Below are 72089 nucleotides of genomic sequence, written 5' to 3'. Positions count from 1 at the left end.
ACTTTGATATATATGTATATATTGTTATAGGTTCATGAATCAACCAGTGGCCAAGTTTTACTTCCCGACGAAGTAAAAATCTGTGAAAGTGAGTTATAGTCCCACTTTTAAAATCTAATATTTTTGGGATGAGAATACATGCAGGTTTTATAAATGATTTACAAAATAGACACAAGTACGTGAAACTACATTCTATGGTTGAATTATCGAAATCAAATATGCCCCTTTTTATTAAGTCTGGTAATCTATGAATTAGGGAACAGACACCCTAATTGACGCGAATCCTAAAGATAGATCTATTGGGCCTAACAAACCCCATCCAAAGTACCGGATGCTTTAGTACTTCGAAATTTATATCATATCCGAAGGGTGTCCCGGAATGATGGGGATATTCTTATATATGCATCTTGTTAATGTCGGTTACCAGGTGTTCACCATATGAATGATTTTTTATCTCTATGTATGGGATGTGTATTGAAATATGAAATCTTGTGGTCTATTATTATGATTTGATATATATAGGTTAAACCTATAACTCACCAACATTTTTGTTGACGTTTTAAGCATGTTTATTCTCAGGTGATTATTAAGAGCTTCCGCTGTCGCATACTTAAATAAGGACGAGATTTGGAGTCCATGCTTGTATGATATTGTGTAAAAACTGCATTCAAGAAACTTATTTTGTTGTAACATATTTGTATTGTAAACCATTATGTAATGGTCGTGTGTAAACAGGATATTTTAGATTATCATTATTTGATAATCTACGTAAAGCTTTTTAAACCTTTATTGATGAAATAAAGGTTATGGTTTGTTTTAAAATGAATGCAGTCTTTGAAAAACGTCTCATATAGAGGTCAAAACCTCGCAACGAAATCAATTAATATGGAACGTTTTTAATCAATAAGAACGGGACATTTCAGTTGGTATCCGAGCGTTGGTCTTAGAGAACCAGAAAATTTGCATTAGTGTGTCTTATCGAGTTTGTTAGGATGCATTAGTGAGTCTGGACTTCGACCGTGTTTTCTTTAAAAATGATTGCTTAACATTTTTGTTGGAAACTATATATTTCTAACATATGAATATTATGTGATATATTAATCTCTTAACGTGTTTGATATTATGTGATAGATGTCTACCTCTAGAACAGGTCCCATTGACTCACCTAATAATAATGAAGAGTCAAATGTAAATTGGAATGATTCGTGGACTGATTCACAAGTTCCCGAAGAGGAACCGGAAGAAGAGTCGGAACCGGAAGAAGAATCGGAACCGGAAGAAGAATCGGAACCGGATGAAGAAGTAGAACCGGTGGGGGAAATAATAAAACGGTTAAGTAAAAGAAAATCCTCAACCAACCGACCAAGGTTAATTATGGTCAATGGTGTTTCCGCCAAGGAAGCAAAATATTGGGAGGATTACCAATTCTCCGATGAATCGGATTCTGACGAGAATTCCGATGATGTTATAGAAATTACCCCAACTGAATTTAAAAAGGCAAAAGAAAATAATAAGGGAAAGGGCATAAAAATAGAGAAATCTAATTCCAACCCCGATGAACTTTATATGTATCGTCAACCCCCGAAGTCCTTAAGTTGTAACAATGACCCGGGAACCTCTAAACCACCAGGTTTTTCTAAACCAATGTGGAAAATTATGGCTCGTATTAGGGGAACATCATATATCCCTAGAAACTTGGCAAAACGAACCAAAACCGAAGAAGAAGAAACAAGTGAGTCGGAATAAGATAGTTGTATTCGTGTGGTGTAATATATGTAATATAGTGTGCTTATGCTTTATGATATATGTAAAAATTGCTTGTATTAATAAGTATTTTTTTTTATGAATCTAACTCTTGTCTATTTTACAGTATAAAAACACAAAATGGATAGACAACCCAATATTTTAAGAGACCTACCCGGAGACATGATTGATGAAATCTTGTCTAGAGTCGGTCAGAATTCTTCGGCACAACTATTTAAGGCGAGATCAGTTTGTAAGACATTCGAAGAACGTTCCAAGAATGTCTTGGTTTATAAGAGACTTTCGTTTGAAAGATGGGGGATATCACATTGGGAAACCCATAAGTTACGATGTGTTTACTTTGACGCATATATTGCGGGGAACCCAAATGCTATTTTACGCAACGGGTTAAGAAATTATTTTGACCCAATATATCCGAATATTGGACTTCGTGATTTAGAAAAAGCGGCTAACATGCAACATAAAGAAGCATGTTATGCTTACGGATTAGTAATGTTTGCTTCTCACCAAAGTGAGAACAAGAACATCGGGCTACAACTATTAAACAAAACGTTCCCACAAGTGACGGAGTCGGTAATTGGAGTAAGAAATGAGGTTTTTAGATTGTTACGGGACTGTTGGACATTACGTAACCCTCGTCCCTTTGACGACATTACAACACGCTGTCTTATCAACGGCCATAACGGTTATGTTGCACAAGACCAAGGATGGGAAGTAGTCCTAGTAAAACCAGAATGCATGACTTGTTTCTGGACGTATGAATTACGTGTCTTTATTGCCTTTGCTGAACGACTTGTGTACTAGCTAGAATTATCTTCACAACTATCTTGTATCAAAGTTATTATGTGCTATATTTCATGCTTTATGTAAAATAAGCGGTATTGTAAGTTTGTAAAATATTGTATAAAAGTTTGAACGCGAAATATTATTATAATCAGTTTTTCATATAGAATTGTAGTAGTTGAATTGTATATTAGCTACTAAGTATGAACTTAACGGGTAGGTACTACCCGAATTTAAACTTATAAAACGCTAATATGAAGAAAAAGCTTTTATAACTGAGTTCATATTATGCTACGAAATACTATTAACTACTCTTAATATTCTGTATGATTAACTTGTTCCATTTAACTATTTTGAAGGAAATGGCACCGACTACTCGACACACCGTGAATATGAATGAAGAGGAATTCCGTACTTTTCTAGCTTCAAACATAGCCGCAGTACAGGCTGCGCTACATACCAACAATAACCTTGGATCTAGCAGTACAGGAAATCGTGTAGGATGCACCTACAAAGAATTCACTGCCTGCAAACCTTTGGAATTTGATGGAACCGAAGGACCGATCGGATTGAAACGGTGGACCGAGAAGGTCGAATCGGTGTTTGCCATAAGTAAGTGTACTGAAGAGGACAAAGTGAAGTACGCTACGCATACCTTCACAGGTTCTGCGTTAACATGGTGGAATACCTATCTAGAGCAAGTGGGACAAGACGATGCGTACGCACTACCGTGGTCAACATTCAAGCACTTGATGAACGAGAAGTACCGTCCCAGAACCGAGGTCAATAAGCTCAAGACAGAACTTAGAGGGTTACAAACCCTAGGATTTGATATTACCACGTACGAAAGACGATTCACAGAATTGTGCCTATTGTGTCCGGGAGCATTCGAAGATGAGGAAGAGAAGATCGACGCGTTTGTGAAAGGATTACCGGAAAGAATCCAAGAAGATATAAGTTCACACGAGCCCGCCTCCATACAACAGGCATGTAGAATGGCTCACAAACTAGTGAACCAGATTGAAGAAAGAATTAAAGAACAGACTGCTGAAGAGGCCAATGTGAAGCAAGTCAAAAGAAAGTGGGAGGAAAACGGTGATAAGAATCACCAATACAACAACAACAGCAATTACAACAATAATCGCAACAATTATCCCAACAATCGCAACATCAATCGCAACTACAACAAACGGCCCAACAACAACAACAGCAACAACAACAGCAACTACAACAATCATCCCAACAACAATAATAACCGCAACAACAATAACAATCAGAAGCAGCTATGCCAAAGGTGTGAAAAGAATCACTCGGGGTTCTGCACCAAATTTTGCAACAAGTGTAAAAGAAATGGTCATAGCGCGGCGAAGTGTGAGGTCTATGGACCAGGGGTTAATAGAACGAAAGGAACAAATGGTGTCGGAACGAGTAATGGCGGAGCAAGTAGTGTCGGAGCAAGTTATGCCAATGTAGTTTGTTATAAATGTGGAAAACCGGGCCACATTATTAGAAATTGCCCGAACCAGGAGAACACGAATGGACAAGGCCGCGGAAGAGTTTTCAATATTAATGCGGCAGAGGCACAGGAAGACCCGGAGCTTGTTACGGGTACGTTTCTTATTGACAATAAATCTGCTTACGTTTTATTTGATTCGGGTGCGGATAGAAGCTATATGAGTAGAGATTTTTGTGCTAAATTAAGTTGTCCATTGACGCCTTTGGATAGTAAATTTTTACTCGAATTAGCAAATGGTAAATTAATTTCAGCAGATAATATATGTCGGAATCGAGAAATTAAACTGGTTAGCGAAACATTTAAGATTGATTTGATACCAGTAGAGTTAGGGAGTTTTGATGTGATAATCGGTATGGACTGGTTGAAAGAAGTAAAAGCAGAGATCGTTTGTTACAAAAATGCAATTCGCATTATACGAGAAAAAGGAAAACCCTTAATGGTGTACGGAGAAAAGGGCAACACGAAGCTATATCTTATTAGTAATTTGAAGGCACAAAAACTAATAAGAAAAGGTTGCTATGCTGTTCTAGCACACGTCGAGAAAGTACAAACTGAAGAAAAGAGCATCAATGATGTTCCCATTGCAAAAGAATTTCCTGATGTATTTCCGAAAGAATTACCGGGATTACCCCCACATCGATCCGTTGAATTTCAAATAGATCTTGTACCAGGAGCTGCACCAATAGCTCGTGCTCCTTACAGACTCACACCCAGCGAGATGAAAGAACTGCAAAGCCAATTACAAGAACTTTTAGAGCGTGGTTTCATTCGACCAAGCACATCACCGTGGGGAGCTCCTGTTTTGTTTGTCAAGAAGAAAGATGGTACATTCAGGTTGTGTATCGACTACCGAGAGTTGAAAAAACTTACCATCAAGAACCGCTACCCACTACCGAGAATCGACGACTTATTTGATCAACTACAAGGCTCGTCTGTTTATTCAAAGATTGACTTACGTTCCGGGTATCATCAAATGTGGGTGAAAGAAGATGATATTCCAAAGACTGCTTTTAGAACACGTTACGGTCATTACGAGTTTATGGTCATGCCGTTTGGTTTAACTAATGCACCAGCTGTGTTCATGGACCTTATGAACCGAGTGTGTGGACCATACCTTGACAAGTTTGTCATTGTTTTCATTGATGACATACTTATTTACTCAAAGAATGACCAAGAACACGGTGAACATTTGAGAAAGGTGTTAGAAGTATTGAGGAAGGAAGAATTGTACGCTAAGTTTTCAAAGTGTGCATTTTGGTTGGAAGAAGTTCAATTCCTCGGTCACATAGTGAACAAAGAAGGTATTAAGGTGGATCCGGCAAAGATAGAAACTGTTGAAAAGTGGGAAACCCCGAAAACTCCGAAACACATACGCCAGTTTTTAGGACTAGCTGGTTACTACAGAAGGTTCATCCAAGACTTTTCCAGAATAGCAAAACCCTTGACTGCATTAACGCATAAATGGAAGAAATTTGAATGGAAGGATGAACAAGAGAAAGCGTTTCAGTTATTGAAGAAAAAGCTAACTACGGCACCTATATTGTCATTGCCTGAAGGGAATGATGATTTTGTGATTTATTGTGACGCATCAAAGCAAGGTCTCGGTTGTGTATTAATGCAACGAACGAAGGTGATTGCTTATGCGTCTAGACAATTGAAGATTCACGAGCAAAATTATACGACGCATGATTTGGAATTAGGCGTGGTTGTTTTTGCATTAAAGACTTGGAGGCACTACTTATATGGGGTCAAAAGTATTATATATACCGACCACAAAAGTCTTCAACACATATTTAATCAGAAACAACTGAATATGAGGCAGCGTAGGTGGATTGAATTGTTGAATGATTACGACTTTGAGATTCGTTACCACCCGGGGAAGGCAAATGTGGTAGCCGATGCCTTGAGCAGGAAGGACAGAGAACCCATTCGAGTAAAATCTATGAATATAATGATTCATAATAACCTTACTACTCAAATAAAGGAGGCGCAACAAGGAGTTTTAAAAGAGGGAAATTTAAAGGATGAAATACCCAAAGGATCGGAGAAGCATCTTAATATTCGGGAAGACGGAACCCGGTATAGGGCTGAAAGGATTTGGGTACCAAAATTTGGAGATATGAGAGAAATGGTACTTAGAGAAGCTCATAAAACCAGATACTCAATACATCCTTGAACGGGGAAGATGTACAAGGATCTCAAGAAACATTTTTGGTGGCCGGGTATGAAAGCCGATGTTGCTAAATACGTAGGAGAATGTTTGACGTGTTCTAAGGTCAAAGTGAGCATCAAAAACCATCAGGTCTACTTCAACAACCCGAAATCCCGAAATGGAAATGGGAAAACATTACCATGGATTTCATCACTAAATTGCCAAGGACTGCAAGTGGTTTTGATACTATTTGGGTAATAGTTGATCGTCTCACCAAATCGGCACACTTCCTACCAATAAGAGAAGATGACAAGATGGAGAAGTTAGCACGACTGTATTTGAAGGAAGTTGTCTCCAGACATGGAATACCAATCTCTATTATCTCTGATAGGGATGGCAGATTTATTTCAAGATTCTGGCAGACATTACAGCAAGCATTAGGAACTCATCTAGACATGAGTACTGCCTATCATCCACAAACTGATGGGCAGAGCGAAAGGACGATACAAACGCTTGAAGACATGCTACGAGCATGTGTTATTGATTTCGGAAACAGTTGGGATCGACATCTACCGTTAGCAGAATTTTCCTACAACAACAGCTACCATTCAAGCATTGAGATGGCGCCGTTTGAAGCACTTTATGGTAGAAAGTGCAGGTCTCCGATTTGTTGGAGTGAAGTGGGGGATAGACAGATTACGGGTCCGGAGATTATACAAGAAACTACCGAGAAGATCATCCAAATTCAACAACGGTTGAAAACCGCCCAAAGTCGACAAAAGAGCTACGCTGACATTAAAAGAAAAGATATAGAATTTGAAATTGGAGAGATGGTCATGCTTAAAGTTGCACCTTGGAAAGGCGTTGTTCGATTTGGTAAACGAGGGAAATTAAATCCAAGGTATATTGGACCATTCAAGATTATTGATCGTGTCGGACCAGTAGCTTACCGACTAGAGTTACCTCAACAACTCGCGGCTGTACATAACACTTTCCACGTCTCGAATTTGAAGAAATGTTTTGCTAAAGAAGATCTCACTATTCCGTTAGATGAAATCCAAATCAACGAAAAACTTCAATTCATCGAAGAACCCGTCGAAATAATGGATCGTGAGGTTAAAAGACTTAAGCAAAACAAGATACCAATTGTTAAGGTTCGATGGAATGCTCGTAGAGGACCCGAGTTCACCTGGGAGCGTGAAGATTAGATGAAGAAGAAATACCCGCATCTATTTCCAGAAGATTCGTCAACACCTTCAACAGCTTAAAATTTCGGGACGAAATTTATTTAACGGGTAGGTACTGTAGTGACCCGAACTTTTCCATGTTTATATATATTAATTGAGATTGATATTTACATGATTAAATGTTTCCAACATGTTAAGCAATCAAATTTGTTAAGACTTGATTAATTGAAATAGGTTTCATATAGACAATTGACCACCCAAGTTGACCGGTGATTCACGAACGTTAAAACTTGTAAAAACTATATGATGACATATATATGGATATATATATAGTTAATATGATACTATGATAAGTAAACATGTCATTAAGTATATTAACAATGAACTACATATGTAAAAACAAGACTACTAACTCAATGATTTTTAAACGAGACATATATGTAACGATTATCGTTGTAAAGACATTTAATGTATATATATCATATTAAGAGATATTCATACATGATAATATCATGATAATATAATAATTTAAAATCTCATTTGATATTATAAACATTGGGTTAACAACATTTAACAAGATCGTTAACCTAAAGGTTTCAAAACAACACTTACATGTAACGACTAACGATGACTTAACGACTCAATTAAAATGTATATACATGTAGTGTTTTAATATGTATTTATACACTTTTTAAAGACTTCAATACACTTATCAAAATACTTCTACTTAACAAAAATGCTTACAATTACATCCTCGTTCAGTTTCATCAACAATTCTACTCGTATGCACTCGTATTCGTACTCGTACAATACACAGCTTTTAGATGTATGTACTATTGGTATATACACTCCAATGATCAGCTCTTAGCAGCCCATGTGAGTCACCTAACACATGTGGGAACCATCATTTGGCAACTAGCATGAAATATCTCATAAAATTACAAAAATATGAGTAATCATTCATGACTTATTTACATGAAAACAAAATTACATATCCTTTATATCTAATCCATACACCAACGACCAAAAACACCTACAAACACTTTCATTCTTCAATTTTCTTCATCTAATTGATCTCTCTCAAGTTCTATCTTCAAGTTCTAAGTGTTCTTCATATATTCTACAAGTTCTAGTTACATAAAATCAAGAATACTTTCAAGTTTGCTAGCTCACTTCCAATCTTGTAAGGTGATCATCCAACCTCAAGAAATCTTTGTTTCTTACAGTAGGTTATCATTCTAATACAAGGTAATAATCATATTCAAACTTTGGTTCAATTTCTATAACTATAACAATCTTATTTCAAGTGATGATCTTACTTGAACTTGTTTTCGTGTCATGATTCTGCTTCAAGAACTTCGAGCCATCCAAGGATCCGTTGAAGCTAGATCCATTTTTCACTTTTCCAGTAGGTTTATCCAAGGAACTTAAGGTAGTAATGATGTTCATAACATCATTCAATTCATACATATAAAGCTATCTTATTCGAAGGTTTAAACTTGTAATCACTAGAACATAGTTTAGTTAATTCTAAACTTGTTCGCAAACAAAAGTTAATCCTTCTAACTTGACTTTTAAAATCAACTAAACACATGTTCTATATCTATATGATATGCTAACTTAATGATTTAAAACCTGGAGACACGAAAAACACCGTAAAACCGGATTTACGCCGTCGTAGTAACACCGCGGGCTGTTTTGGGTTAGTTAATTAAAAACTATGATAAACTTTGATTTAAAAGTTGTTATTCTGAGAAAATGATTTTTATTATGAACATGAAACTATATCCAAAAATTATGGTTAAACTCAAAGTGGAAGTATGTTTTCTAAAATGGTCATCTAGACGTCGTTCTTTCGACTGAAATGACTACCTTTACAAAAACGACTTGTAACTTATTTTTCCGACTATAAACCTATACTTTTTCTGTTTAGATTCATAAAATAGAGTTCAATATGAAACCATAGCAATTTGATTCACTCAAAACGGATTTAAAATGAAGAAGTTATGGGTAAAACAAGATTGGATAATTTTTCTCATTTTAGCTACGTGAAAATTTGTAACAAATCTATTCCAACCATAACTTAATCAACTTGTATTGTATATTATGTAATCTTGAGATACCATAGACACGTATACAATGTTTCGACCTATCATGTCGACACATCTATATATATTTCGGAACAACCATAGACACTCTATATGTGAATGTTGGAGTTAGCTATACAGGGTTGAGGTTGATTCCAAAATATATATAGTTTGAGTTGTGATCAATACTGAGATACGTATACACTGGGTCGTGGATTGATTCAAGATAATATTTATCGATTTATTTCTGTACATCTAACTGTGGACAACTAGTTGTAGGGTACTAACGAGGACAGCTGACTTAATAAACTTAAAACATCAAAATATATTAAAAGTGTTGTAAATATATTTTGAACATACTTTGATATATATGTATATATTGTTATAGGTTCGTGAATCAACCAGTGGCCAAGTTTTACTTCCCGACGAAGTAAAAATCTGTGAAAGTGAGTTATAGTCCCACTTTTAAAATCTAATATTTTTGGGATGAGAATACATGCAGGTTTTATAAATGATTTACAAAATAGACACAAGTACGTGAAACTACATTCTATGGTTGAATTATCGAAATCGAATATGCCCCTTTTTATTAAGTCTGGTAATCTATGAATTAGGGAACAGACACCCTAATTGACGCGAATCCTAAAGATAGATCTATTGGGCCTAACAAACCCCATCCAAAGTACCGGATGCTTTAGTACTTCGAAATTTATATCATATCCGAAGGGTGTCCCGGAATGATGGGGATATTCTTATATATGCATCTTGTTAATGTCGGTTACCAGGTGTTCACCATATGAATGATTTTTTATCTCTATGTATGGGATGTGTATTGAAATATGAAATCTTGTGGTCTATTATTATGATTTGATATATATAGGTTAAACCTATAACTCACCAACATTTTTGTTGACGTTTTAAGCATGTTTATTCTCAGGTGATTATTAAGAGCTTCCGCTGTCGCATACTTAAATAAGGACGAGATTTGGAGTCCATGCTTGTATGATATTGTGTAAAAACTGCATTCAAGAAACTTATTTTGTTGTAACATATTTGTATTGTAAACCATTATGTAATGGTCGTGTGTAAACAGGATATTTTAGATTATCATTATTTGATAATCTACGTAAAGCTTTTTAAACCTTTATTGATGAAATAAAGGTTATGGTTTGTTTTAAAATGAATGCAGTCTTTGAAAAACGTCTCATATAGAGGTCAAAACCTCGCAACGAAATCAATTAATATGGAACGTTTTTAATCAATAAGAACGGGACATTTCAGGAACAAGGGGATGAATAAGATCTAGAATCCTCGATATTATATAATCGTGACGGGATACCCTGGAAAGAAGAGAGAAAATGGTGTTTCGGACTGGTTCGCCGGTAAGCGCTTCAGGTTCTTCACCAAGAGGTGAATTCGCTTGGTGGAAGGGATCACCTTCTTCTTGTCCTCAACCTCCTTCATAAACTTCTCAAACTTCTCATTTTTAGCCTTTTGCTTATCGTGAAGGTACTCGGGATAAACCATGGACTGTTTACCCAACCTGGTACCACCTTCTTCATTAGCCTCCACTTTCATCACTTTCTCCATCGCTTTTTCTGTGTTATACTTTACAAGTTCTTCTAGCCTTTCGGTTTGAGTTTCGAAGGATTCTATGATGATTTCTTTCAAGATTTTGTTTTCATTTTCTAGGTTATTTAGACGTGCCTCTATCAGAGCGATGTTTTCATGAAATGGTGAGCTAGCCCTTTTTGATGGACCGGCTTCATCAGCAGTAGCAGTTTCGGTTTGCTTTCTCTTTAGAGATAAGTTTTTAGATGATTCCTCAATAGGCTCTTCTTCGGGCTCGTAGCCTGAATAGTCACCATTGTAGTTAGGAAGGCTTTGAATAGCATCTCATTCAGAAGAACTCGTTGGTTTATATACCGGTGAGTGATTAGAGCCAGAGTAAGCGGAATCAACAGGTGTCGCATTTGAATGCGGTGGCGTAATTGGAGAGTACTTAGGAGAGTGGACAGAGTTCTCAGATTGGATCGACATTCTAAGAAATATTAAAGAATTTAATAAACATAGTTTCTAAGGCATAGTGTGGCATTTAACAGTTAAAGGTAACAATTAAAGGCACTACGGTCCAAGAAAGTTGTAGTCCTACATTGCTAAGGTACCTAATTGTATAAGGCACACATAAAATGAAATCCTGGTTCTCTACAATAGTCTGCTCTGATACCAAACTGTCACACCCCCAAATAGGGCATGTGATATTTGTGACTAATTATATCAAATCACAGTTGTATAAACGAGAATGACTCTATATGAGACGTTTTATTGAGTTTTACAGTGGAAGATAAATAGATTACATTGTATTTAGAGCATTAAATGTCTTTAATAGATATGATATGTAATGAAGACTCCAAGCATAGCAAGCAATCATCATCAAAGCAGCAGATATACAGCGGAAGCAATATTTAAGTACCTGAGAATAAACATGCTTAAAAAGTCGACACGAGGTTGAGTGAGTTCATAGGTTTACCATAAATCAATATTTCAGTATAGCATTAGACCACAAGATTTAGTTTAAAGTTGATTGATACCAAATATATCAATCGAAAGAGTTGCTGTTTGTAATATCGTGACTAAACAAAAGTTACCCCGTGACACCTTGTACTGTCAGTGTCGTTGAATCATTATTATGTATCCAAAGACCAATGGTCAAATGGACAGAGACGTCACTCTCAGTAGCGCAACTCACAATAACTAAGCTTGCATCTTATACCTCAGCAATTAACGATATTACGGCAGGGATTTAGCATGCCAAAGCACGTATATAGCATAAAAGTTTGAGTACTTGTGTCTAAACGTAAAACAGTTATAAAAGTTGCGCATGTATTCTCAGCCGAAAAATATATAAAAAGGGAGCAGATGAACTCACGATACTGTATGATAGTTTGTAGTATTTATGCGTATGACGGAACTGAACAAGTGCAAAGTTGTCCTTGGATTCACGAACCTATATCAGTTTTATATATATTAAAACATATAATAACAATTAACCAGTTTATATATTAATATTATTATTAATATACTTCTTATATTAATAATTTTTAATAAATTAGTTATATTCATTAAATACTTAATATTTATACATATATCAAATGTTATGTCATTTATTATACATATCATATATTGATGTTTAAAATATTATTTGATATATTAATATACATATATATGGTTCAATTTAATATATACATAGATTATTTGTAAATTCATTATAATAACATTTTACTAAAACCAAATAGTATATAATATTAATATAGATGTAAAATATATTTTTATATGATTTTTATTTGTTTAAAATAATATTTATCACACTAATCTAACGATAATGATAGTAATACTGATAATAATTCATCATAACTTAAATATATTTATTTTTAGTAATTGAAGTACTTAATATTAATTTAAAAAGGTAACTTATTAATGTTAATATATTAGAAAAATATTTTAGTTTTAGTAATAAAAATCATAAAATAATAATGTTAGTATTAAGATTAATAACTTTAATAATGATTGTAGTGGTGATAATGTTAATGACAATGATATTACTAATTATAAAAATAATACTATAAATAACAATAATACTAGTACAACTAATAATAATAATAATAATAATCATGATATAAATAATAATAATAATTATAATGATAATACTAATAATTATAATAATAATAATACTAGTAATCCTAATAGTACTTTTAATACTAGTAATAATTATTATAACAATAATTATAATAACATTAGTAATAATAATAAAGATAATAATAATAATAATAATCTAGAAATGGAAAACTACCTTAAAAGGCTTTTCTTAAAAAAAATTGTCCAAGACGGGACTCGAACCCGAAACCTCCTGGTAACCCGCAAACAACCTTAACCACTACGCTACTTCTATTTTTTTCTGATTGAAACTCAAGTTAATTTTTACTTAACCCGTTATCTGATTTATATTACTTCTTCTTCTTCTAAAACTGGATCGAACGAACAGAAATCAAAACCACAATCAATTAAACATTGAATGGGTTTTAGAATTTGTAAACGAACAGAACACTAAGTGAGTGATTGAATTATCTAAAAATAGAAAAATAAAATAAATGAAAATGAAACAGACCTGCTGTGTCGAAAAAAAATATAAAGAACTCAAAACTCAATCTCAATTTCTAGATTGTTTTAGATAAACATTATAACATGAAATATGTTAGAAAAAATTCATTGAAACTTTAGAAAATATCAATTTTACCTTAATCAAAACATGTAACTCGAATTTTTTCAAAGAAGGTTCGTTTGACGTTTTATATTAAATCTTTGACTCGAAAATTTGAATTTGATAATGGAAATTGGAACCTGAGATTTTACACATAGTTTCACTAAGGGATTTCTAACAAAACTGCGTTTAAGGATTTTGAAATGGGTTTCGTTTTCAAATTTTGGCAAAAATATGGAAGAACAGAGATATACGACATATATATATATATATATATATATATATATATATATATATATATATATATATATATATATATATATATATATATATATATATATATATTTGTATAGTTCTGTTCAATTTAAATCCAACAGAAAAAGATAACGATGATGAATAAATTGATTGGGACTTTATAATCAATCTGAGGTGATCAATTACTATGGATGTCGACTAGATCACAGTAAGAAAAATATAAAAACTGAATACCTAATTTTTTTATAAAAAATTATATAAAAAAATAAGAAAAGAAGATCTCACGATAAAAAAATAAAAAAAAATGAAAGTAAGATTTACCTAATTTATCCATTATCTGATTTTTATATTTATATTTAATTAATAATAAATATAAATATATTTAAATATAATAATACTTTTAATATTATTAATGATAATAAAAATAATAATAACACTAGTAATAACAAAAATAATGCTAATTATCAAAAATAATGTTGATAATAATAATGATATTTATAATACTTTTAATAGTTTTAGTAATAATGACAATACTAATAATATTAATAATGATATTAGTAAACAAATAATGATATTAATATTCTAACAATAATGATAATAATCGTTATAAAATGTTATTTATAATAATGATATTTCATTATATTAAATTAAATGTTAAGTATTAATAATAATGATATTAATATTAATAATATATTAGTAATTATATTGATGATAATGATGATAAGTATAACTATAATAATAATAATATTAGTAATAATAATACTAATAATAATAATAATCAAATTCATATTATTAAAAATGATAATACTGATAATGATAATTGTAAATGATAATGATAATATTGTTAAATATTATATTAATAATATTAATTAATACTAATGTATTATTATTTACAAATAACTGTTCGTGAATCGTTAGTATTTCATAAAAGTTAGGTTTAAATTTTGTCGGAAATTTCCGGGTTGTTATATGCTACCCACGGAGGCAAGCTAGGATGAATGAAACCTTTCTCCAAAAGTTCTTTGGAGTTGGCTGGATAACTCCTTCATTTCGGATGGAGCTAACCGGTATGGTGCCTTTACAACAGGTAGCACCGGGCGTGGATAATTTGAAAGCAAAAGATAATATAATATCTAGGGTTGATATTTTTAGTTGACAATATATAGGTAAGGAGTAAGTAACGGTACACAATGGTCCTAGGGTTAATCAGACCTTATTTCCATCATGATCAATTAGGATCTGCATGACTTATCATAATATAATTACATTGATCAGGCGCCATTATATTATACTAAATCATACTTTTATCACTCCATAAAGTTACTACTAATGTCATCCAGCCAATATTCATCTTCTTCGAGGTGAATGATTCAATGGAAAATGAGAGAAAAGAAAATAACATCATTCATTCATTTTAAAGAAAATAACCAGAGTATTACAGAAATTTAACGAAATCTTCCAAAATATAGAAGTACTAAACGATAGCATAAAGAACTCTATGAGAAATTTAAATGACTCTTGTAGTTGTCAAAAACTCTTCATTGTGCCTCTTCATCCTTCTTCCTCATTATCCCGAGCTTCCTCGGCAGTCATCACAAACGCTCGGCCTTTAGCATTTCCCGTGTTATCCTTTTTCTTTGGACACTGGTTGCGAAAATGCCCTTTTTCTCCACAGTCATAGCATGTAGGAATGATTGCGTTGGCTTTTGTTGCAGGTGTATTGGTCGAAGCAACTGCAACCCTACAAGTCTTGGCTATATGACCAATCTTCTTGCACTTGATGCACTCAGCCTTGCACCACCCAGAATGGTGTCTCACAATGCTTACAATAAGGTTGTTTCCCAGGATAATCTCCTCTTAAATTTTTGGCAACTTTCTTATTTGAACCTTGGTTTGATTCATGAGTAGGCTCAAATTTCCTTTTGCCTTCACTAGTCTTAGCCTCGGCTTGTTTATTAACTGAGGCCTTTCTCCTCTTAGCCATCATCAAGTTTTGAGGCATAAGTATCACTGCATCTAAGGTCTCTTTACTAGTAGCAATAACATTTCCTTGAATCTCGTCAGGAAGTCCTTCTATGTATCGCTCGATCTTCTTTTGTTCAGTGGGCACCATGTCCGGGCACAATGAAACTAACTCTATAAACCTGTTGGTATAAGCTTCAATATTGGTACCATTAACCTTCAATTCCCAAAACTCTACTTCTAACTTTTGGATTTGGTTCCTTGGGCAAAACTTATCAGTCATCATTCTTTTCACAATGGCCCATGGAATAGCATTAGCAGCATCTAGCCCTACAGTTTGGGCATAAGCGTTCCACCAAGTCAAAGTAAGACCACTTAGTGTATGAGTCGAATATTTCACTCGGTCGACCTCCACGTAGTTACAGATGCGAAAGATTGATTCGAGTTTTTCGATCCAACGAGTCAATTCGACTGCTTCTTCATTTCCATTAAAGGATGGAGGCTTACAGTTCATAAACTCCTTGTAGGTGCATGATGTAGGTGGATTTCCTTGGTTGTTCCCTTGATTATTGTTGCCTTGGGCGGCAGCAAGCAGTTGTTGAAATTGTGCGGGGGTCAAAGTAACATTTGGAAGAGCGTTGGAAGCACCACGAGTTGAATGAGACATTATTCTTCAATACACAAAAACAGTATTAGTTGAAGAGTTATGGTGCACTAGGTAGCAGCACCAATGGATAAGAAAAGGTAGTATGGGTTAGTGATAATGATGGCGAAGCAAGTGAGTAATTGGGTGTGTGGATAGATCCTTCAGTGTCGGATCCTTCGGTGTCAGAAACGATGACTGGGTGATGACTAGACATCCTAGAGAAGGAGTACTAAGTAGATTCTAAGGCACGGTATGGCGACAAGGATATAAGGAGAGCATAGCAAGGCAAGCATAGAAATGAGGATTACACTTTAAACTAAGGCAAGAATATAGACAAATAAGTAAGGTGCTTAAACTAAGGAAGGAAAGGTTATAGTCCTATAGATTGCTAAGGCACCTAACTAGCACATAAGGCACACATAAAATGCAATCCTGGTTCTCTATAACAACCTGGCTCTGATACCACTCTGTCATACCCCCAAATAGGGCCGGGGAAATATGACTTCACAATATCACAACACAAGTATGTATAAACGAGAACGACTCTAAATGAGACATTTTATAACAAAATTTGAATTTGCAGCGGAAACATGATAATGTTTTACATAATGAAATTCATATGTAGATAATAAATGATAAGTCTAATATGTGGACTTCAATGCAACAGCTAACTAAGCATCAGAGGGCAGCACACAAGCTAATCTTCACTTAAGACAAACATGCTTAAAATGTTAACACAATGGTTGAGTGAACATCATAGGTTTAACAATCATAATAAGTTTTAGACCACAATATTTAGTTCAAAACATCAAAATATTCAATTTTCCATGAGTTATAATATTGAACTAAACATTAACCCCTGACACTGTACGGGTGTCGACAATCATTATTATGTACCCCATTGACGATCACGCCAATGGGTAGAGACGCCACTCTCAATAGGCCTACTCACAATAATTAAGCTTGCAAAATTCCAATTCCAGCAATTAACGATATTATGGCGGGGATTTGCATGTAACAATAAATACATGTTTAACAAAAGTCTCATTAAGTTGCATATCAAATAGTTTAGGTACTTGTGTCTAAATTGTAAATTATTTAAAAGAAAGCATGTGTCTCACCTTAAAGTTTATAAAACAGTTAAGAAGCAGTAAAAAGAGGGGCTATGAAGTTCACCTTAGTAGCAAGTAAGAAATTCCACGCAAGTAGTATGAACGGAGTATGTAAACGGAGGTCTCAACCTAGAGATATAACCTTTGATTAGTTAATGTCTAACGGACATAAAGTTTGTTTGTTAATATAGCAAACTATATTAACAGTGACAGTTTTCGAGAAAATTTCCTATTTCTCAAAAGTTTCTATTTTTGGAAACCTACTATTTATGGAAAGCTTCCACTTATAGTAAGCTTCTAGTTTAAGAAGTTCGGGTTATAATTCTTAACAAAGATGTTGTACAATCTCGCCCAAACTTCGTTGCTATCATGCAAGTCACTCGAATGATCTGTTGTTACCGGGCGCCCAGGATTCTTGACCAGAATCTAAGTCATGGCATTCGAAATCCATAAGCGGTTCCCATAAGGCAACAAGGATCACCCTAGGCCACAAGTAGAGGTGATGTTTGTAGTCTTTGTACGTTATCTTTAATTATAATCTTCATGTTGTAGGTGTATACACATAACGAATTAATAATGTACTTATTAATTATACATATAGGTGATAATATACTTAGTCTACTTTAAGTGTTACCATATAGATAAGTGTATAAGTTATAACAAAAATAGTAGTATTGTTCTTTAATTAATCGACTATTAAGTAATCTCATTAATACATGTGTTATATATATATCCACACCTACATGTTACATATACATATAATCTTTATTATTATATTAAGTATATGTTTATAGCTTTACTATATATGTATATATTTTATGATGTGTTACATTTACATTAGTATAAAGGTGGTACATATATATACATAATACTACTTATCATCTTTGTAAGTTCTTATAATATATATACATGATACATATACGCACTCATACATACACACACACGTACATATACATATATATACACACTCATACATACACACACACGTATATTGTAACGACCCTACTTTTTCCGTTATCTTTTCCGTTAATTATTTAACGACAGTTAACTGTTATTTGTACCACGTCATCTCTATGACCTATATTATTTTTAGACTCCGGATGAGTTCCTCTCATCAAGACATTAATTTTAGACTCCGGATTCATGTCGTTTAGATATGATCAAAATGGTATTTTGTTAAGATTGAAATGTGATATTGATATGAACCAGGTTTGGTCCAACTTTGTGACCATATTTGGTGTCTTTAGGGTGTGTTAGTGTGTTAGGATTGATGATGGGATGAACTTTCATGTTCGGGTCATCTAAATCCGAGCCACGAATCACCCGTTATGGCTAAAACACGTTTTTGAATGAATTAAAGTTCCAAGTGGTGTAATGGCTGATCATCATGACTTGTGGACTATTCTTGGTGTGTTATTGAGTGCATCAATGTGTCGGGTGGTTTGATTAGTTGGAGATATATATAAGGCTCGCCGAAAACCGACACCCGGGGCTCAAGATACGACCCGATGAACTTTTGATTTAAAACTTATGGTTAATAATTAAACTTATGACATAAATAATGATTTTCATTATTATTAAATTACTTATGATATAAAAAGTAATTATTATAATTTAAGACTTATGATATTGATAATGCTAAAAACGAACATATATTTCATAGCATTATTCCTCAAGAAAGACAAGCTTTTAGTTGCAATTGTTCTATTTACAAGTGACATTCGTTTAAATAATAAAAGGTGAAGACAAAAGACAGATTCGACGAATTGAAGACGCAAACAACCAAAAAGCTCAAAAGAACAAAATACAATCAAAGAGGTTCCAATTATTGATAAGAAAGGTCTCGAAATTACAAGAGTACAAGATTCAAAACGCAAAGTACAAGATATTAAATTGTACGCAAGGACGTTCGAAAAATCCGGAACCGGGACCAGAGTCAACTCTCAACGCTCGACGCAACAGACTAAAAATTAAAAGTCAACTATGCACATGAATATAATATAATATATAATTAATTCTTAAAATTAATATATATATTATATTATATTATAAAACTGTCGGCAGAAGAAAATAACCAAATGTGAGCCTCCCCAGCTGGCCATGCGATCGCATGGCCTTGAAGAGCAAAGCTCATGCGATTGCATGAGCCCCTTTTCCAGATCACATGCCTATAAAAATTGAGCTTTGGTGCACCATTTTTCAATATATATCAATCTCTCTATCTATATACGTAGTATATATTTATATTTTAATTTTAATTTTAATTCTAATAATAAGGGTATGTTAGCGAATGTTGTAAGGGTGTAAGTCAAAATTCTGTCCGTGTAACGCTATGCTATTTTTAATCATTGTAAGTTATGTTCAACCTTTTTAATTTAATGTCTCGTAGCTAAGTTATTATTATGCTTATTTAATCCGAAGTAATCATGATGTTGGGCTAATTATTAAAATTGGGTAATTGGGCTTTGTACCATAATTAGGGTTTGGACAAAAGAACAACACTTGTGGAAATTAGACTATGGGCTATTAATGGACTTTATATTTGTTTAACTAAATGATAGTTTGTTAATGTTAATATAAAGATTTACAATTGGGCGTCCCTATAAATAACCATTTACACTCGATCGGACACGATGGGCGGGGTATTTATATGTACGAATAATCGTCCATTTAACCGGACACGGGAATGGATTAATAGCCACTAGAATTATTAAAACAGGGGTGAAATTATGTACAAGGACACTTGGCATAATTGATAACAAAGTATTAAAACCTTGGGTTACACTTAGTCGACATCCTGGTGTAATTATTAAACAAAGTAATAAAATCTTGTTACAGTTTAAGTCCCCAATTAGTTAGAATATTTAACTTCGGGTATAAGGATAATTTGACGAGGACACTCGCACTTTATATTTATGACTGATGGACTGTTATGGACAAAAACCAGACGGACATATTAAATAATCCAGGACAAAGGACAATTAACCCATGGGCATAAAACTAAAATCAACACGTCAAACATCATGATTACGGAAGTTTAAATAAGCATAATTCTTTTATTTCATATTTAATTTCCTTTATTTTATATTTAATTGCACTTCTAATTATCGCACTTTTATTTTTTTTATTGTATTTAATTGTACTTTTAATTATCGTACTTTTTAATTATCGCAAGTTTATTTTATCGCACTTTTATTTATCGCAATTTCATTATCGTTATTTACTTTACGCTTTAAATTAAGTCTTTTATTTATTTAATATTTTACATTTTGTTTTAACTGCGACTAAAGTTTTAAAATCGACAAACCGGTCATTAAACGGTAAAAACCCCCCTTTATAATAATAATATTACTTATATATATATATATATATATATATATATATATATATATATATATATATATATATATATAAATATATATATATATATATATATATATATATATATATCGATATATATATATATATATATATATATATATATATTTGTATTTTTATAAATTTAAACTAATATAGCGTTAAGCTTTAATTAAAGATTCCCTGTGGAACGAACCGGTCTTACTAAAAACACGATTAGGTACACTGCCTATAAGTGTTGTAGCAAAGTTTAAGTATATCCATTCTATAAATAAATAAATATCTTGTGTAAAATTGTATCATATTTAATAGTATTTCGTTGTAAAAATAAAGCTATTTTATATACACCTCGCATAACATCAAGTATTTTTGGCGCCGCTGCCGGGGAATCGCCGAAGCGAAACGCCACACATATAAAAAAAAATACGCTTTTGTAAAAATACGTTTTAAATATTCGAAAATATAAAAAGAAAACAAAAATATAAATATTTTTAAGAGTTTGTTAAATATTTAAGTTTTATAAAGTTTCTTTATTTTTATTTTTAAGTTTGTAAAAATATAAATTTTATTTAAATATTTTGTATTTATTTAAAATAGAAAAATCAAAACAGCAAAACAAAAAAAATATATATATAAAAAACATACTCTGCCCGATCACTGTTGCAGCCCAGAGCCTGGCCCAATTTCGCAAACCATGCGATCGCATGGAAAATCAACTAACACCTCATGCGATCGCATGAGGTGATTTGACAGGCCTGGTAACCTCAGCCGCCTGTTTAGGGTTTTAATTAATATATAATTATTATTATTATAACCCTAATTAGGGTTTAATTTTTAATTATTAATTTAGTTTTTATTATTAATTTGTATTATTTACTTTAATTAGTTTAATTAAATTATAAAATTAATAGGTTTATAAAATAAATTATATAAAAATAATATTTTTATAAAAATTGTACTTTTTACAACTTTTAGTATATTTTTATATTTTGTCCCTTTTTAATTGTTTTAGCGTAATATTTGTGTTTTTCGCTAGTTTTTAGTTTTAAACTTAATTTTTGCCATAGTTATTTTTATTTATAGATTTTTAGGCTTTGTCGTAAAATCCCTTAAGTGCTTTTTCTTTAGACTAAGATCTAGGTACTTTAGAATTTTGCGACGCCTTTTTAAATTTTAGTGTTTTTTTTTTTTAAGTTATTGCCATTTGGGATATAGTTTTACTTGTAAGCTTTAATATTTTTAGATGCCTTTTACCTATGTATCAATTATCATTCCAATTAGTAATCTCAATTTGCGATTATAATTTTAAGTTAGTGATAGTAATAAGGTTGGGTTAGTCGAGTGTTTTTAAGTTCTATAAGTCATTTCTTTTTATTTCTTATTTCCCGACGCCTTTTATTTTTCAACCCTTTTCTTTTTCTTTTTCGACGCGCTCTTTTTCTTTCTTATTTCTCGCTATTCTAGTTTTAGGACATAGATTTTTATTCTACTTCTTATCTAAATTTCTTAAAATTACGAAAATTTATTTTAAGTGGTTAAATTGATAGACATCAAAATTTTCTGGTTCGTAGTAATAGTTGGATTTGTACGTGGACCGGGTTATTGGAGCCAAACAGTCCTCAATTATATTGAGACCAAACGAATCCTGCCCCTCTGCTGCATCTTTTGGCTATTCGAAACGTGGGCAAAATCAGAAAAGTCTATTAATTGGATAACTTATATAATTTTTCTTTCCTTTTTAAAAACTAATAGGATATTCAGTGAATGCACCGAGCAAGACGTTCACCACCTTTTGTACGCTCACCACCTGTAACTAGATCAAGACATTTAGCAAATATTAGCACCGTTGATTTTTCTTTAGAATCGTCATCCAGTCGACCAAGTACTCCAATTCAAATTTCCGATAATCCATTTTTTGAACCCGACCTCACAATTGAGAATCCGGAGAATATTCAGGGACGATTCATAGATCCTGAACCATTAAATTTTCCTCCGGAGCCACCAATCATTCAAACAGAGATTGTTGAGGAACGAACCATTAAATCAGAATCCTCTAGTGATTCCGATTCAACAAATTCAATTATGGAGAATCTAGAACCTTTAAGTATGGAAGACCGAATGAGAGCTAAACGTACTGGCCAAGGTCACGCAATTACTCATCCGGACATTAATGCGCCTGATTATGAAATCAAAGGACAAATTCTACACATGGTGACTAATCAATGCCAATTTAGTGGTGCACCGAAGGAAGATCCAAATGAACATCTTCGTACCTTTAATAGGATCTGCACTCTATTTAAAATAAGAGAAGTTGAGGATGAACAGATATATCTCATGTTATTTCCCTGGACTTTAAAGGGAGAAGCCAAAGATTGGTTGGAATCGTTACCTGAAGGGGCGATTGATACATGGGACGTTTTAGTTGAAAAATTTCTTAAACAATTCTTTCCGGCATCTTAAGCCGTAAGACTTCAAGGAGAAATTGTTACGTTCACACAGAAGCCGAATGAAACTCTATATGAGGCGTGGACAAGATTTGGAAAGTTATTAAGAGGATGTCCGCAACATGGTTTAGATACCTGTCAAATAGTACAAATATTCTACCAAGGATGCGACATCACTACAAGGAAAGACATCGATATAGCAGCTGGTGGTTCTATTATGAAGAAAACTGAAACTGATGCTTACAAAATTATTGATAACACTGCTTCAAACTCACATGAGTGGCACCAAGAAAAAGATATCGTTAGATCATCTAAAGCAGCTAGAGATTCCATTTCCGCAAAGATAGATGCTGTCGAGAGACGAATGGAAAATATGACTAAAGATATCCACTCAATACGAATTAGTTGTGAGCAGTGTGGAGGACCACATTTGACAAAAGATTGTCTTAGTATTGAATTAACAATGGAACAAAGAGAGAATATTTCATACATAAACCAAAGGCCTAGAAATAATTATCAGAATAATTATCAACCGCCAAGACCGATTTACAATCAAAATCAGAATTATAACCGAAATATTCCATACAACAACCAACAAGGTCCTAGCAATCAACAAGTATCTAACAATACTTACAACCAGCAAAGACCTAATTTTCAAAACAAACCACCACAAACCGATGATAAAAAGCCGAATTTAGAAGATATGATGACGAAGCTAGTTGAAACTCAAACGCAGTTTTTCACATCTCAAAAACAAACTAATGAACAAAATGCTCAAGCATTTAGAAATCAACAAGCTTCTATTCAAAACTTGGAACAAGAAGTAAGTAACCTAGCAAGGTTAATAGGTGAAAGAAAATGTGGAAGTTTACCTAGTGATACAAATGCTAACTCCCGGAATGAAACAGCTAAAGCCATTACCACAAGAAGTGGTACAACACTTAAACCACCTGAAATACCTGTAACTTCTGATGAAGCTATTCCTACTCCACAAGAACCACAACCTGATCAAGATAAGGAAAAAGAACCGGTAGTTGAAAAGGTTAATGAAGATAACACAGTTAAGGCTAAACCTTATGTTAAACCATACCAACCACCACTTCCTTACCCGAATAAAATGAAGAAAGAGAAACTTGAAGACGAGCAATCCAAATTCTTGGATATGTTTAAACAGATAAATGTAAATCTTCCTTTCATTGATGTGATTTCAGGAATGCCTAGATATGCTAAATTCTTGAAAGATCTGATCACGAATAGAAAGAAAATGGAAGAACTCTCGGCTGTTACTATGAATGCTAATTGTTCAGCAGTGCTGTTGAATAAGATACAAGAAAAACTATCTGATCCAGGAAGTTTCACAATTCCATGTTTTCTGGGTAGTCTTAGTTCAATAGAAGCATTGGCAGACTTAGGTGCTAGTATAAATTTAATGCCGTTTTCACTATACACTAAACTAGACTTTGGAGAATTGAAACCAACAAGAATAAGCATACAACTAGCTGATCGATCAATAAAATATCCTAGAGGGATAATGGAGAACATGCTAGTTAAAGTTGGTACTTTAGTATTTCCAGTAGATTTTGTTGTTCTGGACATGGAAGAAGATTCTCAAGTTCCTCTCATATTAGGAAGACCATTCTTAAACACGGCTAAAGCAATGATAGACGTGTTTGGTAAAAAATTGACCCTAAGTATAGAGGATGAGAGTGTTACCTTTTCAGTTGATAGAGCAATGAAACAACCGCAATCTGCAGATGATACATGTTATTATATTCAAACTATAGACTCACATGCAGAATTATTAGAAGAATTTCCAGAATTACAAGGAACAGGAGAATGTTCTTTAGGAGAAAGTACTGAACCAATTGATGAAGCTGAAATGTTAGCTACACTAATAGCTAATTGATATGAACCAACAACAGAAGAAATTCAAATGCTAAAAGAAGAAGACAGATATCGATATAAATCATCGATAGAAGAACCTCCGAAATTAGAGTTAAAGCCACTTCCAAACCATTTGGAATACGCTTATTTACATGGTAAATCTGAATTACCTGTAATAATATCGTCTTCTCTTACTGAAAATGAGAAATCACAACTTATTTCTGTGTTGAAAACTCATAAACTAGCCATTGCATGGAAGATTCATAATATTAAAGGAATAAGTCCTTCGTATTGCACACATAAAATCCTTATGGAAGAAGGTCATAAAATGTATGTGCAACGCCAACGAAGACTAAATCCGAATATGCAAGATGTAGTTAAAAAAGAAATTATTAAACTGCTAGATGCAGGTTTAATTTATCCAATCTCTGATAGTCCATGGGTAAGCCCAGTTCAATGCGTGCCTAAGAAGGGTGGCATGACTGTTGATAATGCTAAAAACGAACATATATTTCATAGCATTATTCCTCAAGAAAGACAAGCTTTTAGTTGCAATTGTTCTATTTACAAGTGATATTCGTTTAAATAATAAAAAGTGAAGACAAAAGACCGATTCGACGAATTGAAGACGCAAACGACCAAAAAGCTCAAAAGTACAAAAGACAATCAAAAAGGTTCCAATTATTGATAAGAAACGTCTCGAAATTACAAGAGTACAAGATTCAAAACGCAAAGTACAAAATAAAAAATTGTACGCAAGGACGTTCGAAAATCCGGAACCGGGACCAGAGTCAACTCTTAACGCTCGACGCAACGGACTAAAAATTACAAGTTAACTATGTATATAAATATAATATAATATATAATTAATTATATTAATTATATATATATTATATATATATTATAAACCGTCGGTAAACAAAGAGCCAAACTCCTCTGAGCTGTAAAAGTAACCTCCGCGACTCGCGGAGTTTGAAGGCAAAATTCACCGCGAGTCGCGGAGCCCCAAAAATCGAAATTCCCTATAAAGCCAACCGAATTCTGATCACAATTCATATCTTTTTCTTCTCTTATCATACGTAAAATTTATATATATATATATATATATATATATATATATATATATATATATATATATATATATATATATAATTTATATTTTAATTTTAATTATAATTCTAATAATAAGGGTATGTTAGCGAATATTGTAAGGGTGTAAGTCGAAATTCTGTCCGTGAAACGCTACGCTATTTTTAATCATTGTAAGTTATGTTCAACCTTTTTATATTAATGTCTCGTAGCTAAGTTATTATTATGCTTATTTAAAACGAAGTAATCATGATGTTGGGCTAATTACTAAAATTGGGTAATTGGGCTTTGTACCATAATTGGGGTTTGGACAAAAGAACGACACTTGTGGAAATTAGACTATGGGCTATTAATGGGCTTTATATTTGTTTAACTAAATGATAGTTTGTTAATGTTAATATAAAGATTTACAATTGGGCGTCCCTATAAATTACCATATACACTCGATCGGACACGATGGGCGGGGTATTTATATGTACGAATAATCGTTCATTTAACCGGACACGGGAATGGATTAATAGCCACTAGAATAATTAAAACAAGGGTGAAATTACATTCAAGGGTAATTGGTGTAATTGTTAACAAAGTAGTAAAACCTTGGTTTACACGCAGTCGATAACCTGGTGTATTCATTAAACAAAGTATTAAAACCTTGTTACAATTCGAATCCCCAATTAGTTGGAATATTTAACTTCGGGTATAATAATAATTTGATGAGGACACTCGCACTTTATATTTATGACTGATGGACTGTTATGGACAAAAACCAGACGGACATATTAAATAATCCAGGACAAAGGACAATTAACCCATGGGGCATAAAACTAAAATCAACACGTCAAACATCATGATTACGGAAGTTTAAATAAGCATAATTCTTTTATTTCATATTTAATTTCCTTTATTTTATATTTAATTGCACTTCTAATTATCGCACTTTTATTTATTGTTATTTAATCGCACTTTTAATTATCGTACTTTTTAATTATCGCAAGTTTATTTTATCGCACTTTTATTATTCGCAATTTCATTATCGTTATTTACTTTACGCTTTAATTTAAGTCTTGTATTTATTTTATATTTTACATTAGGTTTTAACTGCGACTAAAGTCTTAAAATCGACAAACCGGTCATTAAACGGTAAAAACCCCCATTTATAATAATAATATTACTTATATATATGTTTGTATTTTTTTATAGCGTTGAGCTTTGTTTAAAGATTTCCCTGTGGAACGAACCGGACTTACTAAAAACTACACTACTGTACGATTAGGTACACTGCCTATAAGTGTTGTAGCAAGGTTTAAGTATATCCATTCTATAAATAAATAAATATCTTGTGTAAAATTGTATCGTATTTAATAGTTTTTTCTGCTAAAATTAATAACTATTTTATATACACCCCCTACGACATCAAGTAAATTTTGGCGCCGCTGCCGGGGACACTCTTAAACGCCGGAAGCACAACGCTAATATAAAAAAAAAGATTTTTAGTTAACTTTTATTAAAATTCGTTTTTGTAAAAATACGTGTTAATTATTCAAAAATATAAAAAGAAAAACAAAAATATAAGTATTTTTTTTAAAATATTTAAGTTTTATAAGTTTCTTTATTCTTATTTTAATTTATAAAAATATAAGTTTTATTAAATATCTTTTATATATAGAAAAAACAGAAAACAGAAAAAAAAAAAAAAAAAACGCGTAAAAATTTCAAACTGCTCCAGATCTGAAATTCTAAACCCCGCGACTCGCGGGGTTTGAAGCATTAATTACCGCGACTCGCGGAGGGTACCTGACACATGGACAGAAGCCCTAATTCAGCATTAATTACGGGTTTTAATTAATTATTATTATTATTTAACCCTAATAATTATTATTATTATTATTAGTTTTATTTTAAGATTTACTTTTTATTTAATTTGTTTTATTTTGTTTAAATTAGTTTTATTAAATTGTAAAATTAGTAGTTTTATTAAATAAATAATATAAAAATAATATTTTTATAAAAATTGTACTTTTTACAACTTTTTGTATATTTTTATATTTTGTCCCTTTTTAATCGTTGTAGCATAATATTTGTATTTTTCTCTCATATTTAATTTTAAACTTAGTTTTTGCTATAGTTATTTTTACTCCTAGATTTTTAGGCTTTGCCGTAGAATTCTTTAAGTGCTTTTTCTTTAGACTAAGATTTAGGTACTCTAGAATTTTGCGACGCCTTTTTAAGTTTTAGTTTCTTTTTAAGTTATTTCCATTTGGGATTTAGTTTTTCCTGTAAGCTTTAATATTTTTAGACGACTTTTACTATGTACCAATTATCATTCCAATTAGTAATTTCAATTTGCGATTATAATTTTAAGTTAGTTGTAGTAATAAGGTTAGGTTAGTCAAGTATTTTTAAGTTTTTATAAGTTTCTTTTATTTTTCCGTCAACTTTTATTTTTCAACCATTTTTCTTTTTCGACCTTTTGCGACGAACTCTTTTTCTCTCTTATTTCTCGCCATTCTAGTTTTTAGGACATATATTTTTATTCTACTTCTTATCTAAATTTCTTAAAATTACGAAAATTTATTTTGAGTGGTTAAATTGATAGACATCAAAATTTTATGGTTCGTAGTAATAGTTGGATTTGTACGTGGACCGGGTTATTGGAGCCAAACAGTCCTCAATTATATTGAGACCAAACGAATCCTGCCCCTCTGCTGCATCTTTTGGCTATTCGAAACGTGGGCAAAATCAGAAAAGTCTATTGATTGGATAACTTATTATAATTTTTCTTTCCTTTTAAAAACTAATAGGATATTCAGTGAATGCACCGAGCAAGACGTTCATCACCTTTTGTACGTTCACCACCTGTAACTAGATCAAGACATTTAGCAAATATAACCGCCGTTGATTTTTCTTTAGAATCGTCATCCAGTCGACCAAGTACTTCAGTTCAAATTTCCGATAATCCATTTTTTGAACCCGACCTCACAATTGAGAATCCGGAGAATATTCAGGAACGGTTCGTAGATCCTGAACCATTAAACTTTCCTCCGGAACCACCAATCATTCAAACAGAGATTGTTGAGGAACGAACCATTAAATCAGAATCATCTAGTGATACCGATTCAACAAATTCAATTATGGAGAATCTGGAACCTTTAAGTATGGAAGACCGAATGAGAGCTAAACGCACTGGCCAAGGTCACGCAATTACTCATCCAGACATTAATGCGCCAGATTATGAAATCAAAGGACAAATTCTACACATGGTGACTAATCAATGCCAATTTAGTGGTGCGCCGAAGGAAGATCCAAATGAACATCTACGTACCTTTAATAGGATCTGCACACTATTTAAAATCCGAGAAGTGGAGGATGAACAGATATATCTCATGTTATTTCCCTGGACTTTAAAGGGAGAAGCCAAAGATTGGTTGGAATCGTTACCTGAAGGGGCGATTGATACATGGGACGTTTTAGTTGACAAATTTCTTAAACAATTCTTTCCTGCATCTAAAGCCGTAAGACTTCAAGCAGAAATTGTTACGTTTACACAGAAACCAAATGAAACTCTATATGAGGCATGGACAAGATATGGAAAGTTGTTAAGAGGATGTCCGCAACATGGTTTAGACACCTGTCAAATAGTACAAATATTCTACCAAGGATGCGACATCACTACAAGAAAAGACATAGATATAGCAGCTGGTGGTTCTATTATGAAGAAAACCGCAACTGATGCTTACAAAATTATTGATAACACTGCTTCCCACTCACATGAGTGGCACCAAGAAAAAGATATCGTTAGATCATATAAAGCAGCTAGAGCCGATTCTAGCCATGACTTAGATTCCATTTCCGTAAAGATAGATGCTGTGGAGAGACGAATGGAAAAGATGACTAAGGATATTCACTCAATACGAATTAGTTGTGAGCAGTGTGGAGGACCACATTTGACAAAAGATTGTCTCAGTATTGAATTAACAATGGAACAAAGAGAGAATATTTCATACATAAACCAAAGGCCTGGAAATAATTATCAGAATAATTATCAACCGCCAAGACCGATTTACAATCAAAACCAGAATTATAACCGAAATATTCCATACAACAACCAACAAGGTCCTAGCAATCAACAAGTATCCAATAATACTTACAATCAGCAAAGACCTAATTTTCAAAACAAACCACCACAACAAACCGATGATAAAAAACCGAATTTAGAAGATATGATGACGAAGCTAGTTGAAACTCAAACGCAGTTTTTCACATCTCAGAAACAAACCAATGAACAAAATGCTCAAGCATTTAGAAATCAACAAGCTTCTATTCAAAATCTGGAACAAGAAGTGAGTAACCTAGCAAGATTAATAGGTGAAAGAAAACCGGGAAGTCTACCTAGTGATACAAATGCTAACCCCCGGAATGAAACAACTAAAGCTATTACCACAAGAAGTGGTACAACACTTAAACCACCTGAAATACATGTAACTTCTGATGAAACCATTCCTACTCCACAAGAACCACAACCTGATCAAGATAAGGAAAAAGAACCGGTAGTTGAAAAGGTTAATGAAAATAACACAGTTAAGGATAAACCTTATGTTAAACCATACCAACCACCACTTCCTTACCCGAGTAAAATGAAGAAAGAGAAACTTGAAGCCGAGCAATCCAAATTCTTGGATATGTTTAAACAGATAAATGTAAATCTTCCTTTCATTGATGTGATTTCAGGAATGCCAAGATATGCTAAATTCTTGAAAGATCTAATCTCAAATAGAAAGAAAATGGAAGAACTCTCGGCTGTTACTATGAATGCTAATTGTTCAGCAGTGCTGTTGAATAAGATACCAGAAAAACTATCTGATCCAGGAAGTTTCACAATTCCATGTTTTCTGGGTAGTCTTAGTTCAATAGAAGCATTGGCAGACTTAGGTGCTAGTATAAATCTAATGCCGTATTCACTATACACTAAACTAGACCTTGGAGAATTGAAACCAACCAGAATAAGCATACAACTAGCCGATAGATCAATAAAATATCCTAGAGGGATAATGGAGAACATGCTAGTTAAAGTTGGTACTTTAGTATTTCCAGTAGATTTTGTTGTTCTGGACATGGAAGAAGATTCTCAAGTTCCTCTCATATTAGGAAGACCATTCTTAAACACGGCTAAAGCAATGATAGACGTGTTCGGTAAGAAATTGACCCTAAGTATAGAGGATGAGAGTGTTACCTTTTCAGTTGATAGAGCAATGCAACAACCACAATTTGCAGATGATACATGTTATTATATTCAAACTATAGATGCACATGCAGAATTATTAGAAGAATTTCCAGAATTATAAGGAACAGGAGAATGTTCTTTAGGAGAAGGTAATGAACCAATTGATGAAGCTGAAATGTTAGCTACACTTATAGCTAATGGATATGAACCAACAACAGAAGAAATTCAAATGCTAAAAGAAGAAGACAGATATCGATATAAATCATCGATAGAAGAACCTCCGAAATTAGAGTTAAAGCCACTTCCAAACCATTTGGAATACGCTTATTTACATGGTGAATCTGAATTACCTGTAATAATATCGTCTTCTCTTACTGAAAATGAGAAATCACAACTCATTTCTGTGTTGAAAGCTCATAAACCAGCCATTGCATGGAAGATTCATGATATTAAAGGAATAAGTCCTTCGTATTGCACACATAAAATCCTTATGGAAGAAGGTCATAAAACGTATGTGCAACGCCAACGAAGACTAAATCCTAATATGCAAGATGTAGTTAAGAAAGAGATTATTAAACTGCTAGATGCAGGTTTGATATATCCAATTTCTGATAGCCCATGGGTAAGCCCAGTTCAATGCGTGCCTAAGAAGGGTGGCATGACTGTCATTACAAATGAGAAAAATGAGCTTATTCCTACTAGGACTGTAACAGGATGGCGTGTATGTATTGATTATAGAAAATTAAATGACGCCACCAGAAAAGATCACTTTCCCTTACCTTTCATAGATCAAATGTTGGAAAGATTAGCCGGAAATAGTTACTATTGTTTTCTAGATGGATTTTCCGGATATTTTCAAATTCCAATAGCACCCGAAGATCAAGAGAAAACCACATTCACGTGCCCTTATGGTACTTTTGCTTACAAACGCATGCCATTTGGACTTTGCAACGCCCCTGCAACCTTTCAAAGGTGTATGATGGCGATTTTTCACGACATGATAGAAGAATGCATGGAAGTATTCATGGATGACTTTTCAGTCTTCGGTGATACATTTAAATCATGTCTAGTTAATCTGGAACGAATGCTAATTAGATGCGAACAATCAAATCTAGTACTTAATTGGGAGAAATGCCATTTCATGGTTAAAGAAGGCATCGTTCTTGGACATAAAATTTCAAAAGAAGGAATTGAAGTGGATAGAGCTAAAGTAGATGTAATTGCTAAACTTCCACATCCCACCAATGTTAGAGGAGTTAGGAGTTTTCTAGGGCATGCCGGTTTTTACCGACGTTTCATAAAAGATTTTTCTAAAATTGCCACTCCTATGAATAAACTCCTAGAAAAGGATGCGCCATTCATCTTTTCAGATGAGTGTATCAAATCTTTTAATATTCTTAAAGAAAAACTCACTAATGCACCAATCATGATAACACCAAATTGGAATCTACCATTTGAACTAATGTGCGATGCAAGTGATTTTGCAATGGGAGCCGTTTTAGGACAAAGGATTGAAAAACGATTTCAACCTATATATTATGCTAGTAAGACGTTACAAGGAGCACAAACGAACTATACAACTACTGAAAAAGAACTCCTTGCTATTGTCTTTGCTTTTGACAAATTTCGATCATATCTCGTTCTAGCAAAAACGGTGGTCTATACCGACCATTCTGCTCTTAGATACCTATTTTCAAAACAAGATGCTAAACCAAGATTAATCCGTTGGATCTTACTCTTACAAGAGTTTGATATTGAAATCCGAGATAAAAGAGGAGCAGAAAATCTCGCCGCTGATCATCTTTCTCGTCTTGAAAATCCCGAATTAGAAGTTCTAAATGAATCAGCCATACAAGACAACTTTCCTGATGAATATCTATTAAAGATAGATTATAAAGAAATCCCATGGTTTGCAGACTATGCAAACTACTTAGTTTGTGGATTCCTTGAAAAAGGATTATCGTACCAAAGACGAAAGAAATTTTTCAGTGATATAAAACACTATTTCTGGGAAGATCCACATCTGTTTAAAAGTTGTCCCGATGGAATAATACGCCGATGTGTATTTGGAGATGAAGCTAGTAAAATTTTAAACCATTGTCACACAGGACCAACAGGAGGGCATTATGGGCCTCAACTAACAGCTAGAAAAGTTTATGAAGCTGGATTCTATTGGCCTACAATTTACAAAGACGCACACCTTCTTTGCAAATCCTGTGATGCTTGTCAAAGGGCCGGAAAAATAAGTCAACGTGATGAAATGCCACAAAATGTCATCCAAGTATGTGAAGTATTTGACATTTGGGGTATTGACTTTATGGGTCCATTTCCAAAATCTCATAATAATCGATACATTCTCGTTGCCATTGATTATGTATCTAAATGGGCGGAAGCACAACCTCTCCCAACTAACGATGCACGAGTTGTAGTCAACTTCTTAAAACGTCTTTTTGCAAGGTTTGGAACACCGAAAGCTTTAATAAGTGATCGGGGTACTCATTTCTGTAATAATCAACTTGAGAAAGTTCTTAAAAGATATGGAGTAACTCATAAAATCTCCACCGCATATCATCCACAAACAAGTGGACAAGTTGAAAATACCAACCGAGCTTTAAAACGTATTCTAGAAAAAACCGTAGGATCAAATCCGAAGGAATGGTCCATTAAATTGGAGGATGCACTCTGGGCTTTTAGAACAGCCTACAAAACTCCAATTGGAACCACACCTTTTAGACTTGTTTATGGAAAAGCATGTCATCTTCCAGTAGAAATTGAACACAAAGCATTTTGGGCTTTGAAAACATGTAATCTTGATTTACATGAAGCCGGACGTCTACGATTAAGTCAACTAAACGAATTAGAAGAATTAAGACATGAAGCATACGAAAATTCGTTAATCTATAAAGAAAGAACGAAGAAATGGCATGATAAAAGAATCAGAAGTTCAAAAGAATTTAAAGAAGGAGACAGAGTTCTTCTTTTCAATTCACGATTCAAGCTATTTCCTGGAAAATTGAAATCAAGATGGTCTGGACCATTCATAGTCAAAAGAGTTTTCCCATACGGAACGATAGAATTAATAAATTCAAATGGGATTGAATTTAAAGTTAATGGTCAGAGAGTTAAACATTACATACATGGTCCGATGGAAGTCGACAACGAAGTTAATCACAATTTCGACACCACAGATAACTAAGTGTGGGGAGAACCAAGTCTTTAAAGGATAATATGTATTTCTGTTAGAGTTAGATTGTCTGTTTTCGTGTAGTTCTCGAAAATGGAACCCGAATGGTCTTTCCCTAGCAGACCCTAAAGAACTAGTCTTCTCCCCCCATTCTGAATTTTTATTTTTTTTAGGTTTTTACGAAATGAAGACTGCCTGTGAACTAAACCATGGTCTAATGCTACACGCTTTGATCACTAAACGTAATAATGACATACTCCCGAGTGAAATAGTATCAGTAATCAGAGAAAGAATGGACGGAGTTAGAAAAGAATCCAGATGCGAAGATAATAAGTTACAATTTGGTAAAGGAAAATCAAAATCCGCAGCAAAAAGAAGAGCACGACACCTAGAAAGATGTCACAAATGCGGAAAATGGTCACATGGAGGTAAATGTTCAAATAATCAAACCTATTCAAATACCGAATTTGTTACTTTATGCAGAGACGGACCGTTCATATGTTTAGAAGAAAAGACACTGAATGCTCGAGGTTACGCCTATGTAGCCATGGAAAATCAATTAAACCGACTATCTTATGAATGGGATAGATCATATAACTAAGAAATCTATTCCACAGGTATGCCTGTACAGTTTTTATTTTTATTTTTATTTTTTAACCTTTTGATAATAAACGCTAATTTGTTCGCTAAAAAGTATTAAATTGGTATTAAATAAAATTAGGTTTGGCGACCGAAATTATTGATATTATTCAAAAATTTATTACATCACTGCGAAATTTAACGTTTATTCTTAAGGTATAAATATCTTTAATCAATCAACCCAAAATATTTCAAAAATTCGTCATGAGTTAAATTAGGTCTTGGAACCGAAATTACTTTACTGAAAAGAGGGGCGCATATTTTTGATAATATTTGATTGATTAAAGTGGGATAAAAAGACAAAAAGATTTTTAATTTTATTTTTACCATATTTTTAAAAATTAATATTTAAATCTTAAATTAATATTGTAAACTTTGTAAAAACAATATATTTAAAATTGTAAATATTTGAAAAATTAATATAAGTTTGATATGAATTTATAAATTTTTAAATTAAGTTTGGTGTGAATTTTTAATTTTTAAAATATTAATTTTTAATTTTATGCATTTCAAATTTTAAGTTTGGTGTGAATTTTTAATATTAATTTTGAATTTTATATTTAAGTTGTGTGAATTTAAAAAAAAAAATTTACTTTATCTCATTAAGTTAAGAATATGATTTTTAAAATTCGTCGTAAGTTGAAGACTAGGTCTTTGAACCGAAATTGCTTTACCCGAGGGAGGGACGAGAACTTTTATTATCATTATTTTTAATCTTATTGAATTAAAGTATGCCAAAAACATTGAAAAAACCCAAAAAAAATCTTAGCTTTTAAAACAATCGCTACAAAAAGACAAATTTTAAAATTTTGTCGAAGGACGGACTAGGACATCGATCCGAAACGACCTCGTCCTAAATAACAAGGGAAACAAAATTTTAAAATTAATTACTTAATTGTTTTAATAAGTTAATGATTATAAAAAAAATATATATATATACCAAACTCCGCGAGTCGCGGAGTTTGGAGGGTTAATCCCCGCGACTCGCGGAGGAGCCAGATTACAGAAAAAAAAATAAGAGCTGCAAACTGATCAGTTTCATACTCCTCAACCCAAAAATACAGCTCGAAAAACTGCATCCGAAAAACACGAAAAAACCCCCCAAAATCACAATTTTTAACCGTTAATCACCAAATTTTTTGCTAAAATCATGTTGAGAAGGATGCTATCTAAGAATTACTCAAGAAAAACGGTAAATTTCTACACCTAAACACCATTTAATTCGAAATTTGATGTTCTTGAGCAATTTTGTCCCCAATTTGATTTTGATGCTTTTTAGTGTAATTAGGCTTAAATTGTTTATGTATTATACTTGTATAACCTAGATTGATGCTGTTTAACATGATTAGAAGCCTTAAACTTCAAATTTTGAGTAATCTAGGGTTTGTGTTCTTGAGCAATTTGGGGCTTTTTGATATAAACAGGTTATGGCCGATTTTTGTCATGAATTGTTGCTAAATTAAGTAGTGTAACATGTTTAGGTAGTTAAATGATCCAAACTTTGAGCCTAAACATGATTTTGAGAATTAAAGTGGACTTTTTCAAGTCTAAAATTCATGAACTTGATTTTTGAAAGATAATGCCATTTGAGACTTGTTTGATTGCTAGTAATGATTATTTTGACATGTTATTTGAGTTGAATGCTTATGAACTTGGCGAAAATTTTTGTATATGCTTATTTGAAAAAGTGTAGATTTGATAAAAATGTGAAAATAAGCTTAAGTTTGATATAAATTGATAATGTCATTGTAATTATTTTGATTGATGATTTTGCTGACACTAATGCATATTTGGATGCACAAAAATTGTGTTTGATGTGTTTTGCAGAATGAAAGGGGTGAATCTTCATCCCAAGCCCGCAATGCTCCTGCTGAGAATTTGGAACAACAGGAGGTGGATAACTACTACAAGCAGGATATACCTCATCCAGTCATGACCTTTTCCGATATGCACTTGGAAGAGTTGCACCCGAACCTGAGATTTGACAGACTTTGGATAGATTATCCAAAATATCAACGGGGTTTGCATACTCTTCATTCTAAGGTTGTTGAGGTACCGAGGGTCATAGAATGGGGACCCTTAGAAGCTGTAGAATTGGCCGGGCCAATTAGGGAATTACTTGTACAGAGGTATGGTAATTCTTCTTTTAATGACTGGATATGTTTATTCACCATACGTAGACCTGTATATAAAGTATGGTGTGAAGAATTGTTATGTAGTATAGAGTTGAATGATCGGGTAGCTAGTTTAACCGATCGTTCTTTTATTAGATTTTTGTTAGGCGGTTCGATGCGCCACATGTCTTTACTGGACATGGCTCAGGCTTTACGTATATATACGCCTGAGGAGTTAGCGTCTGCCGATTGTAGAGGATTGATACTAAACGGTAGAAAGATAGATGAAAATTTTGATACACACGGTGTGTGGAGTCAAATGACAAGCCATCACCGTTTTAAAGGGGGAAATTACTCTTATTTGGATATAGATAGAGCCGAATTAAGAGTAATACATAGGTTTTTAGCTAATTTGATTACACAAAGGGGTAAGAACAAAGAAAAAGTAAATGAACAGGATTTGTTTTACCATATGTGTATTCGAGACCCACAAAGCGCTGTAAGTATACCATATTGTGTGGGTTATTATTTATCAGCTATGGTTCGGGGGATGCGACCACATAGCATAATAGGAGGTGGTATTTTTATTACTTTGATTGGTGAATATCTCGGTGTGGATATAAGTCGGGGGGGATTATTAGTAGAAGAACTGGAACCCCGCGATACTATAGGTTTAAATGTATACCATGGTGCGAAAGTTTTGAAGAGGCAAAATAACGCCGCAGTACGATACCATGGTAGACATCCACAGGTGGAGAGAAACCAGCAGCAAGGTAATGTAGGAGGGGGGAATGAGATGCAAGAAATGCATAGGTTTATAGCTTCTCAGGAATACGAAAATGCTAGACAGAGAGCATTTGAAGATTGGCAAGTTCATCAGAACCAGATCATAGCTCATTGCCAACATATAGGTAGAAACTATATTCCTACACCGAAACCCATCTTCCCTCCTTGGTCTATAGAGATGCAGCCACCATATCCTACGTATGACCCTGCCGAAGCATTCTATAGCACCTATGGTTATGCCTGGAACCCCTATTGGTACCAATATCATCCTTAGTATACTTATTATTTTTTTTATTTTTTTTATTTTGTAATTTGTAATTATTGATACGTTTAATACTTTTGTTAATATTGTAATCATTTTTATAATTATCTAACTTTTATTCTTAGATTTTAATAATTTTTGAATGTGGGGTAATATACCAAACTTCAAAAATATGTATATATGTTTGCAGTTTATCTTATGTACACAACAGGGTAAAACAACGCATTTTCAAAGACTGGCATTAAGTTCAGCAAAAGCAACTAATTTTGACGACAAGATGCAAAATATATGTGAAATAACAACAAGACGGAATGAACAAATGATGTGCACCATTTATCATTCAGCAAACAAACGCCAATATATTTGGAAACTTTGGTAAAAATTTAATCATTTTCACACAAATCACCCTCAATAATTTAAATTGTTACTGATTTCTTGCAAATGAGGGCATTGCAAGATCTTAAGTGTGGGAAGGGGTTAAATTCTTTCGGATTTTAAAATTTTTATCTTAAACACTTGGTTACCATTAAAAATACTAGTAAAGCAGTAGTTGTATTAGAATCTAGTGCTCTCTGATAATAAAGAACAGCCCTAGTCTTATATACTAACTACCCAATTCTAGTAAAATTTTTCAAAATTTTCAATTAAATGAATTCAAAATCATGTTTATACATATTTATGAACGATAAAACTAGGTTTTAACACCGAAATTATTGTTACCTCGGAAAGGACATAAATTAAGAAACAAACTAAAATGTCAAAATTCATTTAAAATGGAATAGAGGACGATAAAAAGAAAAATAAAAAGCCAAGTGTGGGAAAATTTACCAAGTTATTTTAAACATATGTCACATATATCTGTAACAAATAACTGAAAATACTTTTGCTTTGGACTAAACTAAACTGTTTTACCCGATGAAAGAAAAGAAGAGATGGATCGACACGATGAATCAATTCCATCATTAAAAGGAAGTAAAGTCTTCCGAAAAAGACACGCGCTTCTTGATTTAGGTCATGAAGTTGTCGTCCAGACCAGCTGTAGGTTGACGAAAAATCTAGAAAAGTCATCACTAAAATCGGTTGGAAATCCACGGACCTCAGCATTAAACAGGGTCGCCAAGTGGTCAGATTTATCCTAACCATGAGAAGGATGTATCTCGTACAATGGGGGGGCACCATGCAAATTAGCTGGACAAGACTAATGAATCAGATCCCCAGAAAGGATAATCTCCTTAAAGATTAAAAATCAGCTTTTAAGACTGATATTACTCAATCCTAGAGATTGACCTTAAAGATTGAGAATTCAAACTCATGGAATTCAATGATATCTAAACTCGAGTTTGAACGAGAAAATATTTTGATCAAAATTATAAACCGATTTGTTTTCTGAAAACCCTATTTTCAATGCGTTCATTACCATTGAACGTAAAATCCTAGGAATTCACCTGGAATTCATTAGGTCACCTGAACTAAATTGGGTGTCAACCGTAAGAACGGTGGTTACATAGCATGGTCAAAGACAGGACCTTGTGCCATACCGAAAAATTATAAGGATGAGCTTTACTATTGCTCCTACCAAGGATAGTAATTGCGTTCGACACGTTATAGACCATAATTAAAAGCATGTCAGGGGACATTGCCTTAACAGTTGCTTGTTCAACGCTTTCCTTTACAACCGAACGGTAGTTTGCCGAAAGGTAATATACGGAACAAGTAAACTGGACGTGTTGCTTTCCTAATACAAGGTTAGCAAGTGGGTGATACAAAACAGCAAGTTTTGAGCTAAAATTTTCAATTCTGAACCCCACCAAACCCACAAAAATATTTTGCAAATACCGGTAAAGGGTTATCCCGGGAAACTTATCTAGGGTAAAAACTAGATTTCAAAAGATCAAATGTTTTCATAAAGATCCAATTTCCTTAATGGATCTAAATTTTTATAGTCATGTGGGACTGTAAACCATATCGTTACTACCATTGTTTATACTGCCGTATAGAAATCACTGATGTACAAAGTGTGAAGAATAAAGAAGTGATTTTAGTATTTCAAGACAATATTGCTTGAGGACAAGCAACGCTCAAGTGTGGGAATATTTGATAATGCTAAAAACGAACATATATTTCATAGCATTATTCCTCAAGAAAGACAAGCTTTTAGTTGCAATTGTTCTATTTACAAGTGATATTCGTTTAAATAATAAAAAGTGAAGACAAAAGACAGATTCGACGAATTGAAGACGCAAACGACCAAAAAGCTCAAAAGTACAAAAGACAATAAAAAAGGTTCCAATTATTGATAAGAAACGTCTCGAAATTACAAGAGTACAAGATTCAAAACGCAAAGTACAAAATAAAAAATTGTACGCAAGGACGTTCGAAAATCCGGAACCGGGACCAGAGTCAACTCTTAACGCTCGACGCAACGGACTAAAAATTACAAGTTAACTATGTATATAAATATAATATAATATATAATTAATTATATATATTATATATATATATATTATAAACCGTCGGTAAACAAAGAGCCAAACTCCTCTGAGCTGTAAAAGTAACCTCCGCGACTCGCGGAGTTTGAAGGCAAAATTCACCGCGAGTCGCGGAGCCCCAAAAATCGAAATTCCCTATAAAGCCAACCGAATTCTGATCACAATTCATATCTTTTTCTTCTCTTATCATACGTAAAATTTATATATATATATATATATATATATAATTTATATTTTAATTTTAATTATAATTCTAATAATAAGGGTATGTTAGCGAATATTGTAAGGGTGTAAGTCGAAATTCTGTCCGTGTAACGCTACGCTATTTTTAATCATTGTAAGTTATGTTCAACCTTTTTATATTAATGTCTCGTAGCTAAGTTATTATCATGCTTATTTAAAACAAAGTAATCATGATGTTGGGCTAATTACTAAAATTGGGTAATTGGGCTTTGTACCATAATTGGGGTTTGGACAAAAGAACGACACTTGTGGAAATTAGACTATGGGCTATTAATGGGCTTTATATTTGTTTAACTAAATGATAGTTTGTTAATGTTAATATAAAGATTTACAATTGGGCGTCCCTATAAATTACCATATACACTCGATCGGACACGATGGGCGGGGTATTTATATGTACGAATAATTGTTCATTTAACCGGACACGGAAATGGATTAATAGCCACTAGAATAATTAAAACAAGGGTGAAATTACATTCAAGGGTAATTGGTGTAATTGTTAACAAAGTAGTAAAACCTTGGTTTACACGCAGTCGATAACCTGGTGTATTCATTAAACAAAGTATTAAAACCTTGTTACAATTCGAATCCCCAATTAGTTGGAATATTTAACTTCGGGTATAATAATAATTTGATGAGGACACTCGCACTTTATATTTATGACTGATGGACTGTTATGGACAAAAACCAGACGGACATATTAAATAATCCAGGACAAAGGACAATTAACCCATGGGGCATAAAACTAAAATCAACACGTCAAACATCATGATTACGGAAGTTTAAATAAGCATAATTCTTTTATTTCATATTTAATTTCCTTTATTTTATATTTAATTGCACTTCTAATTATTGCACTTTTATTTATTGTTATTTAATCGCACTTTTAATTATCGTACTTTTTAATTATCGCAAGTTTATTTTATCGCACTTTTATTATTCGCAATTTCATTATCGTTATTTACTTTATGCTTTAATTTAAGTCTTGTATTTATTTTATATTTTACATTAGGTTTTAACTGCGACTAAAGTCTTAAAATCGACAAACCGGTCATTAAACGGTAAAAACCCCCCTTTATAATAATAATATTACTTATATATATGTTTGTATTTTTTTATAGCGTTGAGCTTTGTTTAAAGATTTCCCTGTGGAACGAACCGGACTTACTAAAAACTACACTACTGTACGATTAGGTACACTGCCTATAAGTGTTGTAGCAAGGTTTAAGTATATCCATTCTATAAATAAATAAATATCTTGTGTAAAATTGTATCGTATTTAATAGTTTTTTCTGCTAAAATTAATAACTATTTTATATACACCCCCTACGACATCAACTGTCATTACAAATGAAAAAAAAATGAGCTTATTCCTACAAGGACTGTAACAGGATGGCGTGTATGTATTGATTATAGAAAATTAAATGACGCCACCAGAAAAGATCACTTTCCCTTACCTTTCATTGATCAAATGTTGGAAAGATTAGCCGGAAATAGTTATTATTGTTTTCTTGATGGATTTTCCCGATACTTTCAAATTCCAATAGCACCCGAAGATCAAGAGAAAACCACATTCACGTGCCCTTATGGTACTTTTGCTTACAAACGCATGCCATTTGGACTTTGCAACGCCCCTGCAACCTTTCAAAGGTGCATGATGGTGATTTTTCACGACATGATAGAAGAATGCATGGAAGTTTTCATGGATGATTTTTCAGTCTTCGGTGATACATTTGAAACATGTCTAGCTAATCTGGAACGAATGCTTATTAGATGCGAACAATCAAATCTAGTACTTAATTGGGAGAAATGCCATTTCATGGTTAAAGAAGGCATCGTTCTTGGTCATAAAATTTCAAAAGAAGGAATTGAAGTGGATAGAGCTAAAGTAGATGTAATTGCTAAACTTCCACATCCCACCAATGTTAGAGGAGTTAGGAGTTTTCTAGGGCATGCTGGTTTTTACCGACGTTTCATAAAAGATTTTTCTAAAATTGCCACTCCTATGAATAAACTCCTAGAAAAGGATGCTCCATTCATCTTTTCAGATGAATGTATCAAATCTTTTAATATTCTTAAAGAGAAACTCAATAATGCGCCGATCATGATAAGAACAAATTGGAATCTACCGTTTGAACTAATGTGCGATGCAAGTGATTTTGCAATGGGAGCCGTTTTAGGACAAAGGATTGAAAAACGATTTCAACCTATATATTATGCTAGTAAGACGTTACAAGGAGCACAAACGAACTATACAACTACTGAAAAAGAACTCCTTGCTATTGTCTTTGCTTTTGACAAATTTCGTTCATATCTCGTTCTAGCAAAAACGGTGGTCTATACCGACCATTCTACTCTTAGATACCTATTTTCGAAACAAGATGCCAAACCAAGATTAATCCATTGGATCTTACTCTTACAAGAATTCGATATTGAAATCCGAGATAAAAGAGGAGCAGAAAATCTCGCCGCTGATCATTTTTCTCGTCTTGAAAATCCTGAATTAGAAGTTCTAAATGAATCGACCATACAAGACAACTTTCCCGATGAATATCTATTGAAGATAGATTATAATGAAATACCATGGTTTGCAGACTATGCAAACTACTTAGTATGTGGATTCCTTGAAAAAGGATTATCGTACCAAAAACGAAAGAAATTCTTCAGTGATATAAAACACTATTTTTGGGAAGATCCACATCTGTTTAAAAGTTGTCCCGATGGAATAATACACCGATGTGTATTCAGAGATGAAGCTAGTAAAATTTTAAACCATTGTCACACAGGACCAACAGGAGAGGGCACTATGGGCCTCAACTAACAGCAAGAAAAGTTTATGATGCTGGATTCTATTGGCCTACAATTTACAAAGACGCACACCTTCTTTGCAAATCCTGTGATGCTTGTCAAAGGGCCGGAAAAATAAGTCAGCGTGATGAAATGCCACAAAATGTCATTCAAGTATGCGAAGTATTTGACATTTGGGGTATTGAATTTATGGGTCCATTTCCAAAATCTCATAATAATCTCTATATTCTCGTAGCCATTGATTATGTATCTAAATGGGCGGAAGCACAAGCTCTCCCAACTAACGATGCACGAGTTGTAGTCAACTTTTTAAAACATCTTTTTACAAGGTTTGGAACACCGAAAGCTTTAATAAGTGATCGGGGTACTCATTTCTGTAATAATCAACTTGAGAAAGTTCTCAAAAGATATGGAGTAACTCATAAAATCTCCACCGCATATCATCCATAAACAAGTGGACAAGTTGAAAATACCAACCGAGCTTTAAAACGTATTCTAGAGAAAACCGTAGGATCAAATCCAAAGGAATGGTCCATTAAATTGGAGGATGCACTCTGGGCTTTTAGAACAGCCTACAAAACTCCAATTGGAACCACACCTTTTAAACTCGTCTACGGAAAAGCATGTCATCTTCCAGTAGAAATTAAACACAAAGCATTTTGGGCTTTGAAGATGTGATGACCCGTCCTAATCCATCTGGACGAAGTCCATATCAATTATAAACGATTCACAATAGTTGGTTACATCGCGAGGTACCTGACCTCTATATGACACATTTTACAAACATAGCATTCGTTTTTGAAAAGACAATCTTTCATTACATCGAAAGTTGACGACATGCATACCACTTCATAATATATCTAACTATAATTGACTTAATAATAATCTTAATGAACTCAATGACTCGAATGCAACGTCTTTTGAAATATGCCATAAATGACTCCAAGTAATATCTTTAAAGTGAGCAAATGCACAACGAAAGATTTCTTTCATACCTGAGAATAAACATGCTTTAAAGTGTCAACTAAAAGGTTGGTGAGTTCATTAGTTTATCATAAATAATCATTTCATAATTTTAATAGACCACAAGATTTCATATTCCCAATTCTCATAATTAAACGTCCCATGCATAGAGACAAAAATATCATTCATATGGATTGAACACCTGGTAATCGACATTAACTAGTTGCATATGAGAATATCCCCTATTATTCCGGGATCCTCCTTCAGACATGATATAAATTTCGAAGTACTAAAGCATCCGGTACTTTGGATGGGGTTTGTTAGGCCCAATAGATCTATCTTTAGAGTTCGCGTCAATTAGGGTGTCTGTTCCCTAATTCTTAGATTACCAGACTTAATAAAAAGGGGCATATTCGGTTTAATAATCCAGCCATAGAATGTAGTTTTAAGTACTTGTGTCTATTTCGTAAAGCATTTATAAAAACAGCGCATGTATTCTCAGTCCCAAAAATATATATTGCAAAAGCATTTAAAAAGGGAGCAAATGAAACTCACCGTATTGTATTTCGTAGTAAAAATACATATGACGACATTGAACAACTAAATAATGTAGGGTTGGCCTCGGATTCAAGAACCTATATCATTTGTATATTCATTAATACATATAACCGTACTCGAACAATTTCATATGCTATGTCTTTATATATTATTTATTTAATTTGTATATATATATATATATATTTGAAAATGATTATTACTTATATATTTATATATATTTATGTTGTATATATATTTAAAAATGATTAGCATCTATATATTTAATTATATTAATATATCTATATATATGTATGGTTAATATTATATCTAAAATTTATTAGTTTGTTATAATTAAATATTTATGTAAATAATGTTAATATGTTTTATATATAGGTATACAAAATATCAATACAATTATAATATATATGTTAGGTCAAAATATTTATCTGTAACAAAATGATAGTTTTAAAAATAATGATTTACTAATAATAATAATAACTTTCTTGATAATGATAATACTAATAATAATAATACGATAATAATAATAATACTAATAATAATATTATTAGTAATGATAATACTAATAGTTTTTAAATGTTAATACTAGTAACAATAATGATAATATCATAGTTTATATTAATAATAATAATTATTAAATAATAACAATAATAGTAATAATAATAATAATTATAGTAATATCAATAAAATAGAAACAAAATAAGAGTGTATACCCCTTTGAAATCTTTTTCTAAAAATAAATGCCCTGGACCGGACTCGAACCCGCAACCACTCACTTCTCAACAACACTCCCTACCATCTGCTCTGTTTATATTTTTCTGCTTCCTTCGTGAATTAATTCCATTTAACCCGTTTAACTGCTCAAGCCCAAAATCAATTAAGAGCCCAATGAAAAACAATTGAAACACTGCAGTCCATGTATATCTCGGCCCAACAGAAAAGCATGAGTAATCTCGGCCCAATTATCATAGTAAGTCCACGGTCCAATTGTTATGATATTTAGGATTCGTAAAAGCAAACCTAAACCGTCCCAATCCATTACTCTTGATCATTATATTTTACTTTAATAAAACAAGTGGGGTTCAACAGCAGAATAAAGGGAAAAACCGCTCGATCCTTCATCATCATCATCATCATCATATTCCATCGTTGGTAACAGGAAAATAAATAAATAAATAAATTGCAGTTGTGGCGATGACCGGAACAGTAGCAGGTGATTTATTATGATGAAAGTGGTGATCAAATAAGTGGAAAACACTAAGTAGCAGTCGTGTAACTGATTCGTGATCGAAAACAAACAACCAGAAACAAACGGTGGCTTTTGTCAGCACATTAATAAGCCAAAAACAGTAAGCAATTGGTTTTCGTTTTATTTCTTTGGATGCCTCCCTTGTAATAGTAGTCGGTAGATATTAAGTAATAATGGTGACTCGTGTTTGAGTGATTTTCGAGTAGTATTTAACTGTACAGTGGTTTGTTTGTAGGGTGGTATGTGAAGTGGTAGTCGAAGAAAACAAAAAAAAAATGGGACAAGGAAGGTGGAATCATGGTGGGAGTTTGGTTGGTTCACGGTGATTTTTCAAACGAATAAACAAGTTCGATGATAAGGGTAACTGGTGATGGTGAGTTGAAAGGTGGAAGATGGTGTTCTTTAATGGAAGGTGATGGGTCTGATCATCATAAAAGCAGCACGACAGAGTTGAAGAGACAAACGGGTTTTGATGATGATGTGATCGTTCGAAGTATAAACAGAATGCAGAAGTAGATAGTAGTAAAGAAGATGATGCTTATGGTGTTTGGTCGATCATGTGCAGCAGCCAAACAAGATATAGTTTGTTAGTGACATAATTGATGATAATTGAATATGATGATAGAAAATTGAATGATTGTTTATCAGTAAAAGAATCGACTTTTGTATTACAAGTATCGACCATGAATCACATGTAAACATAAATACAAAAAGAAAATATATCTTGAAAGGGATGCAAAACAACTTCTTATTTCTTGTCTGTACGATTATGATATTTTAATTGATATTAATAATTCTTAAATAAATTAATAATAATAATAGTAAATATAATATTATTTAAAAATACTAATAACAATAATAACACTATTAATTGATATTTATAATAATAATGATTAATAATAATAATAGTAAAACACGTTGTAGGTTTTAATTTTTTTATATATGTTATATATTATTAATAGTAATACTGATAATAATAATAATAATAATAATAATAATAATAATAATAATGTTTAAAAATAATAATAATAATAATAATGATATTAGTTATTATAATAGTATTTTTTTTATAATGAAAATGATTAGGTTTAAAAATGATAATGATAACAATAATAGCTTTGTTATTAGTCATAATAATATATCATTTTATATCAAATTTCATATTTATGGGTTATGTCTTTAAAGTAGTAATATTAATAATATGAATGTTGATAATAATATTAGAAGTAAATAATAATATTACTATAGTAAATTTTATTTTAACTTGTAATAAAATTTAATGTATATATACTTTACTTATTATAAAGTATGTAATATTTACTATTATAATCATATATATTGAAGGTTTAATATTTATAAATTTTATATATATTACAATATACATGTAATAATATTTATGTATAGAATTCATATACATATATTTTCAAATTACTATATCTATAATCATGTTCTCTCAAATGTTATTATATAGATAAGTTTATATTAATTGTATATATTGAAACAGATAAATTTAAAATATACATTTATATTTATCTACAAACAATTGTTCGTGAATCGTCGAGAAAGGTCAAAGTTCAATTGAAATATGTGAAACAGTTCAAACTTCTTGAGACTCAACCTTACAGACTTTGCTTATCGTGTCAAAAATATTAAATCGTATCGAGAGTTTGGTTTAAAATTAGTCGAAATTTTCCGGGTCACTACAGTACCTACCCGTTAAATAAATTTCGTCCCGAAATTTGAGTAAGGTCGTCATAGCTAACAATAAAAAATGTTTTCATGACGAATATGAGTTAACGAATAGAGTTTTATCATTATTGATTAATATAGATAATACAATTCGATTACTCGAAGAGTACGAGTGAAGCTATCATAAAAGTTTGAAATGAGTAAATGCAGGTTTGTCTTAACTGGTGACGTAGTCACGATTGATTTCCAGAATTTAAGAGATTTAAAGAAAATTTTCGAAATCTAAAAGATTTGATTCTTCGGCGAATAAGGAAATTAAGATCTCTATAATTAAATGCGACGATTTGTCCCGATTACTACATCTGATATTTCCATTATAAATTTACCTTTTCCATTCCATTAGTTTTCACCACTTTTATACTCAATTCCCAAATCCAAAAGGTTGTGAAAATGCTTAATCCAATTCTAATCCTTGTCCTTATCCTGACTATCGTAACAATCGTTCTCCTTTTCCAACTTCCACAGGATGAATCTGTTTATTTCTACTATGCTCTAGGGATTATTGTATTTATAATCCTCCCGTGTCTTTATATTGCTATACGCACTGACATCCACAGTTTGTAATTTCGGTGTTGTTGTTGGGCTTTATATTCTTTCTTATATTTCAATGTCCCTATTCCTGTCTCCTATAATCACTGTCATCCACAGTTAATACTCCCCCCTATTTGCTGCGATTTATACTCCAATTTCTGTTTCGGAGCTTTGTCCCTTCGTTTCTTCTTCTTGCGATTGGGCATCTCTTGTAATGGTCCAGAATTCGTAGATATAAGTTTCAGAATAAACATTGTTAATGTTCTAAGAAAGAAACGGTAATAGCACAATTTGACTTGTCAAATTTCCAGAATTTAAGGAAAAGATGGGACTATCAAGAATATATTTTCTTGATATGTTCGAAAATTAATCAGAATGAAAGAGTTATGTAACATGACACATGTTGACGTTATAATATGTGAATCATCATGTTCCATTTAGAAGCTCAGCATGACTTACTATAATATAATCACGTTGATCAAGTGTCATTATATTATACTAACTCATGCATCAGTTCCCAACATTACTTCAATAACATTCATATTTTAATCTCGAAAGTTTACAGAATATAGAAACTAACAGTTTCTATATGATGTAACACTGATAGCACGAAGAGATTAATGATTTCAGATAAGAATAGTTATAAAAATATCTTCAGAAATATGGAGGATATTTATAATGAAAGATACGATAATATCTTTGAATATTTAAGATCATAGGATGATGGAGACTATTGTCCGCAAGAGTTTAGGGTAAGGAGTAAGATATTCGCTAAAGACTTCAGCATGCATTGAATCATTTGGATTCTTTGAAGTCAAACTTATTCTTTGTGATTTGTCCATGGCTTTCTTCATAGTTTCTCATAATCTGCTTTTCGATACTAAATTTTCTAGTGAATGTTTCCGATATAATGATACACAGGAATCACGAAGAGGTATATAATTTCGGACGAGAATATTTATGAAAATATCCTCAGAAATATCGAAGATATTGATGATGATATTTTGAAATTTCTAGGTTCGATGGTTAATGGAGAAAGATTTTCTGCAAGATTTTAACATGACTTCGGAGCAAGATATTCTCTAAAGATTTCAACGGATCCAGAATTACCTGGATCTTTTGAATATAGGGTTTGGTCCTTGTATTTGTCCTTGGTCTTCTTCATGGTTAGCTCAATTTGTTTTTTTTGTAGTACCAAATTTTTATCTAGCGTTCCCAACACTCCTTTCTTTATCATCAAACTTTTGACGGTTTAGACCATTTACAATTTTTCTGTTTCCTCTGCATTTAATGCTACGATGTCTGAATCATCGGTTATCAATCTGAGGTGGTTTCAAATGAATTGTGTTTTTAGATGATTAAACGCTGATGATAATATGGTTGAATATAAAAGGTTCTCCGGTAACAATAAAAGAGCACGCATAAATATCAAGGTTATAATAAGGTTGTTTCGAATGAAAAGTCGAAGTTATCTTGCTGGAGCTGTGACAAAATTTGCTACTTTGAAAAGAGATTATCAAGTTATTTTGGGTAATAATAACACTAAGAAATTAGCACAACTATGTGTTAAACGTTTACTCAGTTTCTGAGTGTTTTCAGGTGCATAACTATATGCATCAATCTTTTCTCCTGTAGATAAAGTGCGGTTGGTGTATCTTCTCAATTGAGGTGTTTTCAAGAATCATGAAAGGTTTGAACGCAGATTGTAATCGTCAGGATACAAATGAGGTTTTAGATGAAATCAAGTGGCAAACTTGAAGAATTGTTTAGTTTCATATATTATAATCAATATTTTAATTCATTTTAATTGTCCAATGTTATTAGTCCACAGTCGATAGTCTACAGTTGACAGTCCAATAATTCATATATAGTTTAATATATAATCTTCGAATTAATTAATACGTATCGTGACCCGTATACGTCTCAGACACGATCACAACTCAAACTATATATATTATTGTAGAATCAACCTCAACCCTGTATAGCTAACTCCAACATTACTGCATATAGAGTGTCTATGGTTATTCCAAATAATATATATAGATGCGTCGATATGATATGTCAAAACCTTGTATACGTGTCCCGATATTTAAAGTGCGTAAAATAAATAACAGAAATTAAATAACGATAAATAAAGTTGCGAGAATGTAAATTGCGATAATTAAATTGCGATAATATAAAATGTAATCAGTTAGCTAGGAACAATTAGCTAGGAACAGTTAGCGTGGACTCTTAACAAAATTTCTCATAGTTAATTTGTTTATTTCTAACAATTTTTATTTTGTCAAATGTTTTCTTCATTATGCCACTTGTTGGGTTCTGATAAGTCAAAATCCAAATATGAAATTGAATGAAAATGGTTATTCTGCGGTGAACGGATACGTATATCGGTGTTTGTAAATAGGATAGTGAATGGTTGTTGAATCAGCTTTGAATAATGTACAGTGTAATTTATTATTGTGAAATCTAAATATTCCTCAGGTATTACCTACCCGTTAAAATATTTTCACCATTAACAGTTTGTACAAAAGAATTTTTAATTACAATCTTTATGAAAAAGTATATATACATATATATTTTCTTCAAATGCAATCATGGATTTAATGAGTCACTATGATATTAAACTCATTTGATTTACCGTTAGAAAAGGAATATATAATCTCTAAAACATTAGAGATTACATAATCACCATGTCGAACGAATATAAATGATATAGAACGATTCGCAGGTTGATGATTATTCTCGAGGTACATAATGAGATGTTGAGGTGTATGATGTTGAACTTGGGTTGTTGGTGGTACTGGTATTGATGTTGGTGCTGGTGATATTGCTGAAGATGGTACGTTTTGCACCATATTCTCCAAATTGATTACTAGAGCGCGAAGTTCGTTGACTTCTTGTATTACTCCGGGATGAATGTCGGTCAGAACGAGAGGATGAATAAGGTTTAGAATCTGAGATAGTATATGATCGTGATGAGATACTCTGGAAATGGGAGAGAAAATGGTGTCTCGAACAGGTTCGCCAGTAAACGCTCCAGGTTCATTGTCGAGAGGTGAATTCGGTTGGTGGAAGGGATCGCCTTCTTTGCGTCTCCATTGATTAAGTCGACTACGAACCCATCAGATGAATTGGGGATGGATGATGGGTTGATTCATTCCGGTGACACTGCTTTCGGAGCTTAGGTGAATATTCATGTCGGAATAGATGTTGGAATAACTATCGGAATAGCTATCGAAATCTGAGGGACTCGAACTGGTTGAGGGATTAATATCGTACAATCAGATGAAGGATTTTCGATAAGATATAGAATATAGGATGTAGATTAGTACCCTGCAATATATAATTTACATATGCATATATAATACTAAAAATCCCATAAGTTACGGAGGAATCTACGGAAGCTATCAGGCAGAGGTAACACTACCAGATACGCTAGGATATGAATTTATCTATACACTGTCTATGCAATAGAGGCAGTAAGACGTGTCTAGACTTTAAGGATGATAAGCAAATAATTTTCGACACGAATTGATAAGCAAAGCTTTTGACATGCAGACACGGTCGAAGTCCAGACTCACTAATGCATCCTATCGACTTATCTGTTAGACACACTAATGCAGACCTGGTTCGCTAAGACCTCTGCTCTGATACCAACTGTGATGACCCATCCTAATCCATCTAGAAGAAGTCCATATCAATTATAAACGATTCACAACAGTTGGTTACATCGCGAGGTACCTGACCTCTATATGACATATTTTACAAACATTGCATTCGTTTTTGAAAAGACAATCTTTCATTACATCGAAAGTTGACGACATGCATACCACTTCATAATATATCTAACTATAATTGACTTAATAATAATCTTAATGAACTCAATGACTCGAATGCAACGTCTTTTGAAATATGCCATAAATGACTCCAAGTAATATCTTTAAAGTGAGCAAATGCACAGCGGAAGATTTCTTTCATACCTGAGAATAAACATGCTTTAAAGTGTCAACCAAAAGGTTGGTGAGTTCATTAGTTTATCATAAATAATCATTTCATAATTTTAATAGACCACAAGATTTCATATTCCCAATTCTCATAATTAAACGTTCCATGCATAGAGACAAAAATATCATTCATATGGATTGAACACCTGGTAACCGACATTAAATAGTTGCATATGAGAATATCCCCTATCATTCCGGGATCCTCCTTCGGACATGATATAAATTTCGAAGTACTAAAGCATCCGGTACTTTGGATGGGGTTTGTTAGGCCCAATAGATCTATCTTTAGAGTTCGCGTCAATTAGGGTGTCTGTTCCCTAATTCTTAGATTACCAGACTTAATAAAAAGGGGCATATTCGGTTTAATAATCCAGCCATAGAATGTAGTTTTAAGTACTTGTGTCTATTTCGTAAAGCATTTATAAAAGCAGCGCATGTATTCTCAGTCCCAAAAATATATATTGCAAAAGCATTTAAAAAGGGAGCAAATGAAACTCACCGTATTGTATTTCGTAGTAAAAATACATATGACGACATTGAACAACTAAATAATGATGGGTTGGCCTCGGATTCACGAACCTATATCATTTGTATATTCATTAATACATATAACCGTACTCGAACAATTTCATATGCTATGTCTTTATATATTATTTATTTAATTTGTATATATATATATATTTGAAAATGATTATTACTTATATATTTATATATATTTATGTTGTATATATATTTAAAAATGATTAGCATCTATATATTTAATTATATTAATATATCTATATATATGTATGGTTAATATTATATCTAAAATTTATTAGTTTGTTATAATTAAAAATTTATGTAAATAATGTTAATATGTTTTATATATAGGTATAAAAAATATCAATACAATTATAATATATATGTTAGGTCAAAATATTTATCTGTAACAAAATGATAGTTTTAAAAAAAATGATTTACTAATAATAATAATAACTTTCTTGATAATGATAATACTAATAATAATAATAATACGATAATAATAATAATACTAATAATAATATTATTAGTAATGATAATACTAATAGTTTTTAAATGTTAATACTAGTAATAATAATGATAATATCATAGTTTATATTAATAATAATAATAATTAAATAATAACAATAATAGTAATAATAATAATAATTATAGTAATATCAATAAAATAGAAACAAAATAAGAGTGTATACCCCTTTGAAATCTTTTTCTAAAAATAAATGCCCTGGACCGGACTCGAACCCGCAACCACTCGTTTCTCAACAACACTCCCTACCATCTACTCTGTTTATATTTTTCTGCTTCCTTCGTGAATTAATTCCATTTAACCCGTTTAACTGCTCAAGCCCAAAATCAATTAAGAGCCCAATGAAAAACAATTGAAACACGGCAGTCCATGTATATCTAGGCCCAACAGAAAAGCATGAGTAATCTCGGCCTAATTATCATAGTAAGTCCACGGTCCAATTGTTATGATATTTAGGATTCGTAAAAGCAAACCTAAACCGTCCCAATCCATTACTCTTGATCATTATATTTTACTTTAATAAAACAAGTGGGGTTCAACAGCAGAATAAAGGGAAAACCGCTCGATCCTTCTTCATCATCATCATCATATTCCATCGTTGGTAACAGGAAAATAAATAAATAAATAAATTGCAGTTGTGGCGATGACCGGAACAGTAGCAGGTGATTTATTATGATGAAAGTGGTGATCAAATAAGTGGAAAACACTAAGTAGCAGTCGTGTAATTGCTTCGTGATCGAAAACAAATAACCAGAAACAAACGGTGGCTTTTGTCAGCACATCAATAAGCCAAAAACAGTAAGCAATTGGTTTTCGTTTTATTTCTTTGGATGCCTCCCTTGTAACAGTAGTCGGTAGATATTAAGTGATAGTGGTGACTCGTTGGTGCTGTAAACGAAACAGAAAAACACTACAATGATTCGATGGTGGCGGTTTTTACAGAAGAAGGAGAATATGAATAAGAAGGAGGAGGAGTAATCATGGTGGTGTTGGAGATGACTTAAAAGTGGTGTTGGGTTTACACAGTAAACAGTCACGTTAATGAAGCAAACATAACAGACAACAGTGGCCCTCGATTAACAGCTAAACACTTGGGTGTTTGAGTGATTTTCGAGTAGTAATTAACTGTACAGTGGTTTGTTTGTAGGGTGGTATGTGAAGTGGTAGTCGAAGAAAACAAAAAAAAAAGGGACAAGGAAGGTGGAATCATGGTGGGAGTTTGGTTGGTTCACGGTGATTTTTCAAACGAATAAACAAGTTCGATGATAAGGGTAACCGGTGATGGTGAGTTGAAAGGTGAAAGATGGTGTTCTTTGATGGAAGGTGATGGGTCTGATCATCATAAAAGCAGTACGACAGAGTTGAAGAGACAAACGGGTTTTGATGGTGATGTGATCGTTCGAAGTAGAAACAGAATGCAGAAGTAGTTAGTAGTAAAGAAGATGATGCTTATGGTGTTTGGTTGATCATGTGCAGCAGCCAAACAAGATATAGTTTGTTAGTGACATAATTGATGATAATTGAATATGATGATAGAAAATTGAATGATTGTTTATCAGTAAAAGAATCGACTTTTGTATTACAAGTATCGACCATGAATCACATGTAAACATAAATACAAAAAGAAAATATATCTTGAAAGGGATGCAAAACAACTTCTTATTTCTTGTCTGTACGATTATGATATTTTAATTGATATTAATAATTCTTAAATAAATTAATAATAATAATAGTAAATATAATATTATTTAAAAATACTACTAACAATAATAACAATATTAATTGATATTTATAATAATAATGATTAATAATAATAATAGTAAAACACGTTGTAGGTTTTAATTTTTTTATATATGTTATATATTATTAATAGTAATACTGATAATAATAATAATAATAATAATAATAATAATAATAATAATAATGTTTAAAAATAATAATAATAATGATATTAGTTATTATAATAGTTTTTTTTTATAATGAAAATGATTAGGTTTAAAAATGATAATGATAACAATAATAGCTTTGTTATTAGTCATAATAATATATCATTTTATATCAAATTTCATATTTATGGGTTATGTCTTTAAAGTAGTAATATTAATAATATGAATGTTGATAATAATATTGGAAGTAAATAATAATATTACTATAGTAAATTTTATTTTAACTTGTAATAAAATTTAATGTATATATACTTTACATATTATAAAGTATGTAATATTTACTATTATAATCATATATATTGAAGGTTTAATATTTATAAAATTTATATATATTACAATATACATGTAATAATATTTATGTATAGAATTCATATACATATATTTTCAAATTACTATATCTATAATCATGTTCTCTCAAATGTTATTATATAGATAAGTTTATATTAATTGTATATATTGAAACAGATAAATTTAAAATATACATTTATATTTATCTACAAACAATTGTTCGTGAATCGTCGAGAAAGGTCGAAGTTCAATTGAAATATGTGAAACAGTTCAAACTTCTTGAGACTCAACATTACAGACTTTGCTTATCGTGTCAAAAATATTAAATCGTATCGAGAGTTTGGTTTAAAATTAGTCGAAATTTTCCGGGTCACTACAGAAGACATGTAATCTTGATTTACATGAAGCTGGACGTCTACGATTAAGTCAACTAAACGAATTAGAAGAATTAAGACATGAAGCATACGAAAATTCGTTAATCTATAAAGAAAGAACGAAGAAATGGCATGATAAAAGAATCAGAAGTTCAAAAGAATTTAAAGAAGGAGACAGAGTTCTTCTTTTCAATTCACGATTCAAGCTATTTCCTGGAAAATTCAAATCAAGATGGTCTGGACCATTCATAGTCAAAAGAGTTTTCCCATACGGAACGATAGAATTAATAAATTCAAATGGAATTGAATTTAAAGTTAATGGTCACAGAGTTAAACATTACATAGATAGTCCGATGGAAGTCGACAACGAAGTTAATCACAATTTCGATACCACAGCTAACTAAGTGTGGGGAGAATCAAGTCTTTTAAGGATTTTATGTATTTCTGTTAGAGTTAGATTGTCTTTTTTCGTGTAGTTCTCGAAAATGGAACCCGAATGGTCTTTCCCTAGCAGACCCTAAAGAACTAGTCTTCTCCCCCCATTCTGAATTTTTATTTTTTTTTAGGAAATGAAGACTGCATGTGAACTAAACCATGGTCTAATGCTACACGCTTTGATCACTAAACGTAATAATGACACACTTCCGAGTGAAATAGTATCAGTAATCAGAGAAAGATTGGACGGAGTAAGAAAAGAATCCAGATGCGAAGATAATAAGTTACAATTTGGAAAAGGAAAATCAAAATCCGTAGCGAAAAGAGCACAACACCTAGAAAGATGTCACAAATGCGGAAAATGGTCACATTGAGGTAAATGTTCAAATAATCAAACCTATTCAAACACCGAATTTGTTACTTTATGCAGAGACGGACCGTTCATATGTTTAGAAGAAAAAACACTGAATGCTCGAGATTACGCCTATGTAGCTATGGAAAACCAATTAAACCGACTATCTTATGAATGGGATAGATCATATAACTAAGAATACTATCTCACAGGTAAGTCTGTACAGTTTTTATTTTTTTATTTTTATTTTTAACCTTTTGATAATAAACGCTAATTTGTTCGCTATAAAGTATTAAATTGGTATTGAACAAAATTAGGTTTGGCGACCGAAATTATTGATATCATACAAAAATTTATTACATCACTGCGAAATTTAACGTTTATTCTTAAGGTATAAATATCTTTAATCAATCAACCCAAAATATTTCAAAAATTCGTCATGAGTTAAATTAGGTCATGGAACCGAAATTACTTTACCGAAAAGAGGGGCGCATATTTTTGATAATATTTGATTGATTAAAGTGCGATAAAAAACCAAAAAGATTTTTACTTTTATTTTTACCATGTTTTTTTAAAATTAATATATAAATCTTAAATTAATATTGTAAACTTTTTAAATTAATATATTTAAAATTGTAAATATTTGAAAAATTAATCTTTTTAATATAATTTTGTATGTATAAAAACAAAAATATAATATAAGTTTGGTGTGAATTTATAATATGAATTTTTATTTAAGTTTGGTGTGAATTTTTAATTTTATGCATATTTTAAATTTAAGTTTGGTGTGAATTTAAAAAAAAAATATTTACTTTATTTCGCTAAGTTAAAAATATGATTTTTAAAATTCGTCGTGAGTTGAAGACTAGGTCGTTGAACCAAAATTGCTTTACCCGAGGGAGGGACGAGAACTTTTATTATCATTATTTTTAATCTTATTGAATTAAAGTATGCCAAAAACATAAAAAAAATCCAAAAATCTTTACTTTTAAAACCGCGCTTTGATTTGACAAATTTTAAAAATTTTGTCGAGGGACAGACTAGAACATCGATCCGAAAAGCCCTCATCCTAAAAAGAAACAAATTTTTAAAATTTTATTAGTTATATGTTTTATTTAGTTTAAGGTTTTATATATATAAAAAAAAAAAAGCTGAAACACTGTTCCCGGATACCCATGCGATCGCATGGGTATTGCACTCCAACTCCATGCGATTGCATGGAGCTGGAAAACAGACCTGATACAAAACTCTCAGCGGTTCTGTCTCAACACAAACACACACATACATTCACGAAACTCTCTCAAAATGAAAGGACCCGTCCTAATCCATCTGGACGAAGTCACCAACAACTGGTTCCATTGCGATGATCGACTCCAAAAACTGTCTTTAAAAATGAGCAAATGCACAGCGGAAAGTTTCTTTCATACCTGAGAATAAACATGCTTTAAAGTGTCAACCAAAAAGTTGGTGAGTTCATTAGTTTAACATAAATAATCATTTCCTATATATATATATATTTTTTTAATAGACCACAAGATTTCATATTTTCATTTCTCTTAAACCTGCGTCCCATGCATAGAGACAAAAATATCATTCATATGGATTGAACACATGGTAATCGACATTCACAATTTACATATTAGAATATCCCCATCATTCCGGGATCCTCCTTCGGACATGATATAAATTTCGAAGTACTAAAGCATCCGATACTTTGGATGGGGCTTGTTGGGCCCGATAGATCTATCTTTAGAGTTCGCGTCAATTAGGGTGTCTGTTCCCTAATTCTTAGATTACCAGACTAAATAAAAAGGGCGATATTCTGTTTAATAATCCAACCATAGAATGTAATTTTAAGTACTTGTGTATATTCCGTAAAACAGTTATAAAAGCAGCGCATGTATTCTCAGTCCCAAAAATATATATTACAAAAGCATTTAAAAAGGGAATAATGGAACTCACACATATAAATATTGTAAAACAGTTATTAAAACATTGCATGTATTCTCAGCCCAAAAACATAAAGAGTAAAAAGGGCAAATGAAACTCACGCATATAAATATTGTAAAATAATTATTAAAACATTGCATGTATTCTCAGCCCAAAAATATATTTAAAAAGGGAATAATGAAACTCACCATACTGTATTTTGTAGTAAAAATACATATGACTATATTGAACAATGCAGGGTTGGTCTTGGATTCACGAACCTATATCATTTGTTTATTCATTAATACATATATAATCAAAATAGAATATATATATTATTAGTGAATTAATTGTTATTTTAACTATATTTTTCATTAATAATCTAATTAATTACGTTTATTAATATCTATATATAAATAATAATATAGCTACGTTATTAATAATACTCTTAAATATGATATCATTAATGATGTTAATAATTTGTTTTATCTTTATGATAGTAATTATAATATTAATAATGATTTTAATTATAATGGTGATTATGAAAATGATGATCTTAATAATAACTAAAATTAGAATTTTATTACTGATTATAATTGTACTGTTATTAATATTAATATTTATTTTATTAATATTACAACTACTACATATTTAATTGTGTTTTAAGTTTTCTTTTATAATATCTAATTACTTAACAGTTTATTAATCTATTTTAAATTATAATATAATTAATTATATGTATAGTTATTTATATATAAACATTTCTATTTACGATTAAAGGTTCATGAATCGTCGGGAATAGTTAAAGGGTAATTGAATTCATATAAATTGTTCAAAGATTTTGTGACTCCATTACAGACTTTGCTTATCGTGTCGGAATCTTGTAAAGATTAAGTTTAAATTTGGTCAGAAATTCCCGGGTCGTCACAGTACCTACCCGTTAAAGAAATTTCGTCCCGAAATTTGAGTGAGGTGGTCATGGCTAACAATAAAAATGTTTTCATGACAATTATGAGTTAATAAATTGAGTTTTATCATCATTGAGTACTATGTATAAAAATAATTCGATTATTCGAAGAGTACGAATGAAGCTATCACTAAAGAGTGAAATAGGAAAGTAAAGATTCATCTTAACTTTTGATAGAGTCAGGGTTGAATTCCGGAATTCAAGGAATTTAAAGAAAATCTTCGAAATCTAAAAGATTTGATTCTTTGGCGAGTAAGGAAATTAAGATCTCTATAATTAAATACGGTGATCTGTCTCGATTACTCTGTCTGATATTTCCGTTATAAATTAAACTCATCCGTTCCATTATTCTCACCATTCCTATACTTTCATTCTTAGTTCATACATCCAAAAGATTGTGAAAAATACTTAGTCCAGTTCTAATCCCTAATATTTTCCTAATTATCCTTTCTGTCATCCTTCTTTTCAATCTTCCGCCAGAAAAATCTGTTTACTTCTACTATTACCTTGGGATGATACTATTCGTAATTATACCGTGTCTTTATTTTACTATTCGTATTAATATTCACGGTTTGTAACCTCCGTGTTGTTATTGGGCTTTATATTTTCACTTATCTTTTGGAGCTCTTTGCCTTTTTATTCTCCTCTCGACTCCTAGTAAAGTGAGCAACGGTCCATAATTCATAGATTTGAATTTCGAAATGAACATAGTTAGTGTTCTAAGAAGAAATGGTAATAGCACGATCTTGGTTCGTCAAATTACCAGAATATCCGAGAAAGATAGAACTATCAAGAAAATATGTTCTTGATATTTTTTTTTTATATCAGATAAAATGTAAGTGTCGTGTAACATGGCACCTGATGACGTTATAATCTGTGAATCATCATGTCCCATTTAGAAACTCAGCATGACTTACTGTAATATAATCACGTTGATCAAGTGTGATTATATTATATTAACTCATGCATCAGTTCCCAACATTACTTCAATAACATTCATATTTTTAAGCTCGAAAGTTTACAGAATATAGAAACTTAACAGTTTCTATATGATGTAACACTGATAGTACGAAGAGATTAATGATTTCAGATAAGAATAGTTATAAAATATCTCCAGAAATATGGAGGATATTTATAATGAAAGATACGATAATATCTCGGAATATCTAAGATCAGAGGATGATAGAAACTATTGTCTTCAAGGGTTAGTTTAACGAGCAAGATATTCGCGAAAGACTTCAGTAGACATTGAATCATTTAGATTCTTTGAAATCAAACTTATTCTTTGTGATTTGTCCACTGCTTTCTTCATAGTTTCGTATAACCTGCTTTTCGGTACTAAATTTTCTATTGAATGTTTCCAATATAATGATACACAGGAAGCACGAAGGGGTATATAATTTCGGACGAGAATATTTATGAAAATATCCTCAGAAATATCGAAGATATTGATGATGATATTTTGGAATTTCTAAGTTCGATGGTTGATGGAGAAAGATTTTCCGCAAGATTTTAACATGACTTCGGAGCAAGATGATCTCTAAAGATTTCATCGGATTCAGAACTACCTGGATTCTTTGAATATAGGGTTTGGTCCTTGTATTTGTCCTTGGTCCCCTTCGTGGTTAGCTCAATGCGTTTTCCAGTTCCAACTTTTCTGAGCTTTTCCAACATACTATTCTTTATCATCAAACTTCCGATGATTAAGGTCGTTTACGGTTGTCTATGGTTTGTATTGCTTCATTCAGCTTTTTCAACATTCAGAGTATTGATTTGTGACTGAGTGCTTTTCAGAATTTCAGAATGAGAGATCATAATTCTAATAGATAAATGTCTTACATATAACTGTTGGTATAGATATGCTGTGAGTTTTCAAAGTACTGTTTGCTGATTCCTGGTAATTGTTATGGCAGTTCTTGTTACAAAATGCAGATAAGTACATGACGAGACTTCAATAGATAAATATAGTGATTTGTCGGAGGGATTTAAACTAAGGAGCGACAAGGTTGCTGGTACATCTGCTGGTAATATGGTGGAATATAAAAGAATTCTCCGGTATCAAAAGGATAATCGTATATATCAGGATTATAGTAAGGCTACTTTGAATGAAAATCCGAAGTTGACTTGCTGGAGCTGTGACAAAATTGGCTACTTTGAAAAGGAATCGCAAAGTTATTTTTGCTAATAAATGCCAAATGATCTGACGCGGCTACGTGTTAAACTTTTACTCAGTTGCCGAGAGTTTCTCAGGTGCATAACTATATGCATAAATCTTTCCTTCCGTAGATGAAATACGGTTGATTCATCCTATCGATTGCGGTGTTTTTAAGAATCATGAAAAGTTTGAATGCAGATTGTAATTGTCGAGATACAATGAGGTTTAAGATGAAATCAAGTGGCAAACTTGAAGAATTGTTTAGTTTCATATGTTATAATCAATATTTTAATTCATTTTAATTGTCCAACGTTGGTAGTCCTCAGTTGATAGTCCACAGTTAGCAATTCAATAATTCATATATAGTTTAATATATAAGATTTGAATTAATTAATACGTATCGTGACCCGATATTTAAAGTGCGTATAATAAATATAGAAATTAAATGACGATAAATAAAATTGTGAGAATGTAAATTGCGATAAATAAAATGTAATACGGAATTAACAGTTAGCTAGGAACAGTTAGCTAGGATTTTGTTAGCGTGGATTCTTAATAGAATTTCATATTGTTAATTAATCTGTTTCTAATCAATTTTTATTGTGTCCATTATTTCTTCATTATGCCACTTGTTGGATTCTGATAGGTCAAAATCCAATTATGTAATTGGATGAATATGGTTATTCTGTGGTGAACGGATTTGTATATCGGTGGATGTAAGTAGAATAGTATATGACTGTTGAAACATATTCGAAGAACGTACAATGTAACCTATTAATGTGAAATTTAAATAGTCCTCGGGTATTACCTACCCGTTAAAATATTTTCACCATTAACAGTTTGTACAAGAGAATTTTTAATTACAATCTTTATGAAAACATATATACATATATATTTTCTTCAGATGTATTCATGGATTTAATGAGTTAATATAATATTAAACTCATTTGCTTTTCGGTTGGAACTAGAATAAATAATCTTTAAAACTTTAGAGATTACATATTCGACATGTCGAACGAAGGTCATACCCAAAGTACAGATGACAATATTGGAGCATGAATTGTTGATGGTACTGGTGTTGTTATTGATTGTATTATTGGTGCCGGTGATGTTGCTGAAGCTGGTACATTTTGCACCATATTATTCGAATTGATTATTCGAGTGCGAAGTTCGTTGACTTATTACTCCAGAATGATTATCGGTCGGAACGAGCGGATGAATAAGGTTCAGAATTGTGGATAGAATATGATCTTGTCGAGTTACCCTGGAAATGAGACTGAAAATGGTGTCTCGAACAGGTTCGCCGGTAAACGCTTCAGGTTCATTGTCAAGAGGTGAATTCGGTTGATGGAAGGGATTGCCTTTTGCGCGTTTCCATTAATTAAGTCAACTACGAACCCATCAGATGAAGTGATAGTGGCTGATTGGTTGATTCATACCGATGACGCTGTTTTCGGAGCTTAGGTGAACATCTATGTCGGAATAGCTGTCAGAAGAACTATCGGAATAGCTATAGGAATCTGAGGGACTCGAACTGGTTGCAGGATTCATCTCGTATGATCAGATGAAGGATTTTTCGATAAGAAATGGATTATAGGATGTAGATTAGTACCCTGCAATACATAATTTACATATGCATATATAATACTAAAATCCCATAAATTACTGAGGAATCTACGGAAGTCGTCAGGCAAAGTTACAGTAACAGATACGCTGAGATACGAAGTAACAGATACGCTAAGATATGAATTTTGTCTATACACTATTCATGCAGTCAATGTAGTAAAACGTGTCTAGACTAAGAATAATGAGCATGTAATTTCCTAAGGATGATAAGCAGATGATTTCTGATAAAAATGATAAGCAAAACTTTTGACATGCCGACACGGTCGAAGTCCAGACTCACTAATGCATCCTAACAACTATCAGTTAGACACACTAATGCAAGACCTGGTTCGCTAAGACCATCGCTCTGATACCAACTGAAAGGACCCGTCCTAATCCATCTGGACGAAGTCACCAACAACTGGTTCCATTGCGATGATCGACTCCAAAAACTGTCTTTAAAAATGAGCAAATGCACAGCGGAAAGTTTCTTTCATACCTGAGAATAAACATGCTTTAAAGTGTCAATCAAAAGGTTGGTGAGTTCATTAGTTTAACATAAATAATCATTTCCTATATATATATATATATATATATATTTTTTAATAGACCACAAGATTTCATATTTTCATTTCTCTTAAACCTGCGTCCCATGCATAGAGACAAAAATATCATTCATATGGATTGAACACCTGGTAATCGACATTCACAATTTACATATTAGAATATCCCCATCATTCCGGGATCCTCCTTCGGACATGATATAAATTTCGAAGTACTAAAGCATCCGGTACTTTGGATGGGGCTTGTTGGGCCCGATAGATCTATCTTTAGAGTTCGCGTCAATTAGGGTGTCTGTTCCCTAATTCTTAGATTACCAGACTAAATAAAAAGGGCGATATTCGGTTTAATAATCCAACCATAGAATGTAATTTTAAGTACTTGTGTCTATTCCGTAAAACAGTTATAAAAGCAGCGCATGTATTCTCAGTCCCAAAAATATATATTACAAAAGCATTTAAAAAGGGAATAATGGAACTCACACATATAAATATTGTAAAATAGTTATTAAAACATTGCATGTATTCTCAGCCCAAAAACATAAAGAGTAAAAAGGGCAAATGAAACTCACGCATATAAATATTGTAAAATAATTATTAAAACATTGCATGTATTCTCAGCCCAAAAATATATTTAAAAAGGGAATAATGAAACTCACCATACTGTATTTTGTAGTAAAAATACATATGACTATATTGAACAATGCAGGGTTGGTCTTGGATTCACGAACCTATATCGTTTGTTTATTCATTAATACATATATAATCATAATCGAATATATATATTATTAGTGAATTAATTGTTATTTTAACTATATTTTTCATTAATAATCTAATTAATTACGTTTATTAATATCTATATATAAATAATAATATAGCTACGTTATTAATAATACTCTTAAATATGATATCATTAATGATGTTAATAATTTGTTTTATCTTTATGATAGTAATTATAATATTAATAATGATTTTAATTATAATGGTGATTATGAAAATGATGATCTTAATAATAACTAAAATTAGAATTTTATTACTGATTATAATTGTACTGTTATTAATATTAATATTTATTTTATTAATATTACAACTACTACATATTTAATTGTGTTTTAAGTTTTCTTTTATAATATCTAATTACTTAACAGTTTATTAATCTATTTTAAATTATAATATAATTAATTATATGTATAGTTATTTATATATAAACATTTCTATTTACAATTAAAGGTTCATGAATCGTCGGGAATAGTTAAAGGGTAATTGAATTCATATAAATTGTTCAAAGATTTTGTGACTCCATTACAGACTTTGCTTATCGTGTCGGAATCATGTAAAGATTAAGTTTAAATTTGGTCAGAAATTCCCGGGTCGTCACACAAAACCTCACCAAATTTCATCATTTTTCTACCGTAATTCGTCATTTTTCTTGCTCTAATAATGCCTAGATTCTCATTCTTCAGCAAAATGGTAAAAATTACACCCCTAAACTCTATAATTTCCTAGTTTTTGTGATAATTACCAATTTTTTACCTAATGCAATTTTGTTAATTTCTAGTGTAATTAGTGTTAAATTGTTAGTATTTTATGCATGTATAACCTAGATTGATGCTATTTAACATGATTTGAAGCCAAAAACTTCAAAATTTTTAGAAATCTAGGGTTTGTGTTCTTGAGAAATTTGGGGCTTTTTGATATAAACAGGTTATGGCCGATTTTTATCATGAATTATTGCTAAATTGAGTAGTGTAACATGTTTAGATAGTTAAATGATCCAAACATTGATCATAAACATGATTTTTGGAGATTAAAGTGGACTTTTTAAGTCCAAAATTCATGAACTTGATTAATTTGATGTAATTGCCATTTGAGACTTGTTTAATTATTAGTAATGACTATTTTGACATGTTATTTGAGTTAAAAGCTTATGAACTTTGTATACATTTTCATATGTGCTTATTTGAAAAATATAGAATTGTGAAAAATTGTGAAAATGCGTATAAGTTTAATTTTGATTTAACATGTTATAGTGATTGTTTTAAGTTGTTATTTTGCTAACACTAATGCATATTTGGATGCACAAATTTTGTGTTTAATGTGTTTTGCAGAAAGCCGATACTGGAGGTTCAGGAGCATCATCATCTAGACGACCAGCACCAGAACCAGAACCAGAAATGCAACACGAACAACAACCACAACAGGAACAACAACAACAGCCTGATCAGCACATACCTTATTATGATCCGGTACAGTTTGTTAATGAATTCATAGTATTCCCGATGAGGCCGCCAGTAGAATTCCCAACGATTCCTGAGCACACTCTGCATCCTAATCTGAGATTTGATAGGAGATGGAGAGATTACGAGACATATCAAAGGAACAAATTCAAATTGGTAACAAAAAATGTAGAGGTGCCAAGGGTAATCGATTGGGCCCCTTTGGAAACGGTCCATCTAGCTGACCGTGTTAGACAGCTTTTAGTTCAAAGGTATGGCAGTTCTTCTTTTACAGATTGGGAACGTCTTTTTACCATTCGTAGACCTGTATATAAGGAATGATGTGTTGAGTTGATGAGTACTGTATCACTTGATACAAATATAGTTAGAATAGATGATAGAAGATTTCTTAGGTTTATCCTTGGCGGTAGGATGTACAGAATGTCCATGCTGGACATGGCCAGGGCCTTACAGATATATACTCCTGGTGAGTTGCTATTACCCGATTGTACAAATTTGATTCATTATGGTGAAAGGGTAGATAGTAACTTTGACGCTGACGCCATTTGGAGGCGTATGTCACATTTTGATGTTTTTACACGAGCAGGAGGACACTCCTATACACATATTGACAGATCCGAGCTTCGTATTATTCATAGATTTTTGGCTAACTCGATTACACAGAGAGGTCATAATAAAGAAAAAATTACCTTACACGATTTATTCTACCTAAAGTGTATTCGGGATCCTAGAAGCTTTGTCAATATCCCTTACTGTGTTGCTTTTTATTTATCTAAAATGGTAGAGGGAATGCAGGATGGGAGTATAATAGGAGGAGGTATTTTTGTTACTCTCATTGGAGAGTATTTAGGTGTTGATAGGAACCAAGGGGGTCCATTACAGCTTTGTAGAGAACAGGTTGAGCCCTTAGGATTGAAAGTTTATGTGGGTGCTAAGGTATTGAAAAGTAGACGTAACCAGGCAGTACCCTATGAGGGATCTCATCCTCAGGTAGAGAGAGGCTCAGACGAGGAAATGGAGGAGGCGGAAGACATTAGGGATGTCTTTCGAGATGCTATTCTTGACGTCCACGTTCGTATAGATGACGAAGCAATGACGAACGCGGCCAGACATAGTATGTATGAGCAGTGGAACTCCGAGCGAGTATACGAGGATTATAGGAGACGCCAACACGATAGCTGGGTAGTTCATCAGCACCAAATCATGAGCCAGCTATCATATCAGGTACCAAATAACTATGTACCTACTCGACCCGCTCATTTTCCGCCACACAGCCCCGATATCCGACCACCCTTTAACCGGTATGACTATAACCAAGCCTATCAGAACACCTATAACCAACAATGGAATCCACCTGACGAGATGAACTGGAACCCCTATCCAGACTGATTTGGCTCCATTTGGTTATTTATATGATTTTTATGTTTTTATCTTTTTACTTATTCATGTTTAAACTTATGTTATTGAATATACTTATGTAATCTTTATCATTTTTATTATTATTGTGTACTAATATTTCACATTTAGGATTTGAAAGTGGGATATTAAGTCCCATTTCAAATTGCCATGCATGTTTATATTTGTATGCATGTATATTGTAAATTGTACAAAACAGGGTAAAACAGCGCATTTTCAAAGACTGGCATTAAGTTCAGCAAAAGCTACTAATTTTGATGACAAGATGACAAATAAATGTGATGTAACAACAGACGGAATGAACAAATGATATGCACCATTTATCATTCAGCAAACAAACGCCAATATGTTTGGAAACTTTGGTAAAATTTAATAATTTCTACACTAATCACCCTCAATAATTTAAATTGTTACTGATTTCTTGCAAATGAGGGCATTGCAAGATCTTAAGTGTGGGAAGGGGTTAAATTCTTTCGGATTTTTAAAATTTTTATCTTAAACACTTGGTTACCATTAAAAATACTAGTAACATAGTAGTTGTATTAGAATCTAGTGCTCTCTGATAATAAAGAACAGCCCTAGTCTTATATACTGACTACCCAATTCTAGTAAAATTTTTCAAAATTTTCAATTAAATGAACTCAAAATCATGTTTATACAAATTTATGAACGATAAAACTAGGTGTTAACACCGAAATTATTGTTACCTCGGAAAGGACATAAATTGAGAAACAAACCAAAATGTTAGAATTCATTTAAAATGGAATAGAGGACAATAAAAAGGAAAATAAAAGTCAAGTGTGGGAAAAATTACCAAGTTATCTTAAACATATATCACATATTTCTGTAACAAATAATTGAAGATACTTTTGTTTTGGACGATAATTAACTGTTTTACCCGATGAAAGAAAAGAAAAGATGGATCTACACGATGAATCAATTCCATCATTAAAAGGAAGTAAAGTCTTACGAAAAAGACATGCGCTTCTTGATTTAGGTCATGAAGTTGTCGTCCAGACCAGCTGTAGGTTGATGAAAAATCTAGAAAAGTCATCTCTAAAATCAGCAGGAAATCCATGGACCTCAGCATAAAACAGGGTCGCCAAGTGGTCAGATTTATCCTAACCATGAGAAGGATTTATCTCGTAAAATGGGGGGGCACCGTGCAAATTAGCTTGATAAGACTAATAAATCAGATCCCCAGAGAGGATAATCTCCTTAAAAGATTAAAAATCAGCTTTTAAGCCTGATATTACTCAATCCTTGAGATTGACCTTAAAGATTGAGAATTCAAACTCATGGAATTCAATGATATCTAAACTCGAGCTTGAACGAGAAAATATTTTGATCAAATTACAAACTGATTTGTTTTCTAAAAACCCATTTTCAATGCGTTCATTACCATTGAACGTAAAATCCTAGGAATTTACCTGGAATTCATTAGGTCACTTGAACCAAATCGGGTGTCAACCGTAAGAACGGTGGTTGCATAGCATGGTCGAAGACAGGACCTTGTGCCAGATCGAAAAATCATAAGGGTGAGCTTTACTATTGCTCCTAAAAAGGATAGTAATTGCGTCCGACACGTTATAGACCATAATTAAAAGCATGTCAGGGGACATTGCCTTAACAGTTGCTTGTTCAACGCTTTCCTTTATAACCGGACGGTAGTTTACCGAAAGGTAATATACGGAGCAAGTATACTGGATGTGTTGCTTTCCTAATACAAGGTTAGCAAGTGGGTGACACAAAACCACAATTTTTGAGCTAAAATTTTCAAATCTGAAACCCACCAAGCTCACAAAAATATTTGGCAAACACCGGTGAAGGGTTATTCCGGAAAACTTATCTAGGGTAAAAACTAGATTTAATTTTCAAAAGATCAAATATTTTCATAAAGATCCATTTTCCTTAATGGATCTAAATTTTATAGTCATGTGGGACTGTAAACCACATCGTTACTACCATTGTTTATACCGCCGTAAAGAAATCACTGATGTACAAAGTGTGAAGAATAAAGAAGTGATTCTAGTATTTCAAGACTATATTACTTGAGGACAAGCAACGCTCAAGTGTGGGAATATTTGATAATGCTAAAAACGAACATATATTTCATAGCATTATTCCTCAAGAAAGACAAGCTTTTAGTTGCAATTGTTCTATTTACAAGTGATATTCGTTTAAATAATAAAAGGTGAAGACAAAAGACAGATTCGACGAATTGAAGACGCAAACGACCAAAAAGCTCAAAAGAACAAAATACAATCAAAGAGGTTCCAATTATTGATAAGAAACGTCTCGAAATTACAAGAGTACAAGATTCAAAACGCAAAGTACAAGATATTAAATTGTACGCAAGGACGTTCGAAAATCCGGAACCGGGACCAGAGTCAACTCTCAACGCTCGACGCAACGGACTAAAAATTACAAGTCAACTATGCACATGAATATAATATAATATATAATTAATTCTTAAAATTAATATATATATTATATTATATTATAAAACCGTCGGCAGAAGAAAACAACCAAATGTGAGCCTCCCCAGCTGGCCATGCGATCGCATGGCCTTGAAGAGCAAAGCTCATGCGATCGCATGAGCCCCTTTTCCAAATCACAGGCCTATAAAAATCGAGCTTTGGTGCACCATTTTTCAATATATATCAATCTCTCTATCTATATACATAGTATATATTTATATTTATATTTTAATTTTAATTTTAATTTTAATTCTAATAATAAGGGTATGTTAGCGAATGTTGTAAGGGTGTAAGTCAAAATTCTGTCCGTGTAACGCTACGCTATTTTTAATCATTGTAAGTTATGTTCAACCTTTTTAATTTAATGTCTCGTAGCTAAATTATTATTATGCTTATTTAATCCGAAGTAATCATGATGTTGGGCTAATTATTAAAATTGGGTAATTGGGCTTTGTACCATAATTGGGGTTTGGACAAAAGAACGACACTTGTGGAAATTAGACTATGGGCTATTAATGGGCTTTATATTTGTTTAACTAAATGATAGTTTGTTAATGTTAATATAAAGATTTACAATTGGGCGTCCCTATAAATAACCATTACACTCGATCGGACACGATGGGCGGGGTATTTATATGTACGAATAATCGTCCATTTAACCGGACACGGGAATGGATTAATAGCCACTAGAATTATTAAAACAGGGGTGAAATTATGTACAAGGACACTTGGCATAATTGATAACAAAGTATTAAAACCTTGGGTTACACTTAGTCGACATCCTGGTGTAATTATTAAACAAAGTAATAAAATCTTGTTACAGTTTAAGTCCCCAATTAGTTAGAATATTTAACTTCGGGTATAAGGATAATTTGACGAGGACACTCGCACTTTATATTTATGGCTGATGGACTGTTATGGACAAAAACCAGACGGACATATTAAATAATCCAGGACAAAGGACAATTAACCCATGGGCATAAAACTAAAATCAACACGTCAAACAT

The sequence above is a fragment of the Rutidosis leptorrhynchoides genome, chromosome 3 (genome assembly GCF_046630445.1).
Source record: "Rutidosis leptorrhynchoides isolate AG116_Rl617_1_P2 chromosome 3, CSIRO_AGI_Rlap_v1, whole genome shotgun sequence".
NCBI classification, from domain to species: domain Eukaryota; kingdom Viridiplantae; phylum Streptophyta; class Magnoliopsida; order Asterales; family Asteraceae; genus Rutidosis; species Rutidosis leptorrhynchoides.
The sequence above is the reverse complement of the archived record's forward strand: the minus strand, read 5'-3'. Positions refer to the sequence as shown.